We start from the raw sequence: 72,089 nt of genomic DNA, 5'->3' as shown, positions 1-72,089 counted from the left end.
CATACTTCCTCTAACCTAATTTTCCTTACCCACTTTACAAATATGTTTAATATTTTCCATTGCCCGTTTTTAAATTCCTTATTTTAATTTCATTTCTTTAACAGAAACAAAATTACATAATTACATGCCCTTTTCAATAAACAGATATCTAACTATTTATGTGAACTAAACAATGGTAAGTCTACATTCTATTTTCAATAACATTCTGTGTTTATTTTAATTTATGATTGGAATTCTCAATTAAAAATCTAGCTTCGCACGTTCGAATCCTCGGCTATCCCATCTCATATTTACTCACTTACAAGAACAGACGGCTGTTCTTTAACATCCCCAAGACGAGAGCAATCCATTTTAATTGATGCCAGATGAGGATCAGAGTATTGATGATGTAAAGATAGGAGCGTGGTTTTAAATGCAGTAAAAGTAACCAGCCACCTCTTCCACACTGTACCACACGCTCGAGATCAGAGGAGAGAAAACTTTGTCATTTACGGCCTTTCATGTGTTGCCATAGATGGTAGTGTCATCAGCATAGGTTTCAACGAATTATTTAAGTGTGTGTTTTGGGTGATCATTGATGTAGATCAGGAAGAGAGTTGGGCCAAGGTGGACTCCTGATGCACTCCAGCATTAATACTGTGGGCCTCTTATTTCTGCCCATTAACGACTACTCTTATGAGCCTATAAGAGAGAAATGATTTTATGATTGAGAAAATATTTCCAGTTATACCGTAGCTGGAAATCTTGTGAATAGGTCTTTATACCATACTTGATCGAAGGCCTTTGATATGTCTACAGCAATTGCCCTAAAAAGGAAGCCTTTGTTGAGAGATTCGGTATTTCTATGAGATATAACTGTTAGCACATCTGCTGTAGATCTAGCAGAACGGACACTATATTGCGTGCCACTAAGAAGGTTGTTTCTGTTGTGGTGGCTGACTCCTTCTCTGCTAATATGGATTTCAGCAGCTTACTTATGACATACAGATAAGGGTTTCTTCTACAAATATTTTCTAGTGATACATGGTTATTGTTTAACAAAATTTTAATTCAAAACAAAATGTTCACTTGTAAAATTAAATTTGACATAAAAATAACATTCGGATAGAGAGTGTTACTGTAATTTAATTCATTGTTTTTTTTATTGCTATTATAAAAAAAAAACACATTTTTTCAACAAAATGTAAAAATATCTCAGTGTTAAAGAGTTTGCCAAAAATAAGTCTAGCTCACTGAATCGTTTTATTGTATATTTAAATTACAGCATTTTGTCTTCACTAACGGATGCAGTAGATCGCCTTTGTTAGAGGGAATATAGGATAATAATCGAGAGGTTCTTTTAGTAAATATATTTTAAGCTATGATCTTATAATATATAAGCCCCAAAACAACCTGTCGAACCTTCGGTTTCTTGTTTACTACAAGATGCTTTTACGATATTTTACGCTGACGGCTCAGCCAATCATCTGTGTCCAAATCGCTTTCATCACCAGCAGCGTAATTAATCGTACATAACTTTTAGTCGTACATTAATGGTAAAACCGTAATTCATACTACAGAATTTCAACATTTTCCTTTTTTTAGTAGAGATAATGTTGCTGCTCCTCCTGATCTGTCTTATTTCTCGTAGGTTTAATGATTATTTATATTATTGGCTCAAAAGGAGTGTTCACACAGGCCATAAAAGATCTATCCTTGCCTGTGGTATTCCTGAAAGCTGAGTGAAACAAGTCTCCTCAGATTTATAGAATGTGCATGATCGCAACAACTGTTTGCCATTGATTTCTCGTTGGCAACGGCTATTAGTCTTCGCTGGAATTCGAGTGGCAATAATCTTCGTAAGTGCTCAGTTGTCTTCGCATTTATCCAGCGGAGGTGTGTTCACTTCTCTTTCCTTAGTCTGTACATTCTTTTTTTTTGGGGGGGTGGGGGGTGGAGGGCACTGATGTTGTAATGGGGGTGACTGGGGTTAGAGAAGTTATAGGTGGGCGGCTTTAATTTTATTGGTTCCATGTAACGCTTCATGTTTTGCCTCTGCAGCAGTTTGTCTGGACAGCGCTTGTTGCTCGTGTTTGTTAATCTCCACATGTAATGGTGTTCCTTAATATTTCAGCTGTGTTCATTATTGTTGTTCGTTGTAATTTTCCAGTCACTCCTCTGATTCCAATTTCTCCCATGATTTTTCCAAATTTTTCTCTAGTGTTCCTAATAGTATAGGTAACATTTCTATTTTCTTTATCATCCATATCCTTTTTAGCTTTCTGGATAGCTCATTGTGTTTGTTCCGTTTCCATTTTTCTTTGATATTCATTTTGTGGTCAGCTGGAACAGCAAAGTATATGAGTTGACGGGACTTTTCTTTCGTGTAAATTATTGTATCAGGTCTACTTGCAAGGATGGGTTGATCAGTTTGCTTGTCCATCTCCCATAGGAGTTTGTGATTCTCGTTTTTAAGTACTGTTTCCGGCTTATGTTTGTATCATTTATCTGTGCATTGTAGATGCAGCTGTTTGCATAATTCCCAGTGTAATGCCTTTCCCTATTGATCGTATCTTTCTTGTATTTCTTTTTGGCCAGTTTGCTGCATTCACATACAATATCGTTCATTGTTTCGTCTTTTTTGCCCACAGAGTTTGCGTTTGCTTTTATTTTCTTTTCTGTCGATCTTGCCTTTGATGTTGTTGCTTCTTAAAGAATTATCTTGTGCTGCGATTATTATAGATGCAAGCGCTTTCTTTTGGCATCCGTCTCCTAGTGTTTTCGTTATTTTCACCTTTTTTCAACCCTCTGAATATCTCCCAATGTTGTTGTTCTTCCCATTTTAGTTTTCTTGTCTTATATTTTATCTCTCTGTGTTTTGTTTTATCGATTTTTTCAGTATATCACGTTGCCATGATTATCCTTTCCGTGTTTTGCGTTATGTAGTTTTCTAATTCTTTTATTTTTATGTCATGGAAAAAAGTATTCTATACAAACTAACCCTCTCTCGGCTCCTTTCCTTTTCACGGTAAACACATTCATTTGCATGTAACGCATTGTCCATTGTCATGAGTTTTCTGGTCATCTGATCCAGCTATCTCAATTCTTTTATTAGTCGCTCTATGAACGGCCCTGAGTATATTACTAGTAATACTGCCCATGTATTTATTCCTTTTATTAGGTGCCTGATATATAATTTAGTTTTAAGAAGTGTTCTTGTTTTCTCTAAGATATTCCTTTCTAATTTTCTCTTAAATGTGTGGCTTTAATGGTGTATGTTCCAGAAATCCCAGGTAGTCATAGACGCCTCGTTTCACTAGGGGCTTCTTCTCCGTTTGGTAGGGAGTTTCATGACTTATGTTGTCTCAAGTTTTCCCATTCTTATAACAAGTAGTGCACACTTCTCTATATAAACTCCATTAGTATATCCTTGTTGAAGATTCTGGTAATGTTTATACCGAGGGAGGACCTGCCGGTCACGACACCTAGATGATTCTTCTGGATCCCATGATTTGTGTTATTTGTATTGTACATTTTTCATGTTGTGAAGTTTTTGCCAACACTCAGCCCAGAATTGTTTCACCTGTTGTTCTGTCGCAGGTATATTGAATACTTTTCATATATATCGTGTATTATCACACATACATAAAGGGCATGGATAGTCAGGCCAGAAACAGAAAAATAACAATTAAGTTCTTACTCATAACACTAATAACTAAGTACTCATTGTACAAAATATGTCTAAATTATTACTCTGTTGCAATGCATTTGAAGATAGATCTCCCTTACACCTTTGACTTTAAAAAGCGTGGATGGCTTTTTATTTCAATAATTTAAAATAATGTCCTTTCCTTCTTTCTCTCGCTTTTTGCCGCTCCTATTTCTTTTGTTGATGCGTTTCACGTAATGTTTTTTATTCATGTTAAGTCAAACAAGAACACGGCTTTATTTAAGCTGCTTGGAATATATAATTTCGTTATTCTGCCTATATCACCACAAACAAAACAGAACAAGAGAAGAAATAAATAACGACTCCTCTTTATACTTACTATATACACATTCATTGTTTGTATTCGTTATCTTCGCCTTTTAGTATTAATATGCAGTTATCCATCTTATCACACACACGTTGCGAGTTGATATCAATTAGCAAGAGGAAACAAAATGCCATGGTCGTAGCTGGTTCTTAATATACTGATATATAGCGCAAAGTAGATGGGTTTGGCGTGTTGGTACACGTTCTGTGGGTACCAGGTCTGAGTTCTTATGGTGTTTGCATTTACACTTAAATATATGACGGAAGCCGTTTCTAGTTTACATTCTTCAAGGAGGTTATACATAGTGTTTCCCTTCCATTCCCTTCTTCCACTCCCTTCCCTTCCTTTTTATTATTATTATTATTATTATTATTATTATTATTATTATTATTATTATTATTATTATTATTATTATTATTATTATTCACTATGAGTTTTCACAATATTACTCTTTGGTTTTCCCTGGAGTCTTAGCGAAAACAAATCTTATTTATTCTCACTAAGATACCCCACCCAGGGAATAATCAGTGATTACTCACAAATAATTAATAGTTTTGTTGCCTATATTCTAGGTGAAAACAAGTTCTCGTAGATTTGCTATACTTTCCACTATTTTCAACAACTTTTCCAAATAAAGTTATGTAATATCAACAACCGCTTGTCATTGGTTTCGCACTGGAAATGGTCATTGGTCTTAATTGGAATTCTGGTGACAATAAACTTACCCGAGCTCCAATATCTCATGATATTCCTCCAAGAGATCTCTAGTTAATTGTGTCTCCTCTCGTCCTATTACTCGTCGCTGACATTCCTTGACTATTTGGACTGGTTCTAGCACGTGACGCCACTTCACATTTATTTTTTATCTTATTTAATTTGGTGGGGTATAATTAACTTGATATATTGTGTTTATCCTGTTTTCTTGGGTATGTATACGTGTGTTTTGTTTTATTTTTCTCCTCGGGTAGCTTGTTAATGTCCGTTGTTCATTTAAATTATATTTTACATCCTATTCCAATTTCCATTGATTATAGGTATGGTATTGACTTGACCCATGTCCAATTTTCCATTTCCACTCTCTGCTAAATTACGTGTATTTCCCCGAATTTTTGTTTCTACGATGTTCAACTACAATTTTCTCTGACAAAAAATCTCTGGTATTTAAGGATTACTTCTTCTTGTTACTTACTATGGATTCGGTCTCCATGCACACAGGCGTTTATCATTTTGTACCGCCATATTCACTAAGAATTTGTAACTTGTTTCTTTTTTTGTTTTTTTTTTTACCAATTTTCGCTTGAGTTATTTCCGATCTGATAATAATGCAATTATTATTATTTTTTCTTTTCATTATTATTAGCAGTATTATTGTTGTTGTTCTTAATGTTGTTTTCATTACTATTATTATTGTTGTTGTCGATGATCATATTGATGTTTCACCTCAAGACAATAAAAGTACACTACGTACTTATAACAAGTGTCTTAATGAAGTTTTATTAACCATGAATTACCTATCAGTTCAGAAAAGTCTTTTATTATCGAAAAAGTCGCTTGTAATGTATTTTCTACTCATGCTTACCGCACTCAATACATATTGCTATTAAGACTTAAAAGGACTACTACCTAAAACCATGATTTCTTAACGTAACCGGGAATTCAGTTTACATAACATATAAATGTCTATGTCAGTACGGCAAGGAACTCTTTTTAGTATTTTCGTATTTTTTTTTTTAAATATAAGTAGATGAAACTACGTTTACTGAAACTAATTAAACGCATAATGTCACTCTATTTAAGACCAAGTATGTGTGAAAATTAGTCGAAATTAAGTTGTGTTTATTCGCCCCTTTTTTCTGCATAGAAAACTGCACTACTTTCCGTATTTACAGATATTTTCGATACCTTTTCAATTATGTTTACAAATGTTTGTGTTTTATTTTTCAATAATATATATTTTAAAATCATGGAAAGCGAAAATATAATTACTATAAATGCACAGGAAAAAACAAAATATAACTCCCAACCAAAATATTGTTTTTTTTCAAAAATCGCCACCGAAACACTAGAATGCATACAAAGTAGGAGTTTCCTCTTTAATGAACTTGCTATTTATTCACAGATAATTTCTATCGCTGATCTATACAGAGGTAAAAGAGATGAATACAGAATGTGTCTATTAACTATAAACCTTGTTAAATGCTAAAAAGAAACAAATAATTATATATGACACCATGAACATATTGCATATGTTCATGGTGTCATATAAGGATAACGTAATTTTGCTTTCCCTCTTTATTTAGTTTGAATTCTCACTGGAAACGTTTGGAACGAGTAAAGATTAATCTAATTCTAATATTGCGAAAGTAAGTATTAAATTAATTTCCTTATTAATACCTAGTTTTATGTGCATTTACATGTGTTGCTCTACGTTTCTAATGAAACATTAATTTGTATGAATATTTCTTTATTAAACCGTTTCATAACCTTCCCGAAAAATATTACAGAGATAGTAAATTATGGCTCAATCTCGGAAACCTCATTTCTGATGCCAAGTAAAAAAAAAAAACAACAACACTTGTAGTGACGAAGACAGAAATCAATGTTGAGTTTATTTTGCTATCGGAGAAATCTGAAGATTTTATTGCTGGCATTGGTTTCCTCGATATTTTTCAAGTTCAAATTCTTTCTAGAAAAGAGTTAGTACTTACTAGAAGGACCGCATGAAGATTGTCAACACCATATGGGAATGCGATTTTTGTTGAAAAATAGAGTTGAACGTGGGACACCCAGGTCCTCAGTCTGTGTCGTTAAGCATAGACAATCGGAACAACCCAATATTGAAATAACTAGTAGATTTCTTTTTTAGTCATGACTAGTCAGTTTTTAGTCGTTACATATATTCTAATATTAAAAGCGGTACAGATTAATTCGCAACTTACTCAACTATTCTGCGGAGCTGACAGAGACATTTCCTAATTAAATAAATATATGTGTACACATTCATTACTTTTGTATATAAAAGACCAGTATAAAACGAGAAAAAAACCTCCATATTACTCAAATTATATTCAGAAATATGTATTATTTGTTTAAGCATATTACATTAAGAGTTACATTGCTAGAGATTATCGTATGGTGATAATTTTTACTAAATCCGACGTAATAAATTTATTTTCTCACCCATTAAGTTATTACGATTCTCAAAAAAATGACACAATAGCGAATTTAAAAGAAAATATATTGTTTACTACGTTATAGTTATTTCTAATATAATAAACGTGTTAATAACTCATAAATTGGTTGTATCCAAAAGACATGTTTAGGAATAGTTTCTATTTGATAATTTATTTTGACAGTATTGTGTGTATGATACCATGTTTATATTTTATGCACTAATTAAGCTATGTCGATTTACGTAGAACAAAATGAAAAGTCATCTATAAAATGAGATATACTTTCTTAAAATTATATACAAAGCATGAAGTTTTTATTTGATATCTAATTTTAACAGTTAGTTTTTATGATATCACGTTTTTTATATAAGAACTAGCGGTGATACCTGTCCTTGCCCGGGTGCCTGGAGGTGTGTGCCTAGGGGTTAAAGACCAAGCGAAGTAATAACTCTGTTTAAGCTTCTTAAAAAAAGAGAAAAACCGAAACAAAAAAATAGTGCGAACGAAGTAAAACTTTTCTAAAAAAATCGGAAAAACAAAACAAAGGAAACAAAAAAAATGAACGTGTTCGGAAAAACAAAAACAAACAAAAAAAAACAGCGAAAAACGAAAAAAAAAACGGCATAAATAACCCTGTTTTAATCAATATTAAAAGTTTATAAATCGAAAAAAAATTGTCTGACACCTCAGATCAAACATGCAATTTAAAGATAACGACGCTGTTACTTTAGCCATTGTGCTATCAACGTGTGGGCGTATGTAGATCAGTCTTTATAATTTTCAAAAAGAGTGCAAGGGACAGCGTCTTTTGCAATTGTTGATTCATGTGTGGGAGCGATCTTGTCATGAAAGAAACGATGTTTCAATCCCTCCCTGTAAAAAGCGAGCCGGTAAGGATAAAACAATATATCTTATTGGCGAATTTTTCAATATTTGTAGTCGGAAGTTTCTGGCTTCAAAATGATACGATTTTGACGAAAATCCGTCGCCTCTCTCGAAAGTTATTGGCGGACAAACAAACACACAAACACACACAAACACACACAAACACACATTTCCGCTTTTCTTTACTAGATAGATTAGGCTATTAGTTTTACCGCAGCAGTAAATTAGGAATTTGGCAATTTATAGTTATCTATAACATGGGATGTACTTTCTTAAACGTAATATAAATTTTCCAACTTGCCCCATATGTCGATCAATATAATTTTGCATAAATACATTCATTATATTATCATATCGACTTAAGAGTCTATTGACAAAGAAATCATACATTTATCAATGTTAAAATATGCCAGATTGTAATCGTATAAACTTAAAAACTTTGAAAGTTACTCGTACTTGATGCTAACGCACACATCGATAAAGCAACCCACGATTATGTTATATTGCAACATATTCTGCCCGATTATTTTAGCATTAAATTCCCGATGGCATCCACATCGATAGTATTCGCTATTGTTAAAACAATAATTAAAAACATCACTTTTGCTCGCCATTTATATCGATACATTCTTATAGTCACATTGGAAATTTATCACAAATCTAAAGTAGATTGATTGTATATTGGATCATATCAATATATTAAATCTAATATTGGAAACAAATACATAATTCGTCACCATAAAAAATGAAAAAAAATCCTTTTTTTTTTTAATTAAATGTGCTTGCTAAAATAATATACCATTACAAATTTAGAACAAATCTCACGGCTGCTATATATTTTCAACCATTAAATTTGGTAATTATCTATCTATCTATCTATATAAAAGTGAACGCGTCTTTGTGTGTCTCTGTGACTGTGTATATGTGTGTGTACATTTCTCTACGCAATATTTCTTTTCTATTTACAGACTCGAAATTTTATATAAAGGGTACTGATATTTGGGAACATCTTTGTGATCGATTTTTGGCCAGAAATTTGGCTGGTAAGGGGTCAAAGTTCAACGATTTGACCTTTGAGAACTCTACAAAACTCCCCCGACAATTTTGGGTCTAAACACTTAAAATATTTGATATAGGTTCCTTGAACACCCATCTAACTTATATACTTGATTTCAACCCCAAACAATAAATATTAAGGAGGCATAATAGGAGACATAATAAAAAAATAACCTCTGTCGGTCTCTACCAAATTACTAAGGCAATTTCTGGTCTAAACATTTGAAATTTTAAATAAAGGATATTCAGAGATTGGGCAAGCGTTTTAATCGCTTTCGGTCGAAAATTTTTGGTTACCAATATAGAAATGTATGTATGTAAGTATGTGTGCATACATCTGTATGTGTGTATACGCATGTATATGTATATATATATATATATATATATATATATATATATATATATGTGTGTATATGTATGTATATATGTATGTATATGTGTATATGTATATGTATGTATATATGTATATGTGTATATATATATATGTGTGTATGTATATGTATGTATATGTGTGTATGTGTGTATGTGTGTATATGTATATGTTATGTGTATATATGTGTATATATGTATATGTGTATATATGTATATATGTATATATATATATGTATAAATGTATATATATGTATATGTGGGTATGTATGTATATGTGTATATGTATATATGTGTATATGTGTATATATATGTATATATGTGTGTATATATCTGCATATATGTATGTATATATGTATATATATATATATATGAGTGTATATATGTATATATATGTATGTTTATATATGTGTATAGATGTATATACATGTGTATATATGTATATATATGTATGTGTATATATGTATATATATGTATATATATGTGTATGTATATGTGTATGTGTATATATGTATATATATGTATATATGTGTATATATGTATATATATATATATGTGTATATGTATATGGGTATATATGCATATATATATGTATATGTATATGTATATGTGTATATATATATGTATATATATATGTATGTATATGTGTATATATATATATGTATATATGTATGTGTGTCTACATATATATATATATGTATATATATATATATATATATGTATGCTAGTGTGTGTTTGTGTGTATGTATGTTTGCTTTGGGGTGGAGAGGGATCCCGTAAGCCGTGGTGAAGGCAACCTTTCTAGGAGAAGCAAATCTCTAATTTAAAAAACCATATAGCGGGAGACCAGTACCCGTATTAAGCTGGTATGCAGTTTAACTGGTTGCTGGCTATCTTGCTCTTGCTTGTTGCTGGATCTCAACATTTTGAACCGAGAGAGACTTAGCTGTCGTACAAAGCTAAGACTCTGTAACATCATCTGTGTATAGATACTCCCTCACGCATTTGTCTATTAAAATGGTCGTGTGGCGATGGAAATAATTTTTGAGCTCGTATCTGAGGAAGTGGCACTCGTCTGACAAGACGTTGCAATCATCATCATCATGTGTGCATATCCGCCTAAAACTTTCAACAGAGCCGACACATTACATCAAGATCAATATCATTTTGAAGCGCGACACTTCAGCCGACAAATACCGAAAAATTGGCAAAAAAATAAATAATTTCTTCAACTCGCACTTTTCTACACGGAGGGTCGCTTTTTTCGCCGATATTTTCGAAAGTCATCCTCACTTTTCGATTGTCTAGCCTCATTTAAACATACGCCACATCCAGTTAGGCACTGGTCGTAACAGCAAAACATCAGGATATTTCCCCCGTTCCCCCCCCTTTTCCGTACGGGTTCGAGCCTGCCGTCCCACTAACACGGTTTTCTTTTTTTTTTGCGCAACATACACATCCAAACACCCGTGCAACGCCGGGCTATAATGCTAGTCTATCTATCTATCTATCTATCTATACTCCTATGAATTCGTGTTTTTTGTGTGTATTGATATTCATATTAAAAAACATCTTTTCTATTTATTTAATGTATTTATTTGCTTCCCCACAAAAAATACATTTGGCACAATGCCGGTTTTAATGTGGGGCAAAAATCAGCTCCCCTAAAAGTAGGCAAAAAGGGGCACTCTGGTTACCAAAAATAATAATTGTCCCAGTATAGAGGGGTTCCCCTCCATTGACTGGTACAAACCATCCCAAGTGCAGCATCCGCAGAACAGATACCACACTTCGATCCCGACCAAAGGCCCAGAACAACAGAAAAAAGGAAAGCCTCTTTTCTATTTAGTTAAAAGGAATATACAATTTTCTTATATATTGATTGTGGAATTGTAGTCCATAGCAAAAGATCTAGCTAATTTGCATATTCTTTTAAGCATTCATTTTAATTAATTCCCTATTAGTTTTTTTTTTTTTTTTGTTTCGGTTTTCTTATGGGATGATCACTTTTAGATTACTATTACGTGTAATTATATTCAAGCAGATATTCTACATAATTTATACTTGCATAATATTTGCGTAAAAAGGTTACAACAAATACAAAATTGTTTCCATATATATTTATGTAGCCGTATACATTTTTGTTGCATCTGTAAAAATGAAAGTGGTTGTATGTCTGTCTCTGTGTGGCTGTGTACATTTCCCTACGCAATAACTCTTCCAAGTTTAGTCTACAGACTCGTAATTTGATATACAGCTTACTGAGATTTAGGAAAATCGATGTGATCGGGTTTCAGCCAGAAATTTAGCTGTTAAGGGGGATAAAGTTCAACGATTTGACCATTAAGAACTCTACCAAATTCCTCCGACAATTTGGCGTCTAAGAACTTTACATTTTAGATATAGTTTTTTGGACATAGATCGCAATTAAAAACTTAATTTGAGCCCAAAAGCATAAAGTTTAAGGGGTCATAATACGGGTCAAATTTTAAAAAAATTGACCGCTTTTGGAGTTTTTTATTTTGCTCAGCATACACCTCCAAACACCAGGGCAAGGCCAGGCCGAAATGCTAGTATATATATATATATATATATATATATATATATATATATATATATATATATATATATATATATATATAAGTGAACCTTTCTGTGTGCATATGTGTACCTGTGTGTCTGTGTACATTTCCCTACGCAATAACTATCTCAATTGTAAGCCTACAGACTCGAAATTTGATATACAGGGCACTGAGGTTTGGGAACATCTTTTTAATTGTTTTCAGCAAGAAATTTTGCTGTTAAGCAGTCAACGTTCAATGATTTGACCTTCGAGAACTCTACCAAACTCTTCCGCCAATTTTGTGTCTAAACACTTGAAATTTTGAATATATGGTTCCTGGAAATAGATCTAACTTTATAACTTGATAACTTCATTTCAGCCCCAAACAATAAATGGTAAGGGGTCATAATAGAGGTAAAAATTAAAAAAAAATCACTGCTTTTTGTTTATTTATATTTTTTTTTTGATCACCATACACTTTCAAACATCCAGGCTGAAAAGCTAGTATATCTATAAAAATGAACGGGTCCGTCTATCTCTGTGTATCTGTGGGTCTGTGCACATTTCCATTCGAAATAACTCTGTCCAATTTCAGTCTAAAGACGAGAAAATTGATATACATGATACTGCAGTTTGACATAATCTTTCTAACACGTTTTCGACCAGAAATTTGGCTGTTAAATTCAACAATTTGACCGTTGAGAACTGTACAAAATTCCTCCGTAAATTTTGGATATAAACACTTGAGATTTTAGATATGGGTTCCTTGGACATGCATCTAACTAAATAACTTGATTTGAGCCCAAAACAATAAATATTAAGGGAACATAATAAGGGTCAAAGTTTAAAACTATTGACATATGCGGTCTTTACCAAATTAATCTGACAATTTCTGGTCTAAACATTTGAATTTTACATAAAGGGTATTCAGAGATAGATATGCCAAGCGTTTTAATCGGTTTGTGTCGAAAATTTTTGCTACCAATATATGTATGTATGTATGTGTTTATGTTTGCATGCCTACCAATGGGCGACAACTTTTCACAAGATTAGTATCGCTTTGAAGCGCAACCCTTCCGTCGACAAATACCGAACAATTGGCTAAGCATATTAATTTCATCAACCTCAACTGGCACTTTTCTACACGGACAGGTCGCCTTTTTCGTTGATTTTTTCGAAAGTCATCCTCACTTTTCGATTGTCTATCCTTAATTTAAACCTACTTCACTTCCGGTTTGCCGGTGGTCGCCACACCAAAGGCATGAGTTTTTTCTCCGTTCTTTTCCTTCTTCGCGGTACTGGTGTAAATGCTTGTAATTGAAAAAAAAATAACGTGCTTATACGTGCATTATAGCAAGCTGTGGTTATGGGGAAATATATAAGCGTTTTAATTTTTCAGATAAGTGTCGATTTATATAATAGTAAAAATCCCAACAAGAAATTGTTTGGATATTATGAATTCAAAACTCCCTATAAACGTGCAGAGGTATAATTAGTATATTACTATATACATCAAAATGTACTAATTCTGAAAAACACGTACTGATGGGGTAACGGTAAATAATATTAATTCAACAACTATAATATTCAACGACTGCCGAAAGTAAAGTATTTCTCGTATTAGTTACTGTAGTAGAAGTCTTTATTATGTGCGACTCAAGATGTGATAACTTTTTAAATTAATGTTTAATTCTGGACGAAGAAATCGGGGGAATCTTGTGGATAATATACAAGTTATATATCATATTCTTCATAGTTTGTCGGTAATTTTCAAAACGTTACGCATGTCCGTATGAGTTTACTTCGACCCAGGATTCTTCGATATTCCCAGGGATTGCGAATATTACGCCAACATATACAACCTGTTCTACGAACACCCTGCCAAATAAAATTGCCAACACTTATATTAATAAAGCAGAGATACATTTATATACACATTTATTTTGATAAGCACGCCATTTGCACTCATGAACACTCACTCCCAATTCCTGCATGTATATATATATATATATATATATATATATATATATATATATATATATATATCGGCCCCCTTCCCACTCCGAGGGGTAACAAAAAAGTTACCCCTCTGGATTTATATGCTTGGTGCCGGCCTCCCCCCATTCAGGGAGAGATAATCCCCAACTCCACCTTCAGGGAGGAGGGTGCCTGGAGGCTTTTCCTCCCCCCAAAGAAAAAAGTCACCTCCTCCTGGCCTCTTCGCCCCCCCCCACCCTTGGGGGGATACCGGCTCCCTCCTTAGGGGGGGGGGAAACTGCCAAGCTCCCCCCTTTCGGGTGAGAAAATGCTAGGCTTCCCCTTTTGGTGGGAGGATGGTGGCGTGGCCTTCGTTATAAAGAGTCCCGGACAGCTCAAAAAATGACGTCATCACCGAGGTCCCAACAAGCAAGATATGTGGAACTCTTAGACTGTCAATAATGAACAGTAATTTTTACAGAAAGCGTTACAAAACTTCAAAATTGGATTGAAATAAAGAACACGCTGATTTATACTGAAACTCATCTAATATTAATAATAAAAAAATAATAAAAAAAACACAAGTTGTTTGTTTAAGTATTATAAGCAATTGAATATTTCGTTGTATTATAGATTTTAAAGATTAGAATGCGTTCTTTAATTACTTATAAATTACATTTTAAAAAAGTGAAGGAACACGATTTGATTTGTAGTAAACTTGAAGTTTATTTAATATAATAAAATGAAAATTATGCTTGTAAGATTATGAATATTTGAAGCAGAACACAAGCAAAACATTTGATATGAGTTAAGACAATAAACAAATATTAAAATTAAATTATTTTTTTAATCAAAATTATTTTTTTTAAATCAAAATGAATGTTTTTTAATCGAAATGAACAATATTTTTTTAAAATCAAAATGAATATTTTTTTCACAAAATGAATATTTTTAATCAAAATGAACCACAATATTTTTAAATAGAAATGAACCACAATATTTTTTCAAAATCAAAAACAATATTTTTAATGGGTTTGCATTACTGTACACATAGATTCGAAAAAGTTGTCAAAAAATAAATATATAACAAATAAATGTTATCAAAGGCAAGATAAGTTACTTTTCTACCAAACTGGATATATTTTTCGTATTTTATTCAATGTAACATGTTTATTAAGCTCGAAAACCATACAGTGTTTACCGATGTATTGGAAAATTCAAGATAGCGTCTGACTCCCTCTTTAACACAATAAGTTTGGGAAAAGGTGTTATAAATAAAAAAAATCTGGATAAAATACTGTTAAAAACTCGCTCAATATATGTTACCGTGACATAGCTTGACGTATATTCGGCGGGTTTTTAATAGTATTTTTCCAGTTTTTTTTATTTATAACACCTTTTCCCATACTTACCGTGTTAAAGAGGGAGTGAGGCGCCATCTTGAATTTTCAAATACATCGGTAAACACTGTATGGTTTTCGAGCTGAATAAACATGTTACATTGAATAAAAACACGAAAAATATATCCAGTATGGTAGAAAAGTAACTTATCTTGCCTTTGATAACATTTATTTGTTATATATTTGTTTTTTGACAACTTTTTCGAATCTATGTGTACAGTAATACAAACCCGTTTTTCGAGCTGAATAAATACGTTACATTAAATAAAAACACGAAAAATATATCCAGTTTGGTAGAAAAGTAACTTATCTTGCCTTTGATAACATTTATTTGTTATATATTTGTTTTTTGACAACTTTTTCGAATCTATGTGTATAGTAATACAAACCCGAAATGAACTTAAGACCATGAGTGAACGCGCGTTTTTTTTAGTTTAGTTTCATATATATATATATATATATATATATATATATATATATATATATATATATATATATATAATTATTTTTAACTTTTATCTTTCTAGCTTTAAAAAAAGTTTTAAAATGTTATCAGCCGGCATAATTTATTTTTTAATATTGAAAAATTTCCAGAAAATTAATTTTTGCTAGATTTTTAAAACCTGTGTGTCAACAGCTTAAAAATCGTCTCTTCAAAAGAACGTGTTTTAAAGAGGACGGTAGTGAACGTGTGTGTGTGCGTGTGTGCGCGTGTGCTAGGAAGTAGTAGTACTAATAATCTGTCCTTTGGAGGACAGCGTTTGTTTTCGTGTTGTATGTACGTGTGTGCGGCTAGCGCCAGAACGGCGGACGATGTGTCGGAGGTTGGATTGTGATGGCTTGTGTAAGTTTCGTAATTTTGTAATTTGTAAATGGCAAGTTCGGAAAAAATAAACCCTTCCAAGATGGACAATAAATAAGGCCATAATATTTTTTATGGTAAATTTAAGAGCGTAGGAACCATAGTTTTTTAGGAGATGTGATTATTGGATTAACCAATCAGAAATATTCTGTGGCACACACATCTCTGTTTATATATATATATATATATATATATATATATATATATATATATATATATATATATATATATATATATATATATATATATATTGTAAGTTATAAAATATATATATGGCAATAAAGATATATGGAATATTCCGCGGTTCATCCTCGTAAGGATTCGTCAGGCAATATATATATATATATATATATATATATATATATATATAACATTATTTAACAACATGGCAATGAATTGATTGACTAAGATACTCCCGGGCTGTTAAGGTGGGCGAATTAATTAATATATCTTCCTTACTTAAACGTGCTAGTTTTAGTTTTGGTATCTTTAAAACGCCACCCACTCTTTTTGCTGATGAGGAGACTTTGTTTCATAAAATCAAATGATAAAAGTAGTATTTCAATAAAAACATCGTTTCCGTAACGATCGTAGAATTTATTTATTTTGTTAGTTTTTCTTTCGGAAATCGATTTGTAATTAAAAATTATAAATCGTTTTACTCAATATTAAAATAGCTCTAGATATCTATGCATATCGAGCATATTATATATCTACATTACAACGAACACTGTTTTATTTTTATTGTATTAATGCCAATATTAATACATTAAAATAAACACAGATCTTTCGACTGTTGTTCTAATCCCCTATATATATATATATATATATATATATATATATATATATATGTGTGTGTGTGTGTGTGTGTGTGGGTGTGTGTGTGGGTGTACGTGTGTGTGTGGGTGTGTGTGTTTGTGTGTGTATGTATGTATGCATTCAATTTGTCTTCATACGAAACAAAAGTAGTTTTTTTTTATCATATTTACTCCACGGTTGTAGCTATCTTTGTTAAGGATCATTGTACAGTTTCTGGCAATGAAGTTGTCAGTAATAATCAATTACTATGATATTTAATCTACTTAAATCGTGTCGTAATAATTTAGGTTATTTGAAAAATACATGTGAAACCCATATTTCGATTGACAAAATATTTGCAAACAAATAATTAGTGTATAGTCCCAACTCTATTATTCTCTCAATAGGAAGGAAGTAAAAATGGCTTGACCAGGGCATAAACCAATAACCTTGTTGACATCTTACGATAGAAATCAATTGACTATAAGTTCAATGAACTATATTAGTGTTCGATATATATCGAAATGAAAAGGTCGTCGTACGTCTGATGGTGTTTTGATTAAGTACTTTAATTAAGTTGATTGTAAATGATCACATCTGAGTCATGTTATTTATCCATGACTTATTAGAGCAAAATGAACAGAAGAAGAAAGCATTTATCATATCAGCCGAGCCACACCTTACCTCAGATCCGTTTTTATTAATCGCATTCTCAGTGCTCAACACAAGCAGATGTTCCCTGTCTTTAATGAAGTAATTAAAATAGAACGGAGTGTATTTATCAAACAGCACTTATAAATTCGTCTAATTGTTATGTGTCTAACCGCACAAAATACACAAATATACACGATCACATATGAAAAATAAACACACACAAACAGACACGAACAGAATTATATATATATTTTTACATAGGCATCACTAAATATTAAGGCGAAGATACCATTCGAGGATAAGTATTAATGAATGTACAGTAGAAAATTGGACAATAAATTAATCGGTTGTAGTGAAAATTCGGTAAATTTGTTAACTTATATGAAACGGCTCATCAAAAAGTGTTTACCTTTGACTTGCAGAGAACCATATTGTAGTCAGCTGGAAAGAAGGCAGACTGAAGACAATTCCATAGGCGTGCAGTTCTAAGAAAGAAGCTTTGTTCATGTAATTTACGTTTAGGTTTAGGCAGAGATAAAGAGTGGGGAAATTATTGATAGTGTTTTCTGCTAAACGGGTGTGTTTTGTGACAGTTTGGAGAGGGGTTACCATACTATATTTTTCTTTAATGCATACATAACAAAAAATATCTCTAAAAATGGATAGTCTTTAAAATCAATGAGCTTGTGTATGTGCTACTAATATATTGAAAAAAATGTCAGGTCCGAACGAACACCCCATAATTATATTATACCATATTAGTTCAACCAGACACACACACAAACGTTCATCTTTATATTATATTTTAGAACAGACACACACACACACACACACACATATATATATATATATATATATATATATATATATACACACACACATGTATATATATATATATATATATATATATATATATATATATATATATATACTAGTATGTGTTCACGGCGTTGCCCGGGTGTTTGGGGGTGTGTGTTGGGCATACAAAGTGGTAGTAGGAATGCAGGCTCCAACATATACCGTTTAAGATTTTTTTCAATATATTAGTAGCACATACACAAGCTCATTGATTTTAAAGACTATCCATTTTTAGAGATATTTTTTGTTATGTATGCATTAAAGAAAAAAGAAGGGTTTTTTCCCATAATCGCTAATCTTTTCCCATAATCGCCAATATTTATTTTGAAATACTTTTTAAAGTTATTATCGCAATTCGTTTAATAGGTAATACTTCCGACTCACATATTAGGCATTGCATTATATTTTCTATGGCTTTGTGAATTATTTTTTCAATTAATAATGCTAAATAAATGTTTATTTTGTATGTTCTGTGAAGGATTAATTCAATTATTTTTTTTTCATATTAACTATTAAACCTTATGTCTTGTCTTCAAAAAGAAACATATACAGGTCTTCTATTTGCATTTAAAGATCCATCTAAATTCATTCACTTGAATTCCATTGTTTACCATAATACATATAGCAAGAACCTCAACAGAACATTGCCGTTATTTTTTAATCCAGGACTGCAATCATAAAAATGGAATTCACGCAATTAAAATTAATGAGGCTACTGCGATTAATATACATAGAATGACTTGTTGTAGTTGTACGAGTCAATATTTGGTTGAAATTGCATCTACTAACTAAAGTATTTACAATGTATTCAGTTGAATTTAATCTAGTCTAATGCACAACATGAATTAAACAAAGGCACCAAGAATATATATATATATATATATATATATATATATATATATGTGTGTGTGTGTGTGTGTGTGTGTGTGTTTGTGGGGGTGGGTATGTAGCCATAAATTAAAATGTAAGGAAAACATCCAAATAAAATTAAAGTCACAAGAAAGAAGATAACCTTGTGCGTCAGCTTATTATCAACAATAAATATATATGTGACAAATACGGATCCGATGGACTGACAAGCAAACCAAGTACTCTAAGTATATATAAAACATCGAATAAACAAGAATTCATGCAATAGCCTCAAGAACTCTGACGAGGATTAAATGCAACAAATTATGTGTAACTTGATTGTTATATATATAGTTTCAAAACTTAATATATAAGTATATGTACACATATATCCATGTGTATGCATATATATATATATATGAATATATATATATATATATATATGCATATATAATATATATATATATACATATATATATATATATATATATATATATAATACATATAAGTGCAAGTTTTTGAAATAAGTTTTTTGTATTTTTTTCGCATTGGAACTTATACACATAAAACTCTAGCCTACTTCGAAGTAATCTAATCCGGCTTGCATAAAATTCATGTTGCGTAACTTCAACTTCTGGAAGTTTTATTTGGAGTCCTCTTGTGTGAGAGTGTCAATAACTTTCGTTACAACCTCTTTTACTGTCATTATTTTGTCATAAGTATAGCCTATCAGGTATTTTTGACCTTAGGAAACAAGCAAAAATCATAGGGAACAAGATTTGTACTATTAGGGTGATGAAAAACGGCCTGAAATTCCATCCCGTACATATATATATATATGTATATATATATATATATATATATATATATATATATATATATATATATATATATATATATATATATATATATATATATATATATATATATATATGTTCTTTGTATTGTGAGAATCAATGTATTTTTACAAGTTCTAGTCCAGTCAGGATGGATATTTCCAAGTCTGTATGCTGTCCTAACATAAGAAATACATATACTATCATATATCACTTGGGGCAGGCCACCGTCTTAAAAGTCGCATATATTTATCAGATGGTTGACCATGTCTTGTATTCAGCGGACTGTTCAAATATTCATGCATTTTTCGAAAAGTCTCGACGGACTTTTACAGTTCCACTAGACACCCGTTCGTTTTCTATGACGTTTTCCAAAGACTGTGACCACCTCTTGTGCAACGTCAGGTAATTAGATGAGACAAGTGCATCAATATTGAATAAAGAATGCCCGGAGAAAAAGATTTAAATAATGACCAATGTAGTTATTTATTTGCATGTTTTGTTACCTAAAATCCGACCAGATTTATCAGCGCAACGATCTAGGAAAGGAAGATTTTCTATCTTATTTTCGAGCTAAAACGTGTGTATTATATGCGAAATGTGCTTCAAAAAGAGCTTCGTCAAATATATATTTATATTTGCCTGTTTAAGTGTATTTAAAATACTATACGTAGATATTGCTGTATGTTTCTTGTAAACGTATGTATTTATAGATATGTGTGTGTTTATGTGTAGATATTTTTTTTAGAAAATATTTCGGTGACATTTATTTAATAAAACGTTTCGTATATGGTGTTCATGTATTTCTATATATATTCACTATATATATAGATAGATAAATAGATAGATAGATAGATAAATAGATATAGAGAGAGACAGTGTGATTTTTATTTTCTTAAATAAAAAATGTTCGAATTTATAAATGTTATAAAGCGAATACGCATTTCTCTGCTTACTGGGGTACCCTTTAAAGTTTCTTTCTAGATGTTTGACCGGGTGTAATGTTCTCTTAAATTACACATTAAGTTAAGAAAAGGGTGTAAGAAATATTAAAAAAACAATCCAAAGGCATGAATTCTGTCAAAGTCTTCCCTTGTATTATGACTTTTTAATTTTTAAGATATAAAACTGGAACTATAGTAAATACGGAGGTAATATGCCGGGTTTCACGTTAATGTAATATGTTTACACATTTCAGACCAACTACAGAAATGTGTTGGCATTCGTTTCCTCGGTATCCTTCTTGATAGAATATTCTGGAGTTGATATTATGTACTTACAAGAGGGATTCATTTAAACGTTCCCAACATCATTATGTGAAATTGTTTATGTCGAAAAGAATGGATTCGATTATGTCTAATTAAGTTGTTCGGAAACTATCATTTTCTGCGTCCACAGTTATACACAATGTGATTTAAAATTCTTGACAAGCTAACTGGTTGATTTCGTATTAATCAAGCTCGATGGTGCTAATGCCACAAGGTTTCAGAAATGAGTTTAAATGAGTTAAAATGATGTAAAATAAGTTAAAATGATGTAAAATGAGTTAAAATGAGGAAAAATGATGTAAAATGATCTAAAATGAAGTCAAATGAGGTAAAATGATGTAAAATTAATTAAAATTAGATAAACTGATGTAAAATGAGTTAAAATAGGTTAAAATGAGGTAAAATGATGTAAAATGAGTTAAAATGATGTAAAATGAGTTAAAATGATATAAAATGAGGTAAAATGAGTTAAAATGATGTAAAATGATATAAAATTATATGAAATGAGTTAATATAATGTAAAATTAGTTAAAATGATGTAAAATGAGGTATAATGATGTAAAATGAGTTAAAATGATATAAAATGAGGTAAAATGAGGTAAAAATATGTAAAATGAGGTAAAAGGATGGAAAATGAGGTAAAAGGATGGAAAATGTGTTAAAATAATGTAAATGAGGTAAAACGAGGTAAAATTATGTAAGATTAATTAAAATAATGCAAAATGTGTTAAAATGAATTACAATTATGTAAAATGAGGTAAAAGGATGTAAAATGAGGTAAAATGAGTTAAAATAATGTAAAATGTGGTAAAATGTGTTAAAAGGATATAAAATTAAATAAATGATGTAAAATGAGGTACATGTTATAAAATGATGTAAAATGAGTTAAAATGATGTAAAATGAGTTAAAATGATGTAAAACGATGTAAAATGACGTAAAATTAGGTAAAATGAGTTAAAGGATGTAAAATGAGATCAATGATGTAAAATGATGTAAAATGAGGTAAATGATGTAAAATGAATTAATATGATGTAAAATGAGAAGAATTAGCTAAAAATAAACTTTTAAAAGGCAAGTATATGTTGGCCGAACAATTTAAAAATAAATTTATTTCATTAAACACTTGAACATATTAAATAAATATTGCCATTTATTTTTCTATTAGTGCCTCATACTTTTCCAAAACAGTCAATATTTAGCCCAAATATCAGCTACTTTATTGTTATTCATGGTTCTATTGTCATGTTCAAGCGTTTGCGTGTTTTAGTGCCTCAAATTGAATTATGAATAAATAAAGTAAAATAAAAACTATTAAAAAATGAAAATATATTTTATTTAATTAAAAAAAAGTACTAAAACATTTGTGACAATATCTTTAATATCTAAGACTTAATTCAATTTTTTGTGACAATATCTTAGACTTAATTCGAATTATTGTTTCTTTTATATATATATATATACATATATATATATATATATACATATATATTTGCAAACAATTCCAGATATTTAGAATAATTTAAATGTTAATTTAAAAGAAACAAAAAAGAAAGTTAATATGTGAACACGTAATATGTTTTTGTGTTTACTTTATTTTAAATTATTGAAATTTTATGTTCTGTAGGTATTTTAGTTTGAACATTTAAAAATCTATTTTCATACAAGAATTTGGGACGTAAATATTACTCACTAATTTTTTGATATAATGAATATATCTGAAAGTAATTTGCCTGTGATCCAGTCAGAATCCAACTGTTACAAGTTGTCTAAGTAGAATGAGAAAACATGTCGGATTGATAGATGGCATACAATAATTAAGTCCAGCATCCCCCCACACACACATTTAGCCCTAAAAGTCCACAAGGGATGTCAAATCCTGGTGAAAATGAACAATGGTGCGGTTTTAGGCCTTAACATATGTAAGCATGGATCCTTTAATCGAAGATAGTTTTTTTCATTCTACTGAGTGTTACGCAGTATTTTTCAACAGACATGTCATATTTATGTTACAGAGTACAACGTCCGCTAAGATGGATATGTAAGAAATAAAACACTCATGCTAGTTTAAAAATATAAGTCATGTAAATGTTGAGGGTCATGGCTTGTATATTATATATATTTCTATTTTTTTATGTTGCTAATGTAACTGTACGTAATTATTAAATCAAGCGTTGTAACGTAAATATATCCTCTAACTCTCATTAAGATTTTTGATCGATGACTGATTTGAAATATTTTCAACTCCTCCATTTACTTAGTTTATATCATCCTTCAATTTTAATAATTTGTTTTCCATCTATGATCAAACTTATTTTACATCCATTGTTCACCTCATGTTTCTTGCCGCTTATGTTTGTTTGAAGAATGTTTTTAAATGCACAATGTAATTAATGTTGGTTCAGTTTTACAAGTTCACAGTGATAAACGCTCATAAGCTGCTCCCATATTTATTGGAATATAACACTTAATGATAAAGCAGTGGTTGAACATGTTTCCAACAGTAATATACTGATTAGAAAGAGTCATATTGTAACACTTGTGATTATTTTTCATAGTCGTGTTTTATAATAAACGTCAATAGATATTTAAATCTATGATAATTCTGTATATCACAATCTTCATGCATTGCGAGTGCAAGAGAAGTTTTTTCAAAATAAAATATTACCAAGAAAAATGATAAAAAAATTAATAATTTTAAATTCTCATAAGAAGTTACTACTAAATTAGTGTTGGAGACGCATCCCTACTACCTTGAATAATGCACTTACTACCATCCCGTCTACCTTGAATCCCTACTACCTTGCATCCCTACTACCTTGAATAATGAGCGTCTATGAAACCACTTCCGTCCATGATGTCACTTCCAGATAACAAGGACTGGTTGACAATGTCAGTCGCAGACGGAGACGCGTAGAGTATGGTCGTCACAAACGAATCCAGCAGTTGAGCAATGATATTAGGCAATTTACTTTTTTCGTGATTTTTCTTTAATACATATTTATTAAAAGTAAATGTGTTTCCCTCTTCAATTATTCAACTACTGACATAATAAACCTGGCAAACGAGGATAAGAACCTATACAGAAAAACATCAACACAACTGTTTGGCGGCGAGATTTTTTTTTATTTTTACACTTAACTAACTTGTTAACGACTATTCGAAACAGTTTACGCTAGGACTCTCAAAGAAAAATGAAACATTGGAAATAAGCGCTGACAAATACGACAACACTTTACACTAAGTCGTAAGTAAACACCTCTAGTCTCGTTACAAAAAGTTTTAGAACTGTGATCCAGTAGTCTTCGGGTAATATTTTGTTGATCTCTTATGTTGTCTTGCCCATAATAATTTTTGTATTTGAATTAAAAAATAAAAAAAGAGATAAAAAGAAAACGTACACCGTATTTTGTGGGCAAAATTATAAAAGTAATTGACCTTAAATTTAAATAAAATTTTCCATTTTTTTATGCTAATTAGTTTTTTCAGCTGGAAATGAAATATAGTTCGTTATTTCTATAGTAGTTATTACTGAGGCTAAATGTATTATTTTATTTTGCAAATTTTGTGAAATGTCTTTATTTTTTTTTTACTGTCTCTTTTGAAAGTGATCGTTTTCAATTGGGATGACTTGACAATGTTCTTTGTTCCTCGTGAAAATACATGAAAGCAATTTTGTTGCAGTTAACTTTTGGAACTATTCTTTCCCATCACCGTCGTTGGCCTTTACAGTATTGTATACGGACATATCAAGTGAGACATGCTATTATTAAACCCCCGCACACAAACACACACTAAAGAAAGGATATATTCTTTTTTTGCCTCTCAAGATTTTTCTCTTCCCAGTTTCAAAAAATATATTTTATTGTTTGCCTGGGAATGATGACCAATATCGATGAGTTCAAGGACATAATTAGGCAATCACTAAAGTCTCAATTACATCACCAGACAAAGTGGGAGAAAAAATCTAAATACAGAATGCAACAACAAGCAACACGCAAGGATGTGATGGAGGAAAAATGGCTTCTTCAACAAGAGACATTACGAGAAATTGTTACTTAAACCAAAGGAAAGAAAACGAGAAATTGCAAGTTCAACAGAAGAGACACAAGATATTGTTTTTAAAAGTGTTGGATAATACAGAACATATTGATGAGAACAGCGCATTTTCCCAAAAAACATATGAAATTCAATCGATACGTTTTAGTACCTATCCGAGCAGGCTATGACGACTGGCGTTTATTATAGGATTTGCGAAGACTTAATAACTGTTAACTATTAAGAATGGGACAATGCCAAAGAATCCGTCTACGCCTACGGAAACTATGAACCACAGAACACAATAAATTCGTTGAATATATTCTACCATATAAGACGAGCGAGCTAAAATTATCTGAAGAGCTCAAGCTCTTATCGGAACTCTTCAGCTCGAATACGAGGCTTTTTCACAAGAAATGGAAGTACTACAATCTGTTAATACGCAACGACGAAGACTATCTTACCTTCGATTTAATTGGAAAAAAACACTGTTATATTTTTTGGTCAAGCTGAATTATAATCGGAGGATTTCAAATGTTTACTTTTCGCAGAGGTCTCGCCTCCGACAAAAAAAAAAACGCAGTAATAATACGACGAATCCTATCTAGACTCGAAAGTAAACAAAGGATCACTCTCCAGAAGTTTACCGGGGATTACCAACGTGTAATTACAGTAATGGACGACTCACGAAACATTGAGGAATCATTCCTGTCATAGGTGAAAAGAACTAATTTAAGACCAAATGATTGCTCTCATGCGAAAAACAAACACATGAGAAGAAAAAACAGGCATAACTAAAGAGTTACGATGTAATCTCCAAACCTGATTCGTCAACAAGATCGTACAACCGTTGTGCCGGAGAACATATGTCCGTTAGATGTTTTTTCATTAAAAAAATAGGCAATGGGTGTCGCAAGAAAGGCCACAAAGCAACGCATTGTAAAACGAACAAAAACAACAGGGTACGACAAACAAGATCGGATAGGGAGGCGAAAAAGAACCGGCGAAAATACGCCCCGATAAACATTCTCAATAAGAGTTGAGTTGAATTCCAGCTGAAACCTGTCCGTTATCAACCAAGGGACATGGAACAGCTTAATGAAACTAACCATGCGTAGGGCAAATAAGTCAACTCGAGCAGTGATGGGCGATAAAGGAAACATTGAGGAAGAGATGTGAAGATAAATTGCGCTATACAAATTGAAAGTTTATGTATATGACGCATCCTAAAACTTGTTGAATTATGGAACCAACCTCTGAAAAACACTGCTATAAGGTAGAAAGCTCGTCGAGGGAGGGTACAACGATTGAGGGATAAGTTAAAGTAAAGTTTTCCCAGCGGGTTTGAGAAGATGTACCAAGGATATAGCCACATTCAAATTGAAGGAAAACGCTCTATTCTTTTCCAAGAAGAAATGGCATCTCCCGTTTTAGGCAACCGGGAGAAACGATAAGAAACAGGAGCGGCTAAAAGAGCCGGCATACGCTGGACAATGAGCACCACAGATTCGGCAGCCCCTACCGAATATGTGGCCAAAAAGTCCAATTAGATTCGTGTAAATGTAGATTTTTGATGCCAGCATCGCAAACACATACATGATGTTAAGAAAATTCAAAGTCCCAGTTTTTTTTAACACAGTCATCACCACTTATCAAGGCCCGGAATCCACTCAGGGATAAGGGTTATTGCAAGTACATTACGTTAGTGTGGAGATTTGATGAAGTGTTTACTTAAGGGGGCGGTTCATTAGGAATTTGTTAATATTGGACTTGAAGACATCCAAGTTGTAGTCCGGTGAGAAGCAGGCAGACGAAACAGAGTTCCACAGCCCTGCAGTTCTAAGAAAGAAGCTTTGTTCATGGAATCCGCGTTTTGATTAAGGCACAGATATAGAGTGGCGGAAGTTTTTCACAGTGGATTCAGCTAGACGGGTGTTTTTCGTGAAAGATTGGCAAGGAGGGACCAGATATTGGAGTTCAGACGAGCATCTGCCATGGAAATAACGATAAAACAAGGATAGGGTCGCAGAATCTCTTCTGTGTGGGAGAGAGGTTGCAGTGTAGAGAAAAGGGCACCCCACTAAGCCACGAAGTATATTTTGTACTCTGTCAAGGCAGGATAGGCTGTTTTTAGCAGCTCCTGCCCAGATATGGCAACAGTATTCCATCCTTGGACATACTTGGCTTGGTTTAAAATGAAAAAATGATAAGGGTTACTTTCTCATGACCGAGGTAAATTCCTAGGTCACATTAATGATACACATCGACCCTGAGAAGACGAAAGCCATAAAAACCGTTCCTGAGTATGTGCAAGCACTCCAAATCTCTCTGGGCCTGGTTAATTATTAAGTCTTCTTAAGGAACATACATGACTTGCAGGCACAACTGAACTTATCAAAGAACAAACAATTATTTTATTAAATTGTTTTACATAATATCTGGAATTAAAGTAAAGTTTACAAAAGTCAAATATTATGGTTTAGTTTTGCTCTAAAAAGAAAACACTTGCTTCGAGACAAACCTATCTTATAAAAGTAGCTGTACTAAATTTTATAGACTTGGCCTTTGTTTTTCTGCTCTGATAAAATGTGCGAAAAGCAGTTGTGATATTAGGTTGCATAGAAGTGTAAACTTTTCTTAAAATCAGATATTCCTCTTTACCCAGAGCTGATCGATTATAGATTTTCAATACTAATCATACGCATTTCGATGCAAAAACCTACGTACGAACACTCACAGAAACATCAAATACTTTCGAATATATATTGTTTTAAAAAAGCGCAGCTTAACATATCCATAGTAAACAAACGAAAGCACATAGCTATTTTAAATGATAATAGATATAGAGTTTAAGTGATTCAATCTAATAGTGACATTAAATATATTACATTAGGCAGTTGGAGTACTATTTTAAATACAATAGTAAGAAATAGTACATCATTAAGAAGATGTTAATTTATCACCTCCGTACACATGTTCATAATCAACGATTTACAATGAAATAAGCAACATAGGCCCATACACATTTAGCATGTAACACTTGCTTACATGTATCAAAGTTATTTTGCAACATTTAGTGTTACAAGATTGCATTTCGTCCGGTTCAATATATGAATAAACTAATGGACGGTTCACTAATGTGGAAACTCGTACTTCTTTCGAGCCACTTTTGTGTTTTCATTTAGGTAGTAATTAAACGTCAATTTTACTTGAAAGAATCCATAAAATAGAGAACGACTGTACACACCTTTTCACATATCCGCTGTATTCTTCATATCATTTCGCAGCAATCTATCATCGAAGAGATGTGCTAGCCGTAGAGAAGATTGCCAATATTAAAGTGCATGGCTTTTCGCGAATAAAAAAAAACAGAAATAGATAAAGTTTATGTCCGCCCATGCAAATAATAACAATTGAAAACATGTGCTATCTCGTATTTTTAAATAAATTACGATTCACTCGATTCAAGCTAATTCGACGTACTTAAATTGTAAACTGTTCAAATCTCTGGAGAACAGTCTCGATGATCAGTGAAAAAGTATTAAAAAGAAAAATACGCCATGAGTGCACTTGAGATTTTATAGGCCAAACTGACGCCATTTAAGCGTAAATGAACCAATCAACTTAGTAAAATTTGATGAATAGCATCGGTAAATTAATAGAAAAATACGAATAAAAGACAAACAAAAATTTTGCATCGGAAAATACTAATTTTACCAAAAAAATAACGTATGTCAAGTATTAAAAATTAAATAAAAATCAACATTGTGTAAAAATGATAATTCGATTTTTTCTTAATTAGATTAATAGTCGAAGATAAATGCGCAACAATACGCTATTAAGATTTGTCAATTAGGTAATTATTAATAGTGTTGGCTTTTAGCCGGGTATGCAAGGTTACCATTTGAAAAGACTGAACAATAAAATGGCGGTTTGCTAATTATCTCTTTGTATGCAGTCAGAAAACTCAGAGTAATTTTAAAGAATACAGGGCGGCTTTCGTGTTACATTAAACATAATTATATTAACGATTATTGATAAATCTGCTTCGTTTTAATGAGAGAAGAGCTAAATATAGAAAATAAAAAATGCGGTTTACCAGACAATGAGGGTTTGAATAGTATCAGTTTTGGAAACTAAAAACACGGTAGAAAAGAAACATATGGGTAATACAATTTTCAGTATTATTGTACAAACAATGAATATGATGTTTAAAGAGAAACAGAATACTTTAGTTGGAGGAAGATTGGTACATGTGAAGATGACAATACACCAAATTCTTTGGATATGAACACTGGGAGAGAAAACAAGAGTTTCACTAGAGACAAAAGTTTTCCAATAAAATACCTTTAATAAAACAGTGCATGAAATATAAATATTTTTTGTTTCTAATTCTTTAAATGTAAATAACATGGATATAACAATTATATATATATATATATGTGTGTGTGTGTGGGTATGTGTATATATATATATATATATATATATATATATATATATATATATATATATGCATGGGTATAATTAAATTGGAAGCGAGTTGCCTATACATTGCAACATATGTGGAATACTTCTTTTCGTATTTATTATTCATAACAGGACCTGTAGAAATTCCACAGGGGACTCATTCATATGTAATATATTGATATTGACATTCTGTATATATTCAGCGTAGCCTGATCGTAAAGTACGCTTATATATGATATTTTAATTTTTGCAGATTTCGTATGTGTTATTACATAGTTAAAATTGTATCTATTTTTTAAATATTATAAAGTTTCAATTTCCAAACTAAAAAAAAATATCTTAATGACTCTAACGCATTGAATCCGAAACAAAGCTAATGAAAAAAAAAACAAATATATATATATATGTGTGTGTGTGTGTGTGTGTGTTTATGTGTGTATTATATATATATATATATACATACATATATATATATATATATATATATATATATATATATATATATATAAGTCGTGGTCCTTCAGCTATAATCGAAGCCGACATCAAAACTTATCAAGAATTGTTGCTAAAATTATTGATAAAAATAGATGACTTAAGTGCTATAATCAAACCTGAAACTAAACTTACTATAAATACGTTTTAACATTATTTATAAAAAATAAATGACTTACCTGTCATCAGCTATAATCGAAACCAAAACCAAATCTCATAAAGTATTCTTGGTAAAATGATATATAAAAAATATAAATGACTGCAGTGCCATCAGCTATAATCAGAATCGAAACCAAATGTTATGAATAATTTCTTGGTAAAATTATTTTTTAAAATAAATATAAGTCTATAACAATTAAACAGCAGTCACTCTGATTGAAGAGTGATACACACAATAAACACGTGTGATTGGCCGGTGTTGCCCCGTTGTTTGTATTTGTGTGTTGAGCATAAAAATAAAAAATAGTAGGAGGAAAAGAACGTGAAAAAAAAGTGGCGTCTTTACTGTTGTGTCAATCACATAACCGGAAGTGACGAAGGTTTACATTAAGGTTAGTCAATCAAAAAAAGGGGATGGCTTTCAAGAATATCAGCGAAAACAGCGACTCTGCCTGTTGAAAAGTGCGAAGTTAAGGATGGATGAATTAACGATTATAGCCAATGTTTGGATATATATCGTCCAAAGGGTTGCGCTTACAGACGATACATATCTGAAAATCTATCCTCAAAAGTTTAAGCCGACAAAACAACCATACATACATACAATTAAACAGACATCTGGGGTTTATATTATAGACTAGTGAGGCTACCCTTTGTTATTCGGGACCATATAAACAATGGGAACACAAGAAAAATGTTAACATATTTGTTATTCTTCGAGTAGAGGACTTGTTAATGTATTGTATAATTTGGTTTTACGAGCAAACTATATTTTACCTAGCCTAGCACGAGTATTACACGTATCAAATAATCAAATAATTGTACCTTACCTAGTATCAGTAATTTATATCAAATATATGAAATAATTTTACATTTGCAAGGATCGGTAATAAGCAGCTAAATCCCACTCCTTCACAGTAGATATTCCTAGATGCAAGAGAGCTTTCTACTCCAGTACTTTCTTCCACAGAACCGCTAGACTTTGAAATTCCCTTCCGGGTCCCTGCTACACCGACTTTACTGACATGCAGAAGTTTAAGTGCAACGTGAACTGACATCTTGCTGCCCAACTTCCTACACGGTACCCCTGATGCTTATGTACCTGATAGTAGCCCCCTACAACAAAGTGGCAATATGCCTTGTTTTGGTGAAAATGTAATAAAAAAAATATATACAACACATATTTAAAATAATTTTACCTACCCCCGGACGGGTAATTTTAAATATATACATAAAGCAATTTTACATACTCTCGACAGGAGTTGTAAAACATGTTAAATAATTTCTCTCACCACCAAGAATGTCATAATTTTAAGAAAACTGAAACAATGTTTAGAAAATGGATCATTAGGATTTCTAAATTAGTACATACATGCATTATCATAATTAAGACGTAGGAATCAATTGCTTCACCGTAAATTTCCACATTACTAGGTTTCTTTCCTTCCTCACAATCGGCACTCTATAAAAAAAAAGAAAAATTATGACATTTCTTTTTAAATGTCTCAGCAGGATTTTCAAATTAATGCATAAATACATTGATTCAGTTAGTGATTTGACAACCCTTGCTTCATTATAAAATTCGACATTACTGTGTTTCGTTTTCATTCCCCACTACTGGAACCAATATTTTTGTTAGAAAAAAGATTTCATTTTCGGAAGGTTGTTCAGTAGATTTTACAAACAAATACACAAGTGTTAAGTTTAGTGATTACCCTTGCTTCACTACAAAATTCCACATTACTGTGTTCTTTTCATCTCGACTATCGGTGCTATATTTTAAGTAAAATTATATCATTTCTTTAACATAACTAACCAGGCTTTCCAAATAAATGCATTGACACGATTGGTGATTAAGAAACTTTTACTTTGCCACGGATTTCAATATTAATGTAGTTCTTCTCTCCGGCATACCGACAACATAATAGGAAACGAACGTATGTTTTTCCGGAATATGATTCCACATACATTTTTAAGAATATGACATTTCTTGGTGATCCCCAAAACGGGCATCACTCTCTCAAACAGAATCCCAAAACAGAACTAAAGAGTTCGTTTAAAATTAACATAATCATGCTTATTTCCCTCAACCACTAGAGCCATCACATCATTCCCGATAAAATTAAACATTAAAAAATATATGGATCACTCCATACAGAAACTGGCCTAGTAAACTTTCATAGAAAACCAACAGTATATATGAATTAATCAAATTTTGAGATCGTAAACTGTTTCAGCCATATCCGGAATCGACTTCACAAATGATGTAATTTTGAGATTGAAAATTGTTTATGCCATTTCCCCGGAAAAAAACAATTTTAGATTCTACTACTTTCATTTAATCCAGAGCGACGCTGAATATTCTGCTAGAATATATTTGCTCCTATCTCATTCAATTCAGGGCCCTGCCAGGGATTCTGCTAATATACATTTCCATCAATCTCTTTCAATCCCAGACAAGCCGGCGATATAGCTTGTATATTTTCTACCCGATCTGATTCAAACTTGAGTAGCGCCGGGTATTCTGCTAATATATATATATATATATATATATATATATATATATATATATATATATGCATCTATTTAATACAATCCACAGCGACGCCAATATTCCTCTATTCAAGATGTGTACCTAACTCATTCAATCCGAGCCGATGCAAGGTATTTTGTTATTATTTATTTCCACCTGCATAATTAGATCCCGGATGACTCCTGGTAATCTGCTTGTATATATTTGGACTTATCTAATTCAATCCCGGAAGACGTTGGGTATTTTTCTAGTATATATTTTTATCTTTCTAATTCAATCCCGAGCGACGCCGGGTATTTTGCTAGTATATATTATCACCTATTTATTCCATCAGATCATCTGCTAGTATATAGTGCAACCTATCTTATTCAATCCCGTTCGACATGATATTCTACTAATATATATTTCCATTAATCACATTCAATGCCAGAAAACGGCAGGTATTCTGCTAGTATTTATTTTCACCTATTTCATTTAATCCTGGGCGACACTGTTTATTGTGCTACTATATATTCTCACCTATTTCAGTCCATCCCGGGCTACACTATTTACTCTGCTAGTATATATTTCAATCAATATCTTCCATTCTGGGCAAATCCCACTAGTATATATATATATATATATATATATATATATATATATATATATATATTGCATCTATCTCATTCGATCCCAGGCGACCTAATGTAATCTGTTAGCATACATTTGCATGCCTCTCATTCAATCACAGTGGATTCCGTATATTCTGTTAGTATATATTTGAACCTATCTCATTCAATCCCGAGATGCGCTGGGTGTTCTGCTCGTATATAATTGCACGTATCTCATTCAATTCCGGATGATGCTGGGTACTCTGGTAGTATATACTTACATCTACCTCATTACATCCCAGGCGATGCCAGGAGGTCTGCTAGTATATATGGGAACCTATCTTAATCAATCCCGAGTGATGCCGGCTATTCTGCTAGTATACATTTCTATTAATCTCATTCAATCCCAGGCAATTCCGGTATTCTGCTAGTACATGTTCCCAACTATCTCATTTAATACAGGTATTCTGCTACTTTATATTCTCACCCATGTCATTGAATCTTGGAGAACGCCGTGTATTCTGCTACTATATATTTCAATCAATTTCATTAAACCCCAGGCTACGCTGGGTATTCTACTCGTATATACATTACTCAATATCTTTCAATCCCGGCGGATGTCGCGTATTCTGCTAGTATATATTTCCACCGCATACATTCAATCGCGGGTTCATTCGGTACTTTGCAGGACTATTTTCTAATATATCACATTCATTCCAGGATTACACCAGGTATTCTGCTAGTATATATTTCCATCAATCTCATTCAATCCAAATGTTGCAATATTTTTACTCCATAATAGGGTATGATCCCGCACAGTCTGGAGGTGGTATTTATAAACGATGCTGTGATCAACAGAAATGGGCAATGAAAAAGGAAATAGATACTTTGACCGAAAATAATACTTATATGGAATACATCACCCAAAAGATAAACATGTCATTTCTACAAGGTGGGTCTTTACAAAAAAGACTACACCATCAGGCGTTGGGCAGTGCAGAGCTAGATTTGTTACTAAAGGATACTCACAGGTTTCGGTATATTTTTCTACATTCGTACCGACAACACACCTAACGACAATCAGAATTTTATTGCAAATTGAATCGCAATATAAATTAAACATCTATCAAATGGACGTAAACATGCTTATTTGAATGTCTAACTGTGAAATTGATATTAATCCTCAGAGGGATTTATAATAAAAAATAAAAATAGCGTGCGGCGATTGAACAACTCATTCTACGGTCTAAATCAAAGTGCTCAGTGCTGGCATGCATTATGTCATTATTATACGATTAAACAATTAATTTAAACAATACCCAACGCAAAAAAATTAAACTACTGATTTTGGTTTCATGGGTGGAGGATATTTTAATCGAATTAAATTGTTGGATAATGTTGACCGATGTTAAGAACAAATGAAGTAAAACATTAAAAAAATGACTGGTCTTGGCTAAATATCCTAGTATTTGGGGATAGAATTTACTCAAAGGAAAGGACTTATTACGATGAATTAATCGTGATACATTGACAGAATACTAGTAACATTTGACATGGGAGAGTGCAAGAAACGCGCTACACCGGTCGAAAAGGATATGAATAAACATATACACATAGAATCTGAACTAATAGAGGATAAATTACACTGAGAAATCATAGGACCTCTTATAGATTAAATAACTGCGACGAGCCCTGATATATACTATACAGTACAAAACTATATAAAAAATAATCGACCGAATATTAAGTATTTAAACAGGGCTAAACAAGTCCTCTGTTGTTTAAAAGGAAATAAAGAACATAAGATTGTATTTAAAATTAAAATAAAAACTAAAATTAGAAGGATTTTCTGATTCAGATTGGGGGAACGACGAATAATGAGTTTAGTCAATATCAGATGGGTGAAAGGTAGTTTAGTTTTTTTTGTTTTTTTTACATGAAGTTCACCACTTATCAAGGCCCAATGGCAACTCAGGGATAAGGGTTATTGTGTGTACAGTAATCAAAGGGATAGTGTAGCAATAGTATTGGAGAATTGGTAAGGTGTAATTATTAGGGGGGCGGTTCATCAGGAATTTGTTTGTGTTGGACTTGAAGACATCCAGGTTGAAGTCGGGAGGGAAACAGGCAAGCGGAACAGAGTTCCACAGGTGTGTAGTTCTAGGAAAGAATATTTGTTCATGGTATCTACGTTTTGATTTAGGCACAGATAGGGAGTGGGGAAAATTATTGACGGTGGTTTCAGCTAGTCGGGTGATTTTTGAGAAAGTTTGGCGAGGGGGACCAGAGAATGGAGCTCAGCGAGCACTTGCCATGGAAATAACGATAGAACAATGAGAGGCTCGCAACTTCTCTTCTGTGGGAAAGAGGTTGCAGGGTAGAGAAAAGGGCATCCCCCAACAAGCCGCAGAGTGTATTTTGTACTCTGTCAAGGCAGGATAGGTTGTTTTTAGCAGCCCCCGCCCTGATTTGGCAGCTTTACTCCATCTTTGGACGTACTTGGCTCTTATAAAGATAGAGAATTGCATCATTAGTGAGATATCTTCTGGAGCGGTAGAAGGATCCCACCATTTTCTCAGCGACCTTGGCTACAGACTTGATGTGTGTGTTCCATTTAAGATCAGCAGTAAAGGTCAAACCCAGGAGCTTATCAAAGCCAGGGGCTTCCCTTAGATGAGAGCCATCCATTTCAATTGATGGCAGATGGAGATCAGAGCGTTTATGATGTAGAGATAGGAGCTTAGTCTTAGATGCATTAAAGTTAACCAGCTACCTCTTTCCCCACTGTACCACGCGGTCAAGATCAGAGGAGAGAGAATCAGAGAGAACATCATCATTTACGGCCTTTGATGTGTTGCCGTAGATGGTCGTGTCATCACCATAGATGTACACGAAAGATTTTAGTATGTGTTTTGGGAGATCATTGATGTAGATGAGGAAGAGAGTTGGGCCCAGTATGGACCCATGAGAGACTCCAGCATTATTACTGTGGGCATCTGATTTCTGCCCATCAACCACTACTCTTATGAGCCTATCAGATAGAAATAATTTAATGATAGAGAAAACATTTCCAGTCATACCGTAGCTGGAAATCTTGTGTAGTAGGTCTTTATGCCAAACCTTATCGAAGGCCTTTGATATGTCGAGAGCAATTTCCCTAGAAATGAAGGCGTTGTCGAGAGATTCGCTAATCCTATGAGATATAACCGTTAGCACATCTGGTGTAGATCTAGCAGAGCGGAAACCATATTGTGTGTCGCTAAGAAGGTTATTTCTGCTGAGGTGGTTGACTACTTCTCTATTTATTGTGGATTCCAGCAACTTAGTCATGACACACAGGAGACTTATTGGTCTGTGTTGAGAGGGGGATGACTTATTACCTGAATTCTTAAATACAGGGCATACTGATGAGGTTTTCCAGGGTGTTGGAAAGCACTACTACTCAAGGCAAGGCTTAAACAGTTTGGAAAGTATGTGGGCAAGTTCTGGTTGTAAATTTTAACACTATAATTGGAATACCGTCGGGACCAGATGATTTACTGGAGTCAAGGTTCTTGATTAGCTTGGCGACCTCACGCACCGATATTTGTATGTTGCATAGCGTGTTGTCTGTTATAGGAGGGAATATGGGGAGTTGATGGCCTTCGTCACACAGGGTAGAATTAGCCGCAAAGTTTTTGGCAAATAGTTTGGACTTGTCGGATGCTGTCGAGATGACCTCTGGTTCATTGATAATGGTTGGGATAGAGCGCACGTTTCTGTTCAAGATCATATTTGCTATTTTCCAGAACTGCTGGGAACCAAGCCTCTGCTCAGCTACTTTGGACTTAACGGATTGCGCATATACTTCTCTTGCATTTTTTATTACTATTTTACAGTGGTTACTGGCGGTTCTGGAAGCAGCTTTAGTGTCAGTGCATCTTCTACGTTGGTTGCTATGGAAAAAGTTAGTTCTGTGTGCGATGGCAGCAGCACATTCGGAGGAGAACCATGGTTGGCTGTTAGTTTTTTTGTTGGAATTTTTTTGATTGTATGAACTGGGCTATGCCTACAAGTAACCATTCGGTCAGATATGATACTATAGAGGATACATCCTTTTTAAACATGGAATGGAGAGGGAGATGAGATTTAAATGCTATCCAAATCCGCCATAGAGTATCGGTATACAGTACGGTCGAGAGGTACGTCTGTAGATTTATTATATTTAATTTTTATCTTAACTGATACGACGCAGTGGTCGGAGGATTCCAGAGGATATAGAACGGAACATGAGCATAGCTCAGGGGAAGTGGATAGAAAAAGGTCTAGGAGGCTTGCGAACTGACCAGTACTATCGGGCACATGCGTGGGCACGCGGACAATGTGAGTGATGTCATAGGCAATGGCAAAATCATAACAGAACCTTCCCACCTCATCAGTCTTATTTGAGTGGGTCAGCCATTCCACATTATGGACATTGAAGTCACCGCAAATGTGAATGTTAGCCGAGGGATGAGCAGACAGGATGTGTTTAATTTTTTTCTGATATACTCTGAAAGAAAGTAATTCCATTGTTGTGGGGGAGATAGAGGTCAAATATAAAAGCGGTGGTGCAAACAAGTGTAACCTGGAAGCACATATAAGGAAGGTTAGGGTCTTCTCTGGAGATATCCCTGCCACATAGGAAGCCATCTTTAATGTAGGCACATATTCAATGCCCGTGACGATCTTGGGGGTCAGATTTAGATGTTAGGTTAGAGTATCCTTTAATTATGAACTCATCTATGGAGGTGGTCGGCCCTATCCCAGTTTCGCTTAGAAAGAATATGTCAGGTTTCGTCTCCTGTAATTGGGTTTCAACCTCTGGACGGTTAGAACGTAGACCCCTGATGTTGGAGAAGGAGATATGCTAGTAGGGGTTTACGTAGGAGGATGGGATTATAGGTTTATTCGTGTAGTACTTACTCATCTGATAATGACCAAGCTCCTTGTTGCTTAACTTTGGTGATCTACATAAAGCAATTGATATTCCCAATAATCACCCATCTGGTGACCAAGGCAATTTTGCTTAACTTTGTTGATCTACATAAAGCATTTTGTATTTCGAATTTGTCACCCATCTGATAACGAGTAAGGAAAGGTTGCTTTACTTTGGTTTCAATTATCGACCAATCACTCTTTTATCTCTTCTAAAACTTTCGTGACTTTTATCAATCAAGCACGAGTCATTCACCTCGCAAAGCATAATAATTTTTTTCTGTAAACTCTACTTAATGTTAGTTAGTTTTAAAGAAGTAATGGTGAGAATCAATTGTATGTAATATATATATATATATATATATTATACATTTTATAAAATAAATAGTTAATCGTATTTCTTATATAAATTACGACCTGTGTTGTGTGTTTTTGTGTCTGCCATAAAAAAAAAAAACTAAGCAGGTTTGGAGACGAATAAGGTTCCAGCCAGAATGTTATCGGAAATCAAGACGTTTTCCTGGGAGACGAAGGAGCCATCCACATCCAACATCTCAGGCATGCTTTTCCCCTTGATACTCAGACTGTATTGAGTGGCGCAGTCACATTATCACGGAACAGTCTCTAACATATTCTGTGTGACACGTGGTTCGGTAACCCACCAGTGACCGGCTGATAGGATTATAAGTATATCTGCTGATGATCTAAAGCCCTATAACAGGCACAAAATATGGACAGTTATACATAAAGCTACGACACTTGCATGATCGTAAGAAAATTACCTCCACACCATAGTGGAATGAGGCCGTAAGTGGGTGGTAAAATGATATGATATTAAGATTACGGTGCTCTCTTTTATCAATTACAAGACGGCTCTCCAACCACCGATATCTATGACAAATAACATTTTACCTGAGAGTTCTTCTTAAAATCCTCGGCTTAATATTTACTGACAATACGATCTAGAACAAATGCATTAAGGATATTTCGAAGGCTGCTGCAAAGAACATGGTTTCCATTTACCTTGTTAGAAGACTACACACAGCTGCGAGAATCCTGTACTTCTACACAGATATTATTCGTCATTGCAGTGAGTATCGTTGACACATCTTTACTTGGTAATCTACTACTACTCCCTTCGTCTTGGATAGCGTATTAAAAAGAGTCTTTAATCTAATATGCCCCATCTTGTCATATAAGCTCGAAGTCGTACCCCATTACCGCAATATTGCATCTATGTGCTTGTTTTACAAGTGTTTCACGGGAATGCGCTCCGATGAAACCGTTACACGTATAACCTTTCTATGTACATATCTCCGACAAACCCGCTTAGCAACTAAACGAAACCACTCGCTTTTTATGTTTTCAAATGGCAGAAACCTTTCTACTCTCATAGTTGATTCTCTTAACCAGCTAGACATTTCGATGCTTTAAGAAATAGCGTTGATGTTACAGAGCGATGGTGTATGCCAAAACCAATGCCTAAATGAAATTCCGGCCAGATTGTCTGTAGCCAAATGTATTTTCACTGTTCATCATCTCCGTGTATGTAAATCTCAGTTGTAAATAAAGTGTGTTGCTTCTGTTTATGCGCAGAAAAGTAAAATTTAATGGTTATTATTCTTTGTTTAAAATGGCGTTGCTATTTTTCAATTGGTCATGTTATGCCCATCAGTGTCAGTTAGGTTCCAATCTCTATCAACGTGTGTATATGACAAAATTGTGTCTGTAGTCTGGCACATCGCGACATATCGATCTCTCAATATAACTCTCAATTTATCTATGTGCATCTTTATCTATATATATATCACTATATATAACTCATTCTATATAGGTATCTAGTTATCACTCTTTACATATTTATACAGTGTGACACCCCCCAAAAAACAGAAGCTAAATGGAGGCCATCTAGAACATATGCTGTAGAACAGAGAAAAAAGCCAAAGATCCTAGTTTTTTGATGTGATGTTATGAATATAATAAACTAGTTTTAACCAAGGTTTCATTTCATTCAGACAAACCACGAAGAAACGGGGCCTAATTAGATTTGGGGCCCGTTTTTTGGGTCACCCTGTATAAAGGCAACTACATATATATGATTTGCATTAAATGATGTATCGACGTGTATGGGTTGTGATGTATGTGTATATGTGTATGACAAACTAATACGGAAACTGTATATATTTATACCTTTTATGGATTTATTTCGTAATCTTTATGGATTCAAAATGCCTAATAAAAACATCCAAAACGGTTGTATTCAATGATTAAAAGATGTGTTCACAATGGATAAGTTGCTAGTAGAAGCCGCTACGGTAATGTATTAAATTTTAGTTAGCATGCTGAAATAACCAGTCAACGCATATCAAAGACACACACACACATACACACACACACACATATATATATATATATATATATAATAAGATGTATAAATGTATATACATACATATGCACATATACATATGCATCAACAGAAGAGAGAAAAATAAAGATACACAGGAAAATGCAAGAGAGAGGAAAGAAAAAATCTTAGGAAGGCCCAAAAATTGTAAAATAGTAAGAGTCATAAATTGTGCAAGTATTATCGTCCATGTCTTACAATATTTAGCTAGTCCGGACTTGTTGGAATTGAAGCGAGATTGTCTCCATAAAAGAAATCTATGAAAGAATTTGATATATGTATAGGGTTTCAACTAAGAAATAATATGAGTGTCGTATACGAAAGGTAGTTTTATTAAAAAATGGCCAACACTGGTTCCGCGCACACAGCTGTCCTTTCCATAAAAATGTTCTGGGTCAATCATTTTTTATGGAATTTGTAGTCATCTGGTGGTTTAAAATCTTTTTTATTCTTATAACCCAGAATCAGGTAACACAGCACCTCGAAAATTTACTGTTACTTCTTATTGGCTATAGTTTTTTCTCCTTACACCTGCCGCTTCGTATACGCATAGTTCCTTCATTACCATGAGTTAGACAAAATGTACGTTGAAAGATTTATTTAAAAACTCAAAAGATATATTGTAAAATGAGAAATAATTTCTCAGTAGAAAATATTGCAACATATAAGTAAAGGTATTTTATAACCAGGTCCTGAAATTTAATTAAAAGTCAGGTATCTATATCAGGAATAACCTTATGATGTTTATTGTAAGAAAGATATTCGTTTTGACAGCGAAAAGTTTTAATTAATCATTAAACAATTATCACTTATGGAATAGATGCTTTTGGTTGATTTATTTTATTTGTAAAATGTCTTATTTTTGGCCTGATAGGGCGAATAAGCTGACCAAGTTTAAAAGTGTGTTTTTGTTATTGACAACAATTAATGATTTGGTTGCGTCATTATGGGAAGGATAATTGTATAATTACGTGTAATTATATACTGCGAAATTATTTCTTAGTTTCGACTCCGTATAAGGAAACAATTATCGTAATTTACTCTTTATTTTGCCGTTGTATTTAAATAAAATATGTAGGAAGGAGAACTTAATGACATATCGCAATACAATGCATATAACTGAATATATGGAATGAAAAAAAGCAAGATATACGGACAGGCGATCAGAAACAGGTGCAGTGTAATCGATATATATATATATATATATATATATATATATATATATATATATATATATATATATATATATATATATATATGCATACAAATATGTAGAAAGAGAGGGGGGAGAGAGATAGACCACCGAGAGATAGATAGGTAGATAACTCTATATATATGTATATGTATATATATATATATATATATATATATATATATATATATATATATATATATATATATATATATATATATATATAGTATGGCAGTGTAGCTTATTTTCCTAGACGTACATCCACTGAAACAACATATGTCTACCAAAAAGTGCTCAATGATTTAAGAGAGTAGGTATATTTTACTTACCTTCTTCAGACCAACTTCGTATCCTATTCCAAATCAAATACTTCTCTGTGTGCTCCTACCTAATATAAGATTTTATTTTGGGGGGTGAAATAAGAAAATAATTATGTATCTTGAGTTGAGTTTTCGAGAGAAATTCTTGGCCTGACGATGTAGTCTCCCCATTAACGTGTGACTACAGAAACATGCATGCACATATGTAGTCAGCAATATCTGTATGAATACATTTAACACTCACACACACACGCACAAATACTCACATATGTAAATATATATATATATATATATATATGCATACATGTTATTTGCTATATATGTGCATACTTTCTTGGAAATGTCATGTTTTAGAGTCTGCGAGTAATTAATACGCGTTGTTGATATGCGGACAAAAATGAAGGATATAAAATTCTTATTCTATAGATTTTTTTCCAGCTGAAATTAAGGAGCCGTTAAATAGAAAATAAAACTAATCAGTAGAGTATGGGTCTTGGGCTTCAGAGATGGGAAGTGACATAAGGGGCGAGGTTAAAATCAATCATTACTGTGTTATCGTTTTAAGATTGTGCCGTGTTTTTAATTTCAATTAAAGATTTTTTCTTCTTTCGCTAATATCAGGTGGTTTGGACTACGCGTTATCTCTATGTAATTTGCATTAATGTTAAGTTGTGTTCAGAGCAATTTTAGATAAGTCAAACAACCCGCATGACAATTGGATATGATCACCAGAAAATAACAGTAAAAAAAAACTTAATGCACATTTTGATAGATATTATAATGCATATCGTGTACGTATATGTAATCATGTATACTTCGCTTCGCATATATATATATATATATATATATATATATATATATATATATATATATATATATATGCGTATATATATATATGTATATATATATATATATATATATATATATATATATATATATATATGCGGCGGTTGTAGGTTCAATCCACGGTTGGGGAAAGGTGTTTGTCTAGCCGCACTGATGAGTTGTGATACAACGAAACAGTACTGTATGTGGATGACAATTAAAGCCCCCCCTCTTTGGGTTGATCACTTTGTAAGTATATTTTCACCCGGCGCGTATTTAAAAGCGCTTAAGCGAAGGCCACTATTAATTTGTTTGTAAACAAGCTAATGGTTCGAGCACTGTGCGACGGGAGAGTGTGGATTTAATACACGCTCTAGGAGAAATATTTACGGCACTGATTCGTAGCCGAATGGTGAGAGCTGCCGACTGTCAATGTGACGGTTGTAGGTTCAATCCACGGCTGGCGAAAGGTGTTTGTCTAGCCCCACTGATGAGTTGTGATACAACGAAAGAGTATTGTGTGTGGATATATATATATATATGGGTGGGTGGATGGGTGTGTGTATGCATATATGTATACGGGGACATCTATATGTGAGCACATCTACATGTGTGTTAACTGAGGCATATTTATCTATAATAGACGCCGTTAAAATCCCCAAGTCGAAAAAATATATCTACCTATACTTTAGAAGTTCATAATTCATGAGATTGTTTGAGTAAAGCCGCAAAGATTTTAGAGACGAGGGCGAAGGAATTCTTTGTATACTGGAACCCCACTAACTACTAGCTAGCTGTCAGAGTATCAACATTTATCAAGATATTTGTTGTAAACATTGTGTAGTTCAGTGAGGCTTTAGTATAGAAAGGAATGCGATCAAGGCCACATGCATTGGAAGTGTCTGGGTTAATTATTATTCTGAGGACATAGGAATAAATGATATCTAGATAATCAAGTTTTACTTCAGACCATATATATATGGGCGTTTAAGAGGGAATGGTGTTGGTGTACTAATTAAGAATTAGGGGCTGATCATTGGACAAGCATGCTTGTCTGTTCAATTCACGTGCAATAGACCTCCTCGTTGATCGATCACAGCAGAATTAATGCTTCAAATGTATGTGCAACAACATTAATAATTATTGAATTCATGAGATTGTATCCTCGTGGAGTCTATGCCTTATACTGATAATCTCGTAATGCTTTTTTTTTTCATTTTTTCATTGAATACTAACATTCATAAATATCTGACTGTTTGTATTTGACTCCTAGCAGGCTTTGTGAACGTAAAGTTAAGATGATCTTGCCATAGAACTTCCTGGTAAGTTGTAGTTCGATGCTTCCCTTATTATATTTATTTACTCCATTTGAACACTGTTCAGCAAGAACAGAAAATATATAATTTCCGAGTCGCATTTTTAAAGTCGCTTTATATTTTTAGTTCATGTCTCTTCAGGTTAGAGCCGGCAATTTAAGATGATCTCTATCGCTATTAAAAGACGGTCAGCGTTATAGGATGAGCAATGAAACATCACAACAGAATCCCTAAACATCGATGTTTGAAAGGTATCAAGATGCAATGCATACTGACCCAAGATATCGTAGGTTCAGAGCAGGAATCTGGTAGTCTACATAAAAGTAGGAGGTATAGAAAATATATAGTTGTTACTACCAGCTGCGTCTATATAGCACACACTAAACATAGCCAAGTATGTGATAGAAACTAAAGTAGCCAAATGTATGTCTTTGTGAGATAGTATCTGCATACAGTACTGCATATATACTGTTAGTGACTGATCAGAGTGAAACCGTTAAACGATAAAGAACGCTAGTGTAAACATAAGTAACTAACGTACTGTTTCAAGGAGAATTTAAAGTAAATGCAGACGTGGTGTATTTTCTAGATTCTACCGTAAGTGAACGAATGTGAACACTAAATCAGTATATATCTATCTATCTATATGTATATATATATATATATATATGTATATATATATATTAGTGAACGAATATATATATATATATGTATATGTGTGTGTGTGTGTTCTGAAAGAATTACGGAAGAGTTAGGAGGATTGAGGAATGTAGGTCGGTTTTATTTAGAACTTTGTTACCTATAGAGGTTACATGAAATAAATATTTCTACTTCATCTGGATCAGTTCTAAGTCATCAGATATCTGTAACTAGTAAATTTTAGTGGGGTTAAGGTTTTTATGTTTTGTCTGTCTGATACGGTTTATGTTTTTTTACGACATTTTATTTAATTGCTTCAGTTTAAGAAAGAAATGGTTAAGCAAATATTTGCGGTTCGAAGTAGATATGAATATATAAGTCGACCATTGTTATCTTAGGAAAGCAGAGAAGTATAGTATATCTTTTAGATGTGCGAAATGATATAACAGCGATTCAAAAAAAATGATATTACAGTCCTAAGTTTATCTACTCTAGAGAATAATTTCCGGCATTTTTTTCCGTTAGTTGCCGGCATTTTGATTGTTTGTTTTCATCGTTCAGCTTTGAAGCAGGAGGGGGGACGGATAAGACGGAATACAGACAAAAAGACAGGAGAAATACAGACAAAATACATAACACACGAAAAGTAAATTTAAAGCAATGTAACAGAACATTTAGGATTAGTTTAGAAAAACAAAAATACAAATAAAAAAATACTTAACGTTTTTGCACTAGAGATTCCGCCAGCGGTTTTTTTTATCAACTGTTAGCTAGCATATGGCTTACTAGAGTGACAGGAGATATCTATTTCCGGATGACTTGGTCGAGTGCCTATCTATAGAATAAAAGTCGTAACGTTTCTATGTGTAAACAATATCTAATTTACATTTTTTTTTGTTAAAAAAAATATATATATTCTAGCTTTTTTTTTTTATAAAGTCCTAAGTTTATCTACTCTAGAGAATCATTTCCGGCATTTTTTTTCGTTAGTTGCCGGCATTTTGATTGTTTGTTTTGTACATGCATGTAAAATGCACGTACATATTTTTGATTATTAATTTTTGTCTTGGTTAAAATATGTTATTATTTAAAGAACATACCACACATTGGAAAATTGAATATCACGTGCCTATTACATTTTATGCTTTTCAAGAAAATTTTGCGTTCATGTTTTTTTCGTTATATATGGTTTCTTGTCATTCGTATCGGAAAATTTGTCATGAAATCAACAAATTTAAATCCTTTGTATTTTATTCGAACGTATAGAATGTATACATAACTTTTTCAGCTTCATCTATCTTAATGCGTACAGATCTATTAGGTTGACCCAAAAATTGCTGATTTTTTTTATTTTTGATTTCAAATGATATTTTTTTGAATTCGTAATAATACATTTACTTTATATATTATATATTATTATATTATTAAGAACGTTTCCTCGATGTACTTTATTATTTAAATTACAATCGTTTTGCAACCACCATGTCTTCTTTGCAGAACGTTGAGTACAAGATGGAAATAAAGTAAATTCGCACAATTGTCTCATTTCCATTCAAGCTAGGTCGAAATAATGTTGAAAAAGCTTGCAATATCTACGAGGTGTCTGACCGAGAAAACATTACTGAACCAACAGCACAATGTCTAAAAAATTTTGTGGTTGCGACTAGATTCTTTAAGAAAACCGTGTAGTGTTCGATAATCAGATATCGAAAACGATCAATCAGGAGCCTTAGTAGAAGCAAATCAAAGCATAACAGTTCGAATAAGATGTGTTTCGTAATTACACGTAATATATGCGACTATTTCTAACCACGTGAGAGAGATTAGAAAGAAAAAAAAACTTAATGAATAGGAGCCTCGCAAATTTAAAAAAAAACTAGCAAAATAAATACCGGTATGAAGTGCCACCTTCACTTTACGCAACAAAAACGACCTGTTTTTGAACCGGGTTGTGACTCGCGATAAAAGTGGGTTGTTCCCGAAACCAGAATTGCACTAAACGAAGCGCATTCTGAGTGTTTGGTGTTTTCCTACCGGTCTCATCGATTACAGTTTTTTGAATCATGACGGATAATTATTGTCAGCAAATCGTTCAAATACATCAGAAATTTTGTCAACATCTAGCATTAGTCAGCAGAAACAAAACAATACAATTCTACCCGATAATGCCCGATCTCAGAGTGATAACGCGGCCTTCCGAAGGTGAACGACTTGGGCTATGAAACTCTGTCTTATTCTTCATACTCCCCAGATACTGACTATCACTTTTTCAAGCACTGCGAAAACATTTTGCATGAGAAGACCTTCAAAAAACCTACGAGATATAGGAAACTCCTTTAGCGTCTTCATCGTCACTAGCACACCAGATTTTCAAGTTACGAGGATCAATAAAATAGTTTTCATTGGCAAAATGTGTAGTTCTGATGCTGCTTATTTCGATCAATAAATTATGGATGAAGTAGAGTTATAGTCATCTGAATTTAAAAGTTAAAAACCGCAAGTACTTTCTTGTTAAGCTGGTATATGTTAATGGAAACGATGAGTTAATAAGCCGATATGAAAACAACTATTCATGTTTGACAACTTGTGTGCTTATATTATACAGTGAGAAAGAACTAAATAAGGGGTGCAGTCAGCAAAGTAATACGATCATACATGTGTCGTATTCGTACTCTCGTCTCTCTCTTCTCTCTTGATCCCCCAAAATATTTTATAATTATTTGTTCTGACAGAATAAACGTCACGACCAACTCCTGGGATAACGGAAAAATGATATTTTATGGTGTCGCCCTTTTTAAAACGTGGCACTCCTTGGCAATAACTTAACCATGTTATATAGTTCTTATTAATGCTATAGAATATTTTTTTTCATTATGATATCTGGAGTCAAATTTGGGTCCAAGTAGTTATTTAATTTTTCCTTCTTTTTTTAACTGTAATTATATCGTGAACTTGATTTCAGAAAGATCAATCACTTCAGTTTTCTGTACAAAAAAACTGATTTATTTTATATTGGTAAAATCTTTTCATACAATATGCTTTCCTTTCTGGAGTTTCCATCTCTGCTTTACTTTTTGATTGAAAATAGCATGCTTGTCTTTTAATTTGATTTTAATATATGTAAAAATAGGTGTTCTTTTTTTTAAATATTTTATCTATTTTAGTAACTCATTATGCTTATAATGTAGTTCCTGTTGTTGAATTTAGATTATATATAAAAGTAGTTTAACTGTGCATTGCATCACAGAGTCCTCCAATGGCTTGGTTTATTTCCTGACGAGAACTATGGAGTGAATAGCCCGCACTTTTTTCGTTCTTTTTTTTATATATCTCTTTCGGACTGAGAAGCTTGCTGAGTCTTGTTGGACATTTATTTCGATGAGAATTGTTTTGGTAGCTTGTGCCTGGCAGGTTTAGAGTAAGAACATTCTGGCTGTTGTTTCGTACTTTCAGTACATAGGATAAAATTTGTTGGTAACATAATCTGCATATACACTATCATCGGATGTAAAAAATGGGATATTCTTCATGCAGTGTTGGGCATGGTTAAAGATCATATAATAACAAGTAGTGAGTTCTCCCCGAGCAAAATACATCAGGATAAGTTTCGACTGTTAGTTTATATTTTTGAATATATGACAGAAAATTAACACAATACTCCCATTTCATGAGCCACAGACAAACTAAATCAAATAAAAGTCATCGAAAGCAATTAGCAAGTTAACACAGGATACAATCTCAAATTAATTCACCGTTTACTTTATGTTCGCATTAAGAAATATCCGTGGGCATAGATGTATCATATATGATGTTCAATCATTTCTCTTATAGAATTATTCTATACCTCTTAACCCTTTCTATCAATTTAACATTAAAGGATACCCCTTATCTCTAATGTAAGAATTCTGGCAATTATGTACAAGGATATGATCTGTATCTATAAACGCATGCGCTTAAATATAAAGAAGAATTTAGAATATGATGGTCAGTTTTCATGTCTCCTGTACTTGACTTATAACACTACTAATACTTTTCTCTGCCGTTCTCTCAAGAATCAGTGTGTTTTCCCTAAGCAACCATATAGTTGGTCGTATAGATGCGGCATTATTCTTCGGTAGGAAAGCCAAGTTACATATATTCGGGGATTTTTATGCACATCTTACTACTATTCTTTGGTTCCGAGTTAAACAGACGCAATTAGTAGAAGTGCACCTAGCTTCACTGTACTGCATGTCCTAACATATGCAGTCACGTTGGCAACACAGCTTCTAGATCGTAAAAAAGCAATGTTATTTCTGGATTTAACTTCAGACGAAATGCCGACCACCTTTTGATATTATTTAAGATCAAGCTATACCTTCAAATCAAAACTGCGATGCACTTGCTACAAATCATATGCTGCTTCATTATAGCTGAAAAAGTAATCCGTCAGAGCTCCTTTATAAATGAATATATTTCTCTTCCTGCTGAACAGTGTGAAACTTAACAGTGCACATCTGACATTTACTTTCCTACATGAAAATAATGAAGTAAGCTGAACAACGGTACAATTAAAGATGTGCAGGGGAGGGTCCATTAAAGAACGGGCATTTCTCCGATCTTACGACCGCAAGTCAAATCAACATAGCCATTAATTAAAAGAACCTACAGCTATTTGCAAGTATACATTTCCGTAACAAAGTCAAGGCACACTGAAGTAACCAGGAACGCTTTTCGACTTGCAGCAAAGACAAACGCGTTACTTCTGGAAAATGTACCATAGTAAATAATTCCTCCACTATCCCACGATTCTGAGGGCATTTTCATAGCAAATAAGAAAGCTGACCTGCTTGCGGGGCGGTCAACCTTCAAGTAAAAAAGAAAATTCAATTTTCAGCCCAAACAAGGAACAGTGCCACTTTGAAGTAGAGGGCTACTATCAAGGACATAATTTGCGGGGACACTGTGAAGGGAGATGAGTAGAAAGATATTTGTTCACATTACACTTGAACTTCTGCATATCAGTACAGTTGGGAAAACAGAAGACTACATTTAACATAGCTGCTGTTGAACTGGCTTGCCTTAATCCATATTGTTTGTCAGTCAGGAATTTAGCAGCTGTTAGGTGCTGGACTAGGGCTTGATTAACTTAGAACTCAAATATTTTGCCGACAGCGGGAGGAGGCTAATGGGGCGATAATTTACTCGTTCAGTTCTTTCACCAGAATTATTTAAGACTGGTATCACAAAAGCTGTTTTCCAGCAGCCAGGAAAGCAAGATTCGTTAAGGCATATATTGTAAAGTTTGGAGAGAACTGGAGCAACCTAAACAGAGCATTTTTACATGAGAACCATTAAGCAACCATCTCCAAATTTTAAGTTACAAACAGAAATGACACTTGTACAACTGAAAACCTAGTCGCTAAAAATCTAGCCAAGTATAGCTTTCCTTATGGCTGTAAAATGTTTTTCATTTATCAGAGTGTAGTAAATAAGGAAAGCCAGTACTCCCTAGATACATCTAATGCCGTTCATCAAGTATATCATGGACTGCTGCTCAGGAAAATGTATTGCTATGATGTTTCTGAACTTTATACAACCTGGTATTCTTATATTGTTTTCCTTGATAAAATTATGTTATATATTTACATGTTTGCTGATGACTATGCTCTACTATAGATCAGTGAAGAAAATGAATGTGCACATATAAAAAGCCCTAGAAAAATCCCAGGAAAACGACATTCTTGACATTTGATGCAAATAATATACAGTCCCCGTCTTTTAACAATATATCTTTACCCCCAAAGATTGCCACGACAAATAGAACGTTTCCTGCGATTAGTTGGTTCAAACTCCTGGTGCTAACATTCGCGTGCAAATGAATTGAGAAAATATCAGACACATTTCTAATAATGCTGCTTATAAAACCGTATTATAAACATACTTACACTACACAGCATCGTATATATTTACAAATCACTACTATTAAGAGTGGCGTTGCAAGCTTAGATAAGGTGCGAAGTAGAGTTTCAAACCGAATGGATAAAGTTCCAACGTTTGTACTATCAGAAAAATGGCAGGTACATGTGCAGGTTTTACATTGGATTCAATGAAATGTTCTATGTTAAACGCACCTTAACTTGTATCACCTACCTGTATCTATTCACAACAAACTCTAAAAGCAATAATATTCTACTTTTTCACTGTATAATCCTTGGATGCTAGGAAGTATATACTCTAATAGAGTCTTTCCAAAAACTGCCGGACTGGATTTTTTTTTTCTGATTAGCTCAAATGTTGGAAACAATGAAGAAAATTAAAAAAAAGATTTATAGCTATAATAAGAAGGCAACAGTCAGCTATATTTAATATGTATATTAGTAAATATCTAGTGTTATCAACAATTTCGCAATTAGTCTAATACGAGTTCCGTAGGACATCATTTGGAATCTCTTTAAAAACATCCGGGTAAAGAGACAGGAATCTAAAGTCAACGCAGAAAAATTCTGCAATAAGATGCAAGAATAAAATCCTATCCTGAACAGTAATAGTTCATGTAAAGAAAGGCATATAGTTTGTTTGTTTAAATATCCGGTTCAAATGAAAAAGACTTCAAAATTACAAAAATAAAACTCCATGGACTAATATACATAATTTTATTTCCTATTCCTTGTTTCAGATAGGACATTGTAAGTTTAAACTTCTTCAATATCTTGACTTATACCCTGGTTGCGATGATTAAACTTTTCTATTAATTTTTTTCTGCTTCATAGTTTTAATAGTATTAATCCCGTTCTTCGAAACTACAGTCTTTTGTGTTAAAATAAGCATTACTTCTGGAACAATAATTGTATTGCAAACACGCTTTGGACGACCATGTACATCCATTATTCATTGCTGGTATTTAAGAATTTAGAGTGTCCTTTAGAATAGAGAGTGGTATTGGTGCAACACCGTAGGCAGATCGACCACCAGACTGAACTAACGGCCAGTCCCGAACTCTTTTTGGAGTATCTTCAATGCACCCGTAACCAAGGGGAACAACTATGGAGGAGGACCTAGGCTGTAGATTTCAGATTGGAGCAATAGGATGTTGTATAGCGTACTCGACATCTTCCGACAACTTCTGTATTCTAACTTGCTCCCAGTTGTCTCGACTCTGTCCTGCCGATTAATCAGGCTTGTTTTTTCTAGAGAGTGAGCTGTTTTTGCGTAAACCACCTTCGCATTAATAAAGACTCCTAGCAAGTTCTATACACAGTGATGTAACTAAAAGGTTTCGTTTAAACATCCGTCCGGATTTTCGAGTTCTACATATATATTCCCGTGTTAAAGATGATAAATCTTAAGAAGGTCGTAGACAGCATTGTCCGAAACGTTGGGAAAAATCACAGTCATCATGCGAACAGTAGTCTATCAGAACACAAAATTATATGAATAACAAATGTTCCCCTGAAATAATAAGAAACGTTATAAACAATATAGTTAAAAATATATTCTAGAGCAGAATCGGTACCAAATCAGTCTTCATACGTATTTCACTGTTTTTATTTAAACAATATCGGCGTTTCAATTTTAAAACGGCAATCTCATCTCTCTCTCTCTCTCTCTCTCTATATATATATATATATATATATATATATATATATATATATATATATGTGTGTGTGTGTGTGTGCGCGTGTGTGTGCGCGCGTGTGTGTGTTTATATTGGTGTGAAAGATGTATATATATAAGATTGTACTTTTAATATATATATATATATATATTTAAAACGACAATCTTATATATATATATATATATATATATATACGTATACATCTTCCACACACATATAATCAAGCACACACACGTATACATGTGTATATAAACATTTATATATATATATATATATATATATATATATATATATATATATGTATATATATATATATATATATATGCTTAAGCTTGACGAATCCTAGCTTTGATGAAACGCGGAATAGTGTGTATAGCTTAATTGCCATATATCATTTTATAACTTACTACTATTATATATATATATATTTTTACAAGGGTGTCACCACTTATCAAGGCCCAGATGCCACTCAAGGATAAGGGTTAATAGGTATACATTAGTCATTGTGATTTTAGCATAGTAAACAGTGGGAATTTTGAAACTTGTATTACTTAGGGGGACGGTTCAATTAGAACTTGTTCACATTGGACTTTTTTTTTCATAGGTATCAACTCATTATCAAGGTCAACGAGGCAACTCAAGGATAAGGGTTAAAGAGTGTACAGTAGAAATTGCACAATATAATAACACTGGTCAACAAATTTTTATTTTTTTTCTTTGGCAGACCATCTAGGAGTGTTTTCTGGGGGTTTGAAGGTCGCTGATTACGAATATAACATTGGTTTTGCCAGATTGGCTCTAGTTTAGAAGATACTGATAGCCGCAAATAAGCCTAAACTGCTAAAATTCTCCCTGAAATACTTCAATATAGAAGCAGTAAATAATAATTTTCTGATATTATTGAATCATTATAATGATTATGTATATATTGAAGTATTTCAGGGAGAATTTTTATATAATTATTTATATAGGGAGAGTTTGTATATAATTATATACTGTAATTACTTAATAACATGTTCCATAAATATAGTTGCAGAATAAATTAAACAGTAATTAAGAATTTTCTTTTTAATTCCACAGTTGAAAATGAGTTCCAGAGATAAAATGAGTTCTTCTAGAAGATATTGTAGATATGAACCGGATGTCTTTTGTTACATCTGTGGACAGTATATGATGGCACAACAAAAGAGGAATATTACAGACCTTGTCAAGAGGGCGTACAAAGCATACTTCGATATGACACTTGGTGACCAAGACAAGTCTTGGGCCCCACATATGGTGTGCAAAACCTGTGTAGAAAGTCTCCGCGGTTGGACCAACGGTAAGCTGAAGTTGAAGTTTGCTGTACCAATGGTATGGAGAGAGCCCAACAATCATTATGATGACTGCTACTTCTGTCTCAAGGACATGACGGGGTTTAACAAGCACAAGAAAGCAAATTGGCAGTATCCGAGCCTGGATTCTGCTATCCGTCCTGTTGCGCACTCTGAGGATCTACCTTTGCCTGTTTTCACCAGTTTGCCTGAAATCGATGAAACCGAAGAGATTCCAGCTGATCTTTCAATATCAAGTGATGATAGCTGTAGTGACTATGAAGAACCCTCAAATGGCCCTCAGCTTTTCAATCAATCTGAACTTAATGACCTAGTGCGAGACCTTTGTTTGTCGAAGGAGCAGTCTGAAGTTCTTGCATCACGACTCCAAGAGAAAAACATTCTTGATTCTGGCACAAAAGTAACATACTATAGGACAAGGGAAGGCAGCTTGCTTCGTTTCTTTTCTAAAGAAGACGACCTGGTCTTTTGTAATGACGTTTCTGCACTTCTTAACTGCATGGGGATCTCATCATATGACCCAGCAGATCGGCGTCTCTTCATAGATAGCTCGAAAGCAAGTCTAAAAATTGTACTTTTGCACAATAGCAATAAGTTTGCTCCTGTACCAATTGGCCATTCTACCAAGATGAAAGAAGAGTATGATGCTATCAAATTTGTTCTTGAAAAGCTGAATTACAACACTCATAAATGGCTGATTTGTGTGGACTTGAAAATGGTGAATTTTCTGCTTGGTCAGCAAAGTGGGTACACAAAGTATCCCTGCTTTCTTTGTTTGTGGGATAGCAGAGCAAGAATCCAGCACTGGAGAAGGGAAAACTGGCCAGAACGGGAAAGTCTCGAAGTCGGCACAGCCAACGTCATCAATGAGCCTTTGGTACCCAGGGATAGAATCATCTTCCATCCATTGCACATAAAACTAGGGCTCATGAAGCAGTTTGTTAAGGCGTTGAACAAGGATGGGGATTGCTTCAAGTACATATGCAGGCATTTTCCAGGTCTTTCCATCGAAAAAGCTAAAGGTGGCATCTTCGATGGACCTCAGATTCGAACGCTCATGATGGATTCTGACTTCACTAATCATATGAACACGGTTGAGTTAAATGCTTGGGTGTCCTTCACAGATGTAGTGACAAACTTTTTGGGAAATCACAAAGCTGACAATTACAAGCAATTGGTCCGTAAGATGCTTACTGCATACGGAAAACTAGGGGCAAATATGAGCATTAAAGTTCATTACTTGTTTAGCCACCTCGACAGATTTCCTGGTAATCTTGGTGATTACAGTGAGGAGCAGGGAGAGAGATTCTATCAAGACATCAAAACAATGGAAGAGAGTTATCAAGGCAAATGGGATGAGCACATGATGGCAGACTACTGCTGGAACCTTTTGAGAGACTGCCCAAAAGTTGCTCACAAGCGAAAATCGTATAAACGTCAATTTTAGTTTTGTGAATAAAATATTGTTTTGTGTGTTCATTGTAACTAAGAATCTAGTGTATAATGCTTTGCATTAATTTATGATATATAACTGATTATGCAAATGTTTTTTTTCACTTGGAGAATTAAAATTCAGCAAATTTTTAGCAAATTTTTTGTATATCCTCGAAATCTATGAAAAGTGTTCAGTTATAGGATAAATGAAATGATGTTATATCTAACTTAACTTGTTAGATTGAGATTTTACACTGTCTTTGTGGTTTAAGATTATCATAAAAATCAATATCTGACATTTATGCACTATTTAGCCGTTTTTTGTACGTTTAGCTATGGTCGCGAATGGGTGATTTCAGACAAACGACCCCCTGTGATATCTCAAAAACTAGAGCCAATTTGAAAAAACTAATGTCAGATTCGGATTCAGTGCCCTTGAAAACCCCAGAAACCAGTCTTACTTTGCCTGCCAAAAATATTGTGTTGACCAGTGTAATCATTAGTAATGAAAATTTGTTAAATTTGATAACTTATATGGAACGGCTCATCAAGAATTTATTTACGTTAGACTTGAAGACAACCATATTGTAGTCAGCCGGAAAGCAGGAAAACGGAAGACAATTCCACAGGCGTGCAGTTCTAATGAAAAAGCTTTGTTCATGGAATCTACGTTTAGGTTTAGGCACAGATAAAGAGTGGGGGGGAATTATTGATAGTGTTTACAGCTAGACGAGTGTTTCTTGTGAAAGTTTTGCGAGGGGGGACCATAGATTGAAGCTATATATATATACATATATATATACATATATATATATATATATATATATATATATATATATATATATATATATATATATATATTTATATCTTGCATTTTGCGGTGGTGGCAATACCAAAATCTAATAAAGCACATATGAGCGAATACTATCGAAAATCTCTGAAATCGAATTTTTATATCTTATTCTTTAATAAAATATGGATTATTAATATCAAAATCATTTAATATGAAAACGAGTTAAGTTGGTTATGTTTTATTTAGTTTCAAAATGCTTTCCTGTGTTTCTATTAGTATATTGTTGTTTTTTTTTTCGATTCATTTTGATATTACTTGGACCCATAAACCTAAATGTATGGAGAAACTATCATTAATTCATGAGACTAGAAAAACATTCCTGAAATTCTACTAGTAAATCTAATGGAAACAGTGACTTCAAAGGCAATTACTTTTTGTCGGCAGTATCACATTTATTTATTATGTTTTTTGTGGTATTTCAACCACTCTTTAGAGATATTACGATCTATTCCTCATGCGCCAAATCGCTCAAGTGTGCCATATTATGTTTAGAAGTTCCATATTCATTTATCATTTGTATATTGTTCGATGTTTTCATATTTTTCCACACAAGATATAATAAGATAAATATATAACTATGGTCTATTGCATTAATACTACAAAAGTATCAAATGAAACAAGATGACCTTAAATATAAACGTCAAAATTGAATCTATCTGTATCTAAAATGTGTTTCTATAAATATGCACATATATGTGTGTATGTATGTATGTATGTATGTATGTATGTATGTATGTATGTATGTATGGGTGCATATGTTTTTCGGGGTCAACGGCCTACTAGCACCGTGTGTGTTTGTGTGTATGTGTGAGTTGGGGTGGAGAGGACTCCTGTAAGCCGTGGTGAAGGTAACCTTTTTAGAAGAAGCAAATCTCTGATTTAAAAAAAAACATAAAGCGTGAGACCAGTACCCGCATTAAGCTGGTCTGCAGTTTAACTTGTTGCTGGGTATCTTGTCTTGCTTGTTGCTGGATCTCAAGATTTTGAACCGAGAGAGAGTTAGCTGTCGTACAAATCTAAGACTATGTAACATCATCTGTGTATAGATACTCCCTCAGGCATTTGTCTATAAAAGTGGTCATGTGGCGATGGAAAAGTTGTGATTCATGGAGGCTTGAAATGCTGGAAGCATGTAATAATTGATCTCACTCACCATCTTCAGCGTCATGCTTGCTTGAGCGTGTGAATTCACCAGTAGGACTAAAAGAAAAAGTCATTTTTGGGCTCATTGACTTTAAGTGTCTGAGGAAGTCGCACTCATCTGACAATACGTTGCAATCCTCATATGTTTGTAAAATGATGTGTCTTTGTTGTCGTCATCGTTGTCTGCGGCGGAGGTGTGGGTCTTGTGAACAAACATTTTATTTATAAAAGAAGAGAAAGCGGAGCCCAGGCGTTTTGGTGCTGGTCTGATGGATTTTGTTTTCGTCTTGTTCCTACGTCCATTCATTTCTAAAGTTACAAATTGTGTGCTTTGAGTTGTTTTTCTTTTTTTTATTCATGCAAAACTCATTGACTTTTACCCATCATCTTCATCCTGATCATTAAGGAGTTATGACTTTTGGAACGCTACTTCATGTGTATTTTACATGTATATGTACGTGTTTATATGCATATGTATGTATATGCTTACATGTGCTCCTCGATGTATGTATGTGTGCATGTGTGTGTATATGCGTATGCATGTTTGCGTGCATTCTGTATGTATGCATGTATATGTGCATGCATGTGTTTATTTCCATGTGGATGTGGGGTGGAGAGGGATCCCGTCTATTGTGGTGAAGGCAACCCCTCGAGGAGAAGCAATTCATTGATTAAACAAACCATGTAGCGGGAGACCAGTACCCGCATTAAACTGGTCTGCAGTTTAACTTGTTGCTCGCTATATTGCTCTAGTTGTTTGCTGCATCTGAACATTTTGGACGGAGAAGAGATTTAGCGGTCGTACAAAGCTAAAAAACTCTAACATCATCTTCTATAGATACTCCCTCAGGCATTCGTCTATAAGTCGTGGAGCGATGGAAAAATTGTGACGCGTGTAGGTCTGAAATGATGGAAGCATGTAATAATTGATTTGTCAAGTTTATATGGGTAAATGTATTTGAGTATGTATGTATGTATATATGTGTGTGCATGTATATATCTATGTATATGTGTATGTAAATGTATGTGTGTCTATGTGTATATGCATGTATATATGTGTGTGTATATATGCATGTATATCTATGTGTATATGCATGTATATATGTATGGGTTTATATGTCTATATGTGTTGTATTTGTATATGTATATAGGTTTGTGTGTGTACGTATGTGTACGTGTGTATATGTATATGTAAGTATATATGTATATATATGCATATATACTTACATATACATATACACACGTACACATACGCACACACACACAAACCTATATACATATATGTGTATATGTGCAAATTCATACATATGCACATGTATGCATATGTGGGTAAATGTATGTATATATATATATAAATGCGCATAAATGTGTACGTAACTGTTTATGTATATGTAGGTGTGTTTGTATTTGTATATGTGTATATATGGGTATCTATGTATATGGATATATATATATATATATATATATATATATAGTGTAGTTGGGAGAATTCTTATAAAACTAAAAAAATCTTTGAAACTTGAAGAAATGGTGAATATGAACAGATGCAGACAACTAGTATCTCACATGAAACAAATTATGATAAAACAAATCTGAAGATCTGAATCAAGAATGGAAAAAAACAGCCAATTACTCAATGTTTCGCCTCATGTTTTGCGGCCTTTTTCAAGTTCGAGGAAAAGAGCTCAATATGGTATCCAGCGAGACGATCAGTCATCTAAGGAGTATATATATATATATATATATATATATATATATATATATATATATATATATATATATATATATATATATATATATGTATATATATAGTGAGTATGTAACATATTTACGTTCATGTAATCAAGCGAATACATGAGTTTTTATATATATATATGTATATATATATTTGTATATATATATATATATATATATATATACGTGTGTGTGTATATGTACGTGTATATGTATTCAAACTGAATGCACTATAATTTTTTTACGTAGTATATATTTTTACATAGTAAAACACCGTACAAAAATAGTAAGCGGGTAGTGGGCTAAAAATATAACTTTGCGTGTGGGGTTTGATAGAAAAGAGAATTATGTAGTGAATGACTTCATTTCAATTTCTATTTTAGATGTATTATTTGGTGAACGTGTACATATATATATATATATATATATATATATATATATATATATATATGTCTGTATTTTGTGTAAATATGTATGTATAAGTGTATTTATGTATGCATCTGTATGCATGTGTGTATATATGTGTGTATATGTGTATATGTGTGTATGTATATGGATGTATATGTATATATATGTATATGTATATATATATACATACATCTACTATAAATACTATTTAAATTGGCTGTCTCGTATACGATGATTCTAATAATGTATATTACAAGAATGTATGGGGGTCTGGGTATATATATACATGTATGTAGTGTATGCATGTATACGCCAGTGGGGACTGGAGTGGTATGCTGTTTCATATATAAATGGGTTACCACACAACTGAAGAAAAACGACACCTTATTATTATTAAAAAAAGGTTTTTGCATCTGTGCCTGTATTGCTGTGTTTCTATGCGTGTGTATGTATGTGGGTATATGCATGAGGCTATGTGGGTGTCTATATGTATCTTTGTCTCGTATACGTCTGTGGAAATTTGGGGACACGTGTGGATGGAGATGTGTGTCTGCGCCTGCGGTTGGTCTGACTGCGTATGTGTTCTGTGTATACTGGTGTGCGTGTGCGTGTGTGTATGTGTGTATGTATATGAGTATGTGTGTATGTTTTATATATATATATGTTTTATGTGCATGTGTATATATATGTATATATGTATATATATATATATATATATATATATATATATATATATATATATATGTATATCTGCATTTTGTTGGGACGTCTGTCCGCTTGGGGTCGCCGGGTCTTGGAGTCCCCAATCGGCAGTCATAGTATTGTTATTATTATTGATATTGTTGGTGTCATTATTATGATCAATATTATGAGAATTATTATTAGGATTGTTTGGGGGATTAATATTAGTTCTGATATGATAACAGTCATGATGTATGGTATCCAGGTGTGTACATGGATGTCTGTGTTTGAGGGTACATGCATTGATATAACTGCGTATGTAGGTATAGATGTAAACATGTTATAACAGTATGTGAGCATTGTATGTCTATGTATGTATATGTGTGTGTGTATATAGTCGCGGGCGTATCAATGTGTGGGTGTATATACGTGTATTTATATATATATATATATATATATATATATATATATATATATATATATATATATATGTATGCGTGAGGAGTTCGATAACTTTCGGCGTTTTATTTTTCGTTTGTTTGTTTATTTGTGTTTTATTTTGTTTTGTTTTGTTTTGTTTAATGTTATTTTTATTCCTGTGTCGATATAATTGTGGCCTGTTTTCAGTGCGTGTGTGTGCGTGTGTGAATGTGTGAGTGTGTGTGAGTAAAATACAAGGCTCCTGAGTATAGATATAAACGTATGTTTCCTTCTAGTATGTGTGTGTTTGTGTGTGTGTTTGTGTGTGTGTGTGTGTGTGTGTGTGTGTGTGGATTGAACGGCACCGGTCAGTACGCAATGCCCATGAGAATGCTTTTAATTTACAGACCGCTAGACAAAAATACTATTTTCTCAAGTACCTTATGCCATAAAAACCAAAAAATAGGATGGATAAAATTAAAACTAAAAAAAAGGAATATAAAAAAGGGAAATAAAAAGAAGATTTTTATTATGTTCAAAGACCTTACTTTTCCTCTTCCCGCTCATAACGTCCACCCGTGTTACATTCTAATTCACCCAACGCGGGTGATTACAGAAACATGTATGCACATATGTACCCATCAATGTTTGTATAAATAAATTTCATATATATATATATATATATATATATATATATAAATATGTGTGTGTATGTGTGTGCTTGTATATATATGAATGCATATATATATATATATATATATATATATATATATATATATATATACACGCACACACATACACACCAACACGTGTATATATATAAATGTATACGTGTATATATATATATATATATATATATATATATATATATATAAAATCCAGTACTACCTGCCTCATTGTCGGGTCACCCGCGACTAAACTGGTTCCCCCACCAGACTTGTTAGGTGAGGAGGGAAGTTAGTCTCCTTGAAGGATTAAAATCAAGACCATGCAAAGGGTTATGAACCCTTTTTCGGGGTCAACGGCCCACAAGCACCGTGTGGGTTTGTGTGTATGTGTGTGTGTGTTTGGGTGGAGAGTGTTCCCGTAAGCTGTGGTAAAGGCAAACTTTCTAGAAACAAGTCTCTGATTAAAAAAAAAACATAAAGTGGGAGACCAGTACCCGCATTAAGTTGGTCTGCATTTTAGTTTGTTGCTGGCTATCTTACTCTTGCTTGTTGCTGGATCTCAACATCTTGAAGCCAGAGAACTGCTGAGCTGTCGTACAAAGCTAAGATTATGTAACATCATCTGTATATAGATAGTTCTTCAGGCATTTGTCTATTAAAAGTGTTCTGTGGCGATGGACTCATTTTTGGGCTCATGGACTTAGAGTATCTGAGGAAGTGACACTAGTCGGACAGGACGTTGCAATCATCATGTATATGCATGTATGTGTGTGTATTATGTATTGTGTATAAATGTATGTATGGGTATATGTGTGTATATATGTATATATTATGTGTGTACTTTTTACAGATTTGTATGTGTATAGGTGTGTATGTTTATGTGTATATATGTATGTATGCGTGTATCTATATACATATATATATAAATATATATATATATATATATATATATGTGTGTGTGTGTGTGTGTGTGTATACAAATGACCGTGTTTAAAATAAAAGAAAAGTAATTTTCGGACTCATGGATTTTCAGTGTCTGAGAGGGTGACACTCGTCTGACAAGATGTTGCAATCATTAGACATATATATATATATACACATATATATACATATATATACATATATATACATATATACATATATATATATATCATAAACAATTTAAGTAAAAATAATAATCATCTACTCGTGTTCGTGAGTCTAAAAGGCGTCGATATGCGTAAGAACGAAGTTTATAAAGTGCAATTCGAATATTTGAGAGCTAATATAGATAATGTTTATGTAAACTATACACACAACACACACACTAATATATATACACATATATGTATATTTATATATATATATATATAAATATATAAATTCCACAGCCAAACAACGTCGCAGCCCACAAGAGTCGTGACAGTCTACGAACCGGAAGTCAAGACTTGAGTTTCGCCCTCATTTGGCCCCATCAGTTAGAGAAATACGAACCCAGGACTCGAAACCCGAGCCTCTAGCATGCGTTTGCTCAGTAGGTAGTGTGCTTGCTCTGCATGCAAGAGGCTCGCGTGTCGAATCCTGGGTTTGGCTGTGTCTAACTGATGATTCCAAATGAGGACCAACCTAAAGTCTTTGACTTCCGGTCCGTTTACTTTCATGGCTCTTATGGGCTGCGAGGTTGTTTGGAGGTTGATTTTATCATATAATTTCTCACATTCTGATTATATATATATATATATATATATATATATATATATATATATATATGTGTGTGTGTGTGTGTGTGTGCGTTTATGTGTGTGTGTATTCATCTGGAAGCATTGCAAGATTTCGTGCACTAAACTTTGACCATTTAAAAAGCATTTAAATCCATTCAAATTATAACCGACTAAAGAAACCTGAGAATAGGCTTACATCCAGTTGGGAGCAGATTTCAATTATCCTATATTATGATAACATACAATTCCTCAAGTTTTTGGATATTTACAGTTTGTTATCCGTCGACATAGTTGTTGTTCGACGAATGTTTTAGTTCATCTATATTCATGTGCATTCTTAAATGTTCGGAAGATTTGCTGCGTGTATCCACTTACGTATGTAGGTCATAATTTTTTTGACTAATTATTGTTAAGAAAAATCTAAACCACCCGATCTCGCTGATACGAATTCTTCTTGTTGGCGTGTCTTGGGAATATCATTGTGTACGTAGAGAGAGTAACAAATTGAAATCACTATTTAGGATAAGGCAGTGTTGTCTTTGTCAGTTTAAACCAGAATTGGGGAACATACATATTTTGGAATAATGTTTCTGTCTCGCGCAATGGGAAAACAATCAGAAGTGTTTCCTTTATTTATAGCTATGATTATGATTTTGTATTAGTTCCCATCATACAGGGAATAAAAAGCCAATTGTACATTGATCTTCGGATGGGGGCGTTGCAATTTCAGCGGTTCAGTCTTTTCTGACGTTATTTTCTTCAAGTTATCTAGTCTCACTTTAAATTATTAAATTGACGCTGACACGGGCAACCTCATTGTCGATGATTATATAACGTTCAGTGAGGTTGGAAACTTTAGATGTATACATAATCAAAAGTTTCATACAGATGCATTGATGGTTAAGCTGCCAGTAATATAATCAGAAGTGATGTATGTGATGGAGCTTTACTCCCCTTTGTCTAAAAAATTAAACGCTAGGGTTATCGTTGATGATCCTTAATACGCCAGTAAATGCAAAAGTCAAGTAACTACACTCTGGTATTAAGAGACGATAAACAATGGGCGAATATCTTATAATAAATGGTAAATTTAAATAAACGCTGACCGTTTCTGGCGTATTTGATTGTTCCTATCGACCAAGCCACTGTTTCCATAGAACCAATATTGCGTTGTACTGATTAATGTGAGGCTTGAGGAGGGATAGGAAAAATCAATAATAAGTGTACATATTTAGGCACACACCACCCTAATTTATCATTAAATAAATAACTAAATGAATATAATACAAAATAAGAAAATCTTATTAAAAATAGATAACTCGCACCAACCCATCCTGCACCCGCCTTTATACTCAATACAAAATTGAACTAACTTTAAACGCACAAAACCTTAAAAAAGAAAATGACACCAACAAAAATCGCTCCTATTAACGATTAGATGTTCCGATTAAAAGCGCTTGAGAAGAATATAGCCTAACAACAACTACTTGGCGTCATGATATACAATATGCCAGCTGAAATAAAAAATAAAACCGACCGGATAATTGAAAAGTTATCTAACGAAATCGGGAGAAAAACTCAGTCGTGTTCAAGCACATGCCTCCATGAAGTGACGGACTCCATAAATCTGTATTCAAGACTGCACTGAAGAGAACCTTATTTTATATTAACTAAAATTGTTTTTTTCTATATACTGGGTTGCATAATAATTTAAATTGCAAAAAGCAAGTATCATAGTTCAATTGTTTTCTACTCAAAAACATTGATTTCGAACGCGCCTGCCCTATAGAAAAAGACAAATTATTGTTGATTTTATATGCTTTACATATCTGCTTGTGCGGTGATAAATAGATTGAATTAAATATTTACCTGAAATTTCAATTATTATTCGTCAAGTGTCTTGAAGCAAAACAGTTATTTCAGGGGTGTCCCTGTAATATGGAAGAACCTACAATTGATTTTATACGCCGGGATTTTCGGTTTGTGTTGTACAATTTAAGTACTACACAAACCGAAAATCCCTCTCACATGCACCTGTGCTATTTGACTGCATAAGGTTTTAACTTTGGTAAAAATTAATTATTTTTCATCAGATTTTTTGACTATAGGTTATTGATACATATAAAGTACATTCCGCTATAAAACCGACTAAAGAACAATTTCAGATTCCTTAAGTCCATTTATGTGAAATTTCATTAAAAAAACGGCCAGGACGCTTCTGTGTCAATAGAGAATAAATTAAAAAATATACAAAGTCAAAATTACTTTATATATATATATATATATATATATATATATATATATATATATATATATATATATATATATATATATATATATACTAGCAAATGTACCCGTCGTTTACTGGATTCAAAAACAGCCAAGAGAATTTTTTGATTTATGAAAGTATGATAGGTTATGAAAAGGAAGGGATGTAAACAGATAGTTTCGAATTTGGGGGTATCAAAACCAAAGCAAAATATGATGAAAGGAAAAATAAAATAGATAAACGTCATACTTTATTATGCCATACCAGTTCACACTACAACACTTCTAACGTTCTGTTGATCTATATTAAAAAAAACTTGTTAAACTTTGTGACATATGTCCATTCTATGGAGGTCAGGCTCGAACGAACACCCCATAATTTTATTATACCATCTTTCTTCAAACTGAAACGTAATTAACAAAGTATACTCACGCAGATAGATACGAAACGTCTTTATTAAAGTGTGTGCCTATTTCCATTCCATTGAGGCCAGGCGCGAACGCAGACCACTTAATTTTATTATACGATCCCTATTTAAGTTAAACATACTTATTAAAGTATTATTATGCATATCTATATCAAAAACACTTGTAAACGTTTTGTTTTAATTTTTTTATTTCCATACTTGTGGACCAGGGGCGAACACAGACGCCACAATTTTAATGAATCATCATTATGCCGGATCAAACATACCAATTCATGTGTCTCGATACATCTTCTATCATTATATGTGATCAGTTTTCCATAATAGTTAACCATATTGGAGCCTATTCGCAACCAGACACACACATACGTGCAGCTTTATATATATATATATATATATATATATATATATATATATATATATATATATATATATACACTAGTAGGCAAACTGGCGTTATGCGGTTGTAAAATAATCTTACATGTTATTTTTATTAATGGAGATCTCGTATTAATTGTTTATCGATGCAAATCCTTATTGATTATTTTATTTGAGCCAATGAATAATAGTACGTACGTATCGGAATGGGTTAGTCGTAAAGTACGCTTAAATATGTTAATTTTATTCATGTACGCTTCGTATTTAATATTACAGTCAATTTTCTCTTGATTAGTATATTGTACTTAAAATATTGAAATGTTTTCAAATGTTGAAAAAATTACTTCAGAGGTATTGGATTTAACTGAACCCAAATTATTTAACGTTCAAATAATGATAGTTGCCGTTTAAGCTGTCGACAAACGGATCGGAAAAAACACCACATATATATATATATATATATATATATATATATATATATATATATATATATATATATATATATATATATATTTGCCCATGCGAAGTATAAACAGGGGTAGTGGACTTATAAGAGCAAATTAAATTTACTTAATTTTTACGATTTGTGGCTATTTTTATCGGCTAGAACATAAATCGAAAGTATTTCCCAGTTCTAAATCAATTATACAATGATGGTAATAAATGTAAGACCACATAAAAATCTTTAAAAAAAAACTCATTTTTAAGGATAGAGTTTAAACTCTTCCGTCTTACGTTTACTAATACTAACATCTAAAATGTTATGGAAACAAAGAGGTACATTTCATACCTTTTATTTACAAATTTGCATTTTTATAATATTAGGCTTTTTACACATGATCAACATTATAAGACCGAGAGTATAAATTGTTAGATTTATTGTAATTCTAATGTTTTTGTCCAGTGAGAGATTAGCAATAATTGTGTAAAGGTGTTACCATGTATAAAGTAAGAAAATAAATGAATTCGATCGTTCACGAATTCTAGGATTCCATCAGCAAGGTTTGTCACAGAAAGCGATTACAGATAATGTAAATCGCAGTAAATAAGAACATCGAGAATTATGGAAAAGCAAAATCCTTTGGTAGTACCTCCAAATTTCACCTCCATTAAGTAGGAGAATCAGACTGGTTGTTATGATTGAGAGAGAACTTTCTTCTAATTAAATTAAGGCGGCTGGAGATGCTGATTTCAGTCCAGTAACCATCAAAAGACACTTACAACAAATACGCATGGTAAATAAAAAGCGTAAATGATTTACTCGAGTTCTTCCACATCAGAAAATTGATCACTTAAAATTTGGTCGTGAATACCGAACCTGGGGCGTTTAGAAATGTAAGAAATACCTGTTTTCTGATGAGAAAAAATCAATTTAGATGGTCCTGATGGGTTCCAGCGATAAATGCATGACAACATATACCCTTGAACTTATGCCCACACGTCATAGTGGTGGTTGGTCCGTAATAGTATGGAGTGTATTTTCTTATGGAGGGACGATCGATCTCCAGGTGGTGCATGGTCGTCGGCTGGTTATGTTAGCATGCTACAAAAAGCATATTTGATGATGGAAGACCATCGTTTGTGTGAGGATGGATAGTTATTCCAACAGACAGGATAACGCTCCAATCCACACTGCACGACGTATCTTGAGCCTTCTACAAGAAAATGGAGTCCATCTATTTTGAACAACCTGCATTCTCATTGGAATTGAACCCATTTTAAACTGTTTGGGGATGGATAACAAGAGAGGTTTATCGAAATGGCAAATAATATTAAACAAAAAATTAACTTTTTAAGCCATCTTCAGAAACCTGAGCCGGATCCACCGCACTTTAATGGGACCCCCTATTTCTTTCATGCCCCCCACACATTTTTTAAGTCATCAAAATAACTATGCAATAAATATTTTAAATAGAGTACTTGTTTTTTGTCTACGTCTTACATGCGTTGGTTTGATGAAGAAAATGTAGTTAAACATCTCATGAGAGAAATATATATGTTCCTAAATATTTTATATGGTATTATATGAGATTAAACTGATTTTGTGAAGAATGATAGATAAAAGCATGTTTGTTATTTTTAAGTCTGGAAAACAAATAAAAACAGTGTTAATGTGTTTATAGTCTCTATCTTTACATAATTGAATTTAAACACACGTAGGAAAGCTGTGTGATCTCCCTATATTTTCAATATTGTGTATTGCCATTTACTTTAATATTAGAGGTGGCGGCGTTCCCGGATGTTTGGAGGTGTGTTAAAAAAGTGTTAGTAGTCAGGCAGGCTCGAACTCCTGACACGAATGTAGGAAACAAACTGAAAGAAAACTTGACATCTTACCACTAGTCCATGACGCGACAGGAATTCGGGAGCGCTCAAATTTAACTATGTCAATAAAATAATTGACTTGCAGAAAGGATTGGTAAGTAAATGAGTGTACGAAGGCACAGAAATGAACGTCTGGATTTCTGCCGTTTTATTTATTTGTTTCTCCACGATGTTGAGGAAAAGGAGAAACTCTACTTGATAGCAATTGTCTTATATGAAGTGTTTCCCCAACAATGATCAAATCTAATTGCATTCAAGACTAGGAAGATCAGGGGATCGACGTTGCTCCGAGTAGTTTCGCTTTATTTATATATATAAAAGGAATACAGACACTTAAAAGGACACCATTAAATACACTGTTGAAACGAAATTACATTAAAACTCACAGGAAACGAGTACCGTCTAAGATATGAAGAAACTATTAAATAGAATATCACTCTTCTTTATTAATATCATGTAAAATGAGCATCCATTTTATAGATAAGGTGGTCATCATGTGCGCGCTTATTTCATGTAAAATTAATGTAGAAAAGTGAGCAATATTTTTGAAAACAGTAATATCCGACCTTAAGAGAAAATTCACATAGCATACTACACAAAGCACGTCATTGGCTTTCCACCGAGCCTACATTTGTTAAATTCTGATCAATACTTGCCTCGATTTTGTACTTTGAAATGGCCACACTATGTTGTATATCTATATTTGAATATACCTATACTCGTCAGAAAATTGACTATTGAAATGCTAATATCTTTGGTTCTATGGGCCGAAATTATATGAAAAATTTAAGGTTTTTCCCAGATAATAATACTATTATATTATTAAAACGTTCTGAAGATAGCCTAAAAATACCATTTATCTTCAACAAATTATGCTCAATTTATATATATATATATATATATATATTATATATATATATATATATATATATATATATATATATATAGAGAGAGAGAGAGAGAGAGAGAGAGAGAGAGGGAGGGAGTATCCTTGCGGGCCAGCTTTAGTTTTGCTGTTTTGGTATTAATTTTGCATCGAATCTGTTTGCTTGGTTGTCACGTCTGTGTCCTTCACAGACAACTATTAATGAAATTGTGTTTAAAATTTGCTTTTAGAAATGACCGATATTTTTAGAAAGTGTTATTTGAAAGCGCAGTATTTTATGCGCGTCTGAGACAATATTATCCTAAAATTCAAGTATTCTAAACGAATATAGTGTTACGTAAGTGGCCTTCAAATTAACTTATATTCGCTTAGCCTACCTGCATTACTATAAAACACTTCTATATTATTGAACTACTATAAAACACTACCTACTCTGAGCAATTATCATAAATCGGTTTTTTAAAGTAGATCACGAATAATAAAGACGCAATTTTTAGACTCATAAATGATGGTTTTAAACAAATTTCGCAATGCAAAAATGCATAAACATATTTCTCAAGGCGCAATTTTAGTTAATCTATTATCGTAAATCACATGAATTGTATACAAATCTTGTTCTGCGATAGTTTTGTACATATATTAAAATGATACAATCGGCTATGTCAACACTTTATAGAGCATTGCCAAACTTGATTCACGTAAGATTCCTCGACAATATTTTAAACATGTTGCTAAAACACGAGGATCTGAAGAAACTCTGTTCTTACAAAGATCTTTGAGTGGTGTCTTCAATTATTGGAGGTTCAGAAATCTTGCACAGAATTAAATAATGCGGCAATTTGATTATAGTGCAGACCGATTACTCTCCTGTGCTAATTAGAAGGTTGCTCAAATCTTGATAAATAGCGTAATTTTCTTAATCTCAGTAAATCCACTTTCTTTCAAGATTTACAGTTTGTGCGCTTACTGAATATTCTACTAATCCAATTAATTTATTTATGAAAATTTGGTTTCTAGATCAATGTATATTTATATAAAAAGGGATTAGAATAGTTAGGCAAAATATTCTGCTTTATATGATTACTGGAGAAAAATGGTTAAAATATATCTCTAAACATACATTCCTTTCTCGCTCATTACTTTATTTAAATATACGTCGATAGCGAGGAATGAAAAAAATCATGGCAGTCACTCTGACCTACCTCAATGATATATTGTGGAAGCGATTCTCTTTCCGATCTTCATAAACTATTTTTAAACTCATATGTATTATGTTCATTTGTAGAAATTCATGCAGTTGATACAAGCATGTTTAGCAGCAATTATAGACTGGCAACGACCAATGTGTTTTGACCCACACTATTTAGACGCTCATAGCATGGTGTTATAAGGAGATAAAGTCGTCTAACATCTACTGCATCTTACAGCAAGTTTATGTTGTATTACTAGCATAATTTTCGTCCCTTCTATTCCTAAATTTTGAGTAATAGCCCTAGTATGCATGTTCCATTCACAAGAGTGTGGGATTAATATGCACACTGACCTGTAATCAATAAATTATAATAGTAGGATTGGATAGAGGTTTCGAATAGTATAGGGAGCGTGAGTGATGGTATTGTGTTTACTATAACTACGATAAAAGCAGGCAAGCGCTCTCAATTGGGCATAAAGTATTGATATGAAATCAATAACACCTGTGACTAAGGGAATTGAAAATAAATTACCTTCCAATTTATATATATGCATATATATATGCATATATATATATATATATATATATATATATATATATATATATAAGAGCAAATAGTCAATAAAACATGTTAAGAACATGTTCAAAAGCAGTTGAAGACATATTCAATCTGAAAAAAGAAACAATTAATATGTGAATAGTCCTTAATCCGCGGAGTTTCGAAGAAATACTTTCCTTCTCATCAGAGAGTAGAAATTAGCCAAATGCGGGATGGAATATTTCAATACAAAAGTATTTGATGAAACTGCAAGTAAGTCAAAGATCTTACTTGATAACAGAAAGTTAAACAGAGGGAACATGGTGAAGAAAAAGGTGACCTAACGAGCATGGATAGACGGTAAAGTCCAAAAATATAAATTCAGGAGAATTAATTGAATTTCCATTTTCTCAAGTAACATCCAAGGAAATCACGTAATTGGAGAAGGTCTAAAATAATCCAAAAGACCGCAATCCAAGGAATAATTCGCAAATACGTACAAGGAAAAGAGGAAAAATTCCAGTAAACTAAATAAACGAAAAATAAGATATGCGTTTGACACGGCTGCAGATACAAAAAGTATTTAAGAACATTCTGGGAAGAAGAAAAGAA

The sequence above is a fragment of the Euprymna scolopes genome, chromosome 8 (genome assembly GCF_053919585.1).
Source record: "Euprymna scolopes isolate OS-2025 chromosome 8, ASM5391958v1, whole genome shotgun sequence".
In the NCBI taxonomy this organism is placed as follows: Eukaryota; Metazoa; Mollusca; class Cephalopoda; order Sepiida; family Sepiolidae; genus Euprymna; species Euprymna scolopes.
This window is presented reverse-complemented; position numbering follows the sequence as displayed.